The sequence below is a fragment of the Lacerta agilis genome, chromosome 2, assembly GCF_009819535.1.
Source record: "Lacerta agilis isolate rLacAgi1 chromosome 2, rLacAgi1.pri, whole genome shotgun sequence".
In the NCBI taxonomy this organism is placed as follows: domain Eukaryota; kingdom Metazoa; phylum Chordata; class Lepidosauria; order Squamata; family Lacertidae; genus Lacerta; species Lacerta agilis.
Genome location: NC_046313.1, coordinates 59119440 through 59191528, shown reverse-complemented (window position 1 = coordinate 59191528; position 72089 = coordinate 59119440). Strand labels below are relative to the sequence as shown.

The following is a 72089-nucleotide window of genomic DNA, read 5'->3' as shown; positions in this document are numbered from 1 at the left end:
AGGCTATCTGGGCAATTAAACCAGCCTCTCCTTGGGTAAACGGTGTCAAGGTTAGAGCAAGTCATTCATTGTCGTAATAAATCTTTATTGCAACCCCTTCTTCCCATCCCCCATCATAAACTAAACTTTCCATAAACGCTAGGTTTATAGTAGGTCTTCTTCTAATGATTAACTTGACGTTTAGCAGCTTGCAAAGCTCTGCAGAAGGCACTGGTAGTGCAAGAACTCTTAAGGGCATCTGCAGTCTCTTCTTCTTAGCATGAAGTTGACTCTTAAGCTGCAGAAACAATTGCCTGATTCCAGCATTAAGAGTGTTGGAACTAAGTAAGCAAAGAAACGTGCTGAATTCCTTTCTAGTTAAATAAGGTTATAACAATGCAGTTTCCCCACCTGAAGATCTGAAATGGAATGGAAAGTATTGTTATGCAGACGGGTGTGGTCTTATTGTCAGAAGAGGTTTAACCCCATCTTCTGAGTGGATCGACTCCTTTTCCTAAAAAGGCACATCCACTGATAGTCAGCCCAGCAACCTGTTCTCATAGTGGTCAACCAGGTGCCCATGAGAAGTGGTGATCTTTCCACTTGTGCTCCTCAGCAACTGGTATTCAGAGACATACCGCCTCTAATTACATTTATTGAATTTATATACCGCCCTATACCCGGAGGTCTCAGGGTGGTTCACAATAAAATTTACAATATATAACATTAAAAATAAAAATAATCCAATAACCCACCCCCCAAAAAAGAGCCACATTTTAAAGGGTATAGGACAGTGTTTTTCAACCTTTTTTGGGCAAAGGCACACTTGTTTCATGAAAAAAATCATGAGGCACACCACCATTAGAAAATGTTTAAAAATGTTAAAAAAATTAACTCTGTGCCTATATTGACTATATATAAAGTAATTTTTCAATTTTTCCCACGGCACACCAGGCAACATCTCGCGGCACACTAGTGTGCTGCGGAACAGTGCTTGAAAAACACTGGTATAGGAGATATAATTTCAGACGTTTTCTTAAATTAATGCTTGTTGTGTGGTTTAAGAGGCTAGTTTCCTGTGCCAAGATACACTAGAATGAGAACTGATCTGAAAATAAAATGTCATTAAGTCCTGGGAATTCTTACATGGGACTCCCTGCCCCACCCTGGGTTTCTATTTTTAGCCTGCTACACTGTAAATTGATCCAGTCAGTTATGATATGGACTTGAAACCAGTTTTGGATGATACATTGATATATCTCCCATGCCTAGTTAAGAGCAGAGTACAGTAATACGTACTGTGGATGTTGCCTCATCCACTATGGCTTTCACCAAGAGGTAAAATTAGAACTGTCTGGAAACTTCACCTTAGAATAAACAAGCAAGAAGAAGTTCAGTGTCCCACTAGCTGCTTGCTTAGCAAGCGCTGATGTGAAGTGACTAGCATTTGAATTGATAGACAGACCTCGCAGGGCAAACCAAGACTCTGTGAGTTTCATGGGTGAAGGAGGATTTGAACCTGGATCTTCTGCCCAGTTCTACTCCAATCTAGATCTGAAGGGACTTTTTCAATCTGAGGGACCACATTCCCTCATGCAGAACGTTCTTGCCAATGGGGTCAGAATGACCAGGAGCAATGGGTGATGTCCCTGGAGTATTTTTTACGTATATCTCCTTCTGATATGAGCAGCACACCTGAGGAAGAATAGCTACATGGTGCTGCAACAGCTTTTCTCATTTGCAACTGTAAGCTATCTAGATAGAGAACATTGTTATTGGCTGGCATATTGTAAATGAAATAAATAGTACCGTGTGATATGTGCTGAGAAAGCAGGGGCTCCAAAGGAAGTCCCTTTACTTGGCTTTAGTGTTATTTACGTCCAGGATTAGTCTTCATCTGAATCTTCATCTGGTATTTAATGTTTTCCTCTCCCTTTTTTTTTCTTTTGCTGGGAAGCAAGGAAAGCAACAGGGTGTGGGAATCTGCCGACATTATGAACTTGCAGCTGCAGTCCATTATGCACTGCCAGTGTTGCTCTCCTGTAGAGCTGATGACAAATGGAATTGCTGCCCCAGGGGAAGCCTTGACATTTTGAAAAGCATTTGCGTTGTAGAGCTGGAAAGTGTGTGTGTGTGTGTGTGTGTGTGTGTGTGTGTAAAATCTTTTTGTAAACTACTTTGAGGTGTTGTTACAATCAAGTGGAATATAAATGTGAAATAAATAAGAATAGCACACATTCTCTTTTTTTATACACATACACACAGAGAGAGAGAGAGAGAGAGAGAGAGAGAGTCATATTGTTGATGCCAATGTGCCAATGAGAAAACAACATATATATATATGGAAAACTTCCTTTTTTATTGCTATCATTCAAAATGTTTGCACTTTGGCATTAAAAACGTGACCCAGAAATGAACTGTGGTTTGGTGCCGCTGGATATAGAATGTTGCTTATGTACATGTGGCAAAATGGACACTCTCCTGACGTTTGTAAATCAGCACGTAAGTAGATAAATAAAAGGGAAAATCCCTGTCCTTTATTCAGTCTCTCCTTTAAAGAGAGAAGTGCTGGGCTTAACAACTCCCGTCTATTTGCCAAACTCAATCCAGGATCTTAATTTTAACATGCAGCTCCATTTTATTTTATGACACCATACATTGGAGAATCCAACATCGTTTCCACAAAGGAGGTATGTAAACAGGATGTTACTCTTCTGAACTGTCTCCTTACCCTTTATCCCCATCTCTGAAGTCCATTTAAATAATTCACATGACAGGCTGATTCCTTTCCTTAGATTTCGCTGTGGTGACTTGTCTATGATTTCAACTTCATGAGCCAAAGAGAGAATCGAAGGACACATGTTTTGCATCCCTGTGAACAGGGAGGGGGGTGGGAAAGCCATCTGAATGAATTTGGGCTGTGAATCTCCATCCCCAGATAATTTACACATAAATCTCTGGTTACCCCCTCAGAACACTTGCCTCAAGGTGGGAGGAGAACAAAAGAGGGAAGGAATATTCTGCAATGTATGTATGTATGTATGTATAAGGGCCTGGTACCATCAACATTCAAATTGTTGTGCACCTCAAAACTAGCATTTCAAAGCTTCCTAGCCTCTGATGCCTCCCTTTCAGATAAATGAGGAGGAGAGAAATTGGCTACAGTTCAATGACCTGATGAGAAAATATGTGTCAACCCCCCCCCCCTTTTCTAGGTTCTTATTTATTTTTAAGGCACTCTCCAACTTCACTCTGTAGTCACAAATGTTGAGGGATCCTATTTTAAATGCTGAATTCTACATTGTTTGGACTCTAATAATAGAATCTCTCTTTCTCATAAATATCTCAGTGGTTAATTCCTGAATTTGTAACCTATTAGCTCAAGTATCATTGAGAAAAAACTGCAGCTGTGCTTTCAATTTCAGCCATTACTATTCCTGGAATTCTTGGGATAATTGGAAATAATTGATTGCAACCCTGCTATCTGTGTTCAGGTGACTCTAAGGCAGGGAGTGGAGAACCATGTGGCACTTCCAGTTGTTGGGCTATAAATCCCATCCTCAGGGATGATGGGAGTCGTACTTCAACAACACTGGGCATGAGGGGCAGAGGTTGTCCATCACTCTTCTAAGAACTGTTTCACATATGCATCTTCATCATCACCTGATGACTATAATATTCAGAGACAACCCATGAGCCATCACAGAAATATCCATAGATATAGTTTTTATTTCACTTCTTATCACCTCAGGCATCATGATTTCCAAGTGCCATTCATCCAGTCAGCTGATAGTTAGAAATCCTGTAGTATGGGATAGCTCAGTTGGTAGAGCATGAGACTCTTAATCTCAGGGTCATGGGTTCGAGCCCCACATAGGGTGAAAGATTCCTGCATTGCAGGGGTTTGGACTAGATGACCCTCCTGGTCACTTCCAACTCTACCATTCTAAGAGAGCAACCTGTGGGTGAGTGGGAATCAGACCTGAGAACGGGGAGAAAATGACAATGGGTGCAGTACTATGAGCTTGGCTGGACAGTGTGTCCACACTATGAGGTTCTCAAAGAGTGTGTCTAAAACTATGCTTAGAGGGGTGTCTCAGGTTGTTGTTGTTTTTAAAGGCCTACTTAACCCATGCCACTTCCTTCCAATTGTTGACACTGGATAAATATGAGTAGTGGACAGATGCTTTCTCAGTGACTTTAAGTGGTCTGTTTTCATATTAGCTTATGTGTAGACCACAGAGTGGGGCTGCACTTTTAACCCCACTCCCTGATATTGCATCTTCTTCCTTTAAAACACATGTTGTTTGTGGCTATCTGCAAAGAAAGCCCTGTGTGTGAGTGCCTGCTCAAGAGTAAGTGCTTCATGAAACCAGGACATCTGGTTGCACTAGAGTCCTTACACCATCAGGGCTTTCCTTTAACTCATCTATTTCACCAGAGACTGCAAAAGGCAGTGAACAAAATAGTCACGCCACATAGATATTCATGGTCATGGAAAGGGGAACTGGGTAAGGTAGCCTTCCCATGCATGCAGGAAAGGCTAGATAGAATGAGTGGGTGCCTTGTTCACAGGCATGTACACAATCAGTGTAGCAATGCTCTATTGAATTGTCTTTGGCTGCAATTTTTGCATTTCATTTCCACTTGACCCCACTGCTCAGAAACCCCACTCACCCATCTTTATATATACGTGCAACTGAGAATTACACTTGACATGGACTTTATGAAGTAGTCTCTAGTTCATGAGAGCTTATGGCATAAGAAATGTGCTAGCAGCCTTTAAGATACAAGTCTCTTAAGATACAAGTTGTTGTTTTTGCCGCAAATTCTTTGTCAAAGCTGTGATCTGTGATTTTGGTTTTTACATTGTGTGTGTGTGTGTGTGTGTGTGTGTGTGTGTGTGTGTGTTGTACACAGCTTTGATTTTAATGACATTTTAATTTATATGTATTTTTATAAATAAAATAAACGCAGATAAACACAGCTACCTGTCTACAAATTTAAAATAGGACGCACATCTACAGAGGCTTAAAGCTCCTTGAAGGCTGCATACACACTATACGCTTAAAGCATATTCAAAGCATATTCTTCCCCTCAAATAATTCTGGGCACCGTAGTTTACTCCCTACAGAGTTACAATCCCCAGCAACTCTTAACAAGCTAGAGTGCCCAGAATTCTTTGAGGGGAAGAATGTGCTTAGAATGTGCTTTAAAGCTTGCGTGCTTCTCGTAGGTATCTACTTGGCTATTGTGGGAGACAGGATTTTGGGCAAGATAGGCCTTTGGCCTGATCCTTCAGGCCTCTTATGGGGGGGCAGGGTTATTGGGTTGTTGTTTTTATTCTGATTATGTATTTTTTTGGTTTTCTTCTGTGAACTACCCTGAGACCTGCAGGTATAGGGCAGTATATAAATTCAATAAACAAATAAAAACACAGACTTTTAAAAATACATGGCAATAATTCATAAGCATATTGCTATCACTCCTTAAGACTAGTGTTCCACAGACACATGACACTTGAGCAGACTGGTTCTTCCTTATTTTAATGTCAAACAGTACACACCCACGCTCACTCAAGAACACATACCAGTAGCTGGAATACATTGTAAATGCTGGCCACTGTAGCTGAGCATTATAACTGCTCTTTAAAGGGGGAGTGGCCTGTGCTGTCCCTAATTACATAAAAATAACACAGAGATGAGGTCAGGAACCTATTGAATTTTAGAAATGCCTGATCAGAGTTATTTGTCCATTCATCTATTTGCTTTGTAAGGAAACAGGGACTTCTCAACACCCAAAAGAGGCTTTGTAGATTGTATATAAAAGTTTTCTGAAGCCTGGATTCTCCAGGGGTTTTCATTGGGATTTGGAACACCCATACATAGATGCACACATTTGTTGGCCAAACTCAGGAAGAAAAGCCTGTGTGGACAATCAGTCCCTGAAAATCATCTGGAGCCAGACCACAGACAGCACATTTGTATGCCAGGCTAGAGGCGAGAGAGATTTCTTTCCCTCTTTTTCTGCCAATTATTTTTAGCAAAATCTTAAAATATTGCTCACTAATGGCTGCCCCCCCCACTGACCTATAACTACAGAGGCGACCAGAGAAAAGAATGCAGACAGTCACACAGAAGAACAGCGTGTATCTGTGCCAGGAAATGGGAACTGCATTGTGCTTCTACAAATAGCCTGTTTCCCAATGCATATTGGTTTAAGAAGGAACAGAAAAAGGCCAACTGTTAGAAAATCAAGCCATGTAAGGGAAAAACTCAACTTATCTAGGTACCTTTTCCCTCATAATGTATTAGAGGTACTATAGAAAACCCAGTCTATTCACAGGTCCCACACAATACAACAAGCCTCCAGTCTACACTTCACTTTCGCTGATGGCGAGCCAGATAGGTAATGGCCTCACACCAAAGTCCTTTCTTGATCTTCCTTCACTAAAACTCTCCCCAAAGCTGGAGGTAGAAAATGGCTCCTGCCTGCTCTTTCTCTTTAGGGGATGAAAGAATAGATGTTGTGATCTGCATTGTTTCATAAAATAGCAGCATTTCATGCAGTTTTGAAAAATAAGACTTAGAATGTCAGATTTGATCTTTCCTGGTTTTACACTTGAGGAAAGAGGGTGCCTTGAAATGCTGTGGTCCTTTATGAAAAACTGGCAGTGCTAACAGAACCAAGTTTGCCTCTTAGAATAATAGAATCTTAAAAGTTGGAAGGGACCCCAAGGGTCATCTAGTCCGAAACCCTGCAATGCAGGAATCTCAGCTGAAGCTGTCCTGTTGCTTGAGGTGTGGCTAGGTGGGCCTCAAGTTGCTGCACCTTCTCTTGCAGCAAGACAACAAGCTTGCACTTGCTACAAGTGTACTGTTGCTTGTTCTCTGGCAGAATGACAAACATGGCACAGGAGTTACAGGTCACTGCAGCAGCTCCCTCGCCCTCCATGTCTCTGGTCCTGTGCACACCAAGAGACAGAACTCTGGGCCTCCCCTGCTAAATGCCCTCGCAAACACCCCTGTTTGCAAGCTCCCAGGATCTGCACTGAGTTAAGTTTGACTGCTGCTGGTTGCTAACTCCTCCCTCAGCTTGGCTTCCTTCTCAGCTGTAACTTCTCCCCCTCAGATCCTGTGTTTCCTCTCTCTCTTTGGTGGTTGCTATATAGGAAGCTGTTTTCATGCATAGGAGCCGAAATGCACATAAACCCTCCCTCCTGCTATTTATGCAACATTTGAGTGGTGTGAATTCAGAAGCTAAATAGAATGCACATTGTAGTCATTCTTGTAGGGTTTGTTGTTGTTTTTTACATTCCTATTAGACACTGATTCAAGCATAAAACTGCAATTTAAGCCTCACAAGCAAAATTGCCAACCCAATACATTTTGAAAACTGAAAAGCAAACTGCAGTTTGGACCATTTCAGCCACTCACCCATCCATCATGTTTGCATGTGTGCCCCTCCACTACGTACTTCAGGTAGTGTGTGGCATTGGGGCACATATGGCCATACAAAGCTACCAGTAAGTCCAGTGTATGTGATAGCTCCTCCTCAAAAAGAGAGGAGGAGATGTCTGTAACTCAGTGGTAAAGAACATGCTTTATATGCAAAAGGCCCCAGGTGGGCCTGGGAAAATTCCCTCTGAAAAAGCCTGGAGAGCTTCTGCCACACATTGTAGACAACAATGAATGAGATGGACAAACTGTCTGACATAGTAGAAGGTTTGCATGTCTGCCCCTCCACTCTGTACTTCAGGCAGTGGATGGGTTTTATCCAGCTAAGTTTAAATGAACGGATCTAAGCTAGCAATGCCCATTAACTTCAATGGGCTTACTCTGCATTGGATACAACCCTACATTCCAATGATTATACAAATTGTGTTTACATGTAGGCTGATTTCTACACATGCTCGCACATCTCTCCTTGTCCTCTACCCTGGCAAGTGGCAAGCAAGAAGCATTTTCAAAGTGCAAAGCAGGGCTAAAGAGGGGTGTGGCCCATTGAGTGCCTCAGGGGCCAGATAGAGAGGCCTGGAGGGCCACATTTGATCCCCAGGTTTGTTTGACATCAGAATGTAGTGGCAGCTTTGGGAGAACTATACTGAGTGACACAATGTAGGCTAAAAACTGCAAACGAATAGCTAGGTGACCATCAAGGGGGTGGGGAGATTAGATAGGAAGAAGCTAGTTTATGGGATGCTAGGCCCTGACCCTGAGGAATTCATCACTGCTTCAGTGAGGAAGGGAAAACATGAGTGGATCCAAGTTACCTGTCCTAGACATTAGAGCAGCAAGACACAGATTCATTGGCACACCTCTCCACATCGAACAGAAACCTCAACAACACTGGGATTCTCAACAGAGTTGTGCTGAGTTCACTGCTATGAGATGCTAAATGCATCTGGAAGTGCCAAAGTGCAACTTTGTGCAAAAGTTCAGTGGTCTGCTTCCTTGCGTTCTCTCCACCTTCCCCCACATGGGGGGTGAGCTGGGAGGCTGCCACTTCATTCACATCATGGACTCTTCTTCATCCTCTTCAATCTCTTTATCTACCTGAAAGGCTATGTTCTCGTAGCTGGTTATCCCTCCATATTTCCTCATGTGGACCATCAAAGGTTTAGGTGACTGGCTGCCTGCCAGAGTAGCCACATACATGCCAGTTCTGTTCTCCTCCAGGGATGGACCCCAGTCCATGGTTGGCCTGCTAGCTTGCTGGATTCTCTGCAGGTAGAAGGACAAACAATTACAGGAGGTACCATGATGGACATACAAAAGAACGTCCATCTTTGGGAATCCAAAATTGCTTTGATACTGCCCAAAGCATTTCTGTGAAAGAGCATGGCAGAACATCTCCAAAGCTCCCAAGGCATTGCCAGTGCAGTAAACCCAAACAGTGATTAGTGTTTGCACAGCCGGTAAGGTTGATGAACACAGAGCACTGGTCTTTGTTCACTGTTAGTGTCAACTGTTTAACTCCAAAGAAGTTATCAGCGCCTGTGGAGGCAGACAGTTCTGTTCACTTCACAGGGTGTCCTGACTGGGTGCAAATATGCAGTATAGTCTGAGATTAGCAGCAATATCATATGTTCTTTTCTGCAAAGCAGAAGTGCAAAGCTCTGCTATTTTTCTACAGATCTTCATATTGGTTCTCTGTTTGAAAATATTTCAAGTTTATGCAATGCACATAAACACCACTAGATGGCAACCTCTGTCCCAGCAATATAGAAACTTGACATTATTAAAAGCTATTTAAACGAGTGGGGGTGTTGGTATTTAGAGTATCTCTGGAAAGTCAAATTTTTGAAGATTGGGTGGCAAGGAAAGTTTCTTTGCTTTCTCCACACATTCTTTTTTAAATGGCTAGATAAAATGAAACTGACAACCAGTTGTCCTCTAGCAGAGGGGAATGATTGCAGCCTCATTCACTGTACCTAAGGGTATGACCAACTCTGTTTAGACAAAGCATTAAACTGGGGCTAGATAAAACAAGAGAAAGCTTCCAATCTTCTCCTTGTAGCCACAATGGTCATATAAAGTAGACCTAAAGGTGCAAAAACAAAGATCCCATGAGAAAACAGACCCTCCAAGTGTCCCTATTTTCCAGGAACAGTCCTGGATTTACAGAAACTGTCCTGGTTTCTTATTTGATCCCACAATGTCCCGCTTTTCCATGGGACATCCCTGTTTTCATCAGAGAAATGTTGGAGGGTATGAGAAAACAAAGAAAATGACCCTGCAAGCTGCTTACCTGCCAGAGTGTTCCTTCCTCGTGGAGCACAGCAAAAACCATCCCCGTGGGGATCATCAGGCAGGAAAAGATTCCCATCAGGATGCCCAGAATCTCAGCCCAGAATGGAAAACGATAGGATCCATTATACTCTGATGGTTCATACTTGATGATGCTGTACACCAGCAGAGCCTGAAACAAAGAGCATCATCATAGAGTTGCACAAGGCATTTCCCCTTCAATTTTGAGTCAGCTGTAGGGAGTGCTGTCCTACAAATGAACTTTTAATCTCAGGAAGTGTAGGACAAGAACCTGCTAACAGACCAGGGGAGAATGAGATGAGCTGGGGGAAATGATTCAGAACTACCACCTGGCAGAGACTGAAGGTTATCCATACCTCCACCAAAATCTGCAGCGCTAAATCAGAACAAATGGCAACCGGGTTTTCTGCAGATTGCTACCGGTATTTGTTCCACATAGCACTAAATAGAGGATTTTCTGGGGGAGAGCAGTGGGGCAAATACAAAAGTGCTCAGACCCATGCCTAGAGCATGCAGGACAAGCGGAAAACCGTTTGGATGTGTGCTTTCTTGGCACAGGGCAAGCAGAAATGTGGTCAAGCCTTTATTCAGTCTGTTGTTTCCATTTGAGAAGCTTCCCACCCTCTTGTGGCATTTTAGATGGTTTTGATAAAGGTGTTGTCCAGCTGTGGATATTGGATCAGGCATGCAGCTCTTTACCCCATTAATCCAAGCATATTGGAGCATATTTACCATCATTGTCACTGGAGAAAGAAACAACCAGCAGGCTTTGAAGTATATCCCTGGCTTGAAACCCAGCATCATATGAATGTCACGGCAGAATCTCTTCATGCCTGCATAGAACAAAATGATGTGTAAGAAATGGGATATTACATCAGCTGTTTTCCACTAAATCATTAACGGAACAACCCTATGCAAGTTCACTCAGAAGTAAGCCCCACTATGGTTAATGTGGCTTGGCCCCAAGTAATAATGCAAAGGGTGGCAGTCTGAGGCTATCTGGGAGTAAACGCCATCGAACACAGTTCAACTGACTTCCAGAGAAGCAATTTTTAATGGTACATAAAGATGTGTGACTTACCCACAAAACAAACAATAGGACAAATGTATTCTGCAGAATACATTGTTTTTCAAATGTTAAAACTTATTTATATGTACTGTATTTTTTGCATTTATTATATATTAGTGGTTTTGAGACTTTTAGTTGTAGTAACAACCACCACCACCACCACTACCACCACCCTTGGTGCAGTATGAAAGCCAGGGGCAGTACAATTCTAAGTTATCATTTTAACCACTGCCACATGCATCTTGAGATGTTGCAGATCTTATTGGCAGTCTTACTTACCCCACGAAAGCCAGTGTATATCTCTTTGTATTTATCAATGTCACTTTTAAAATCTCAACACATACTCAGCAATTCAGAATTGAATTTCTACTCTATCAGTGTATCTAGTCTTACCATAGACACGTGTCACCACCAGGCAGGTGGTAATAACCACTACCATAAGTCCAAACCCAGCGCTATAGTCGTCCAGCAGCACCAGCCAATACATCCCGCCCTAGGGAGAAGAAGCAGTGAATGGTCAAAGCCACTATCAAGACATGGGATTGTCAACTCAGTGAGTTTACTTATGTCACTACATCCTGTTCTATAGGCCAGCACCATTTTAATAACCTGAATATTTAGGAAGTATGAACAGGGGTGCCATGTACCAAAGAAGTCACTCTGGGAATTTCATGGGCTCATTCTATCAGGGCACAGAAAACACTACAATTTGCTTTCTGAATCACAGCTCAAATTACGGGTAGAATTCTACTGAGTACCATCAGCACAAGGATTTCTGATTGCACAACAGGACATTCCCCTCTTGTTTCCCTGTGTGTCCCTATGCACTCCCCAAATCTGCTCCAGAGGGTTTGGTGAACCCCTAGAACATTTAGGGATGGCACAGAGAGAGGAAAGAGGGAGAACACATCAGCTGCCCCTGTAAATCCTCAACTTAAATGATAAACAGAAAGGTCTGGCTGCTGCAGTCTTTGACTGTCCATTTTGCTTACCTCTGTTGTGAGGATGAGCCCCATCAGGAACATCACAATACAAACGACGGCTGAGAAAAAAGCCTTCTTTGGCCGCAGGTAATATGGGAACTCATCTGTCACCGCAGTAACAATGGTCTCTAGAAAGGCAAACTGCACATAGATAATAACAGATGCTCTCTTGTAAGCCATAAGCACCATTCGCTTGAGGGCAAATAGTTCAAGTCCTTCCTCATAGCAGGATACACTCTTACCTGACTGTCTAGGCCAAGAGTCAACAGCATGAAGAAAAAAAGGAAAGACCAGAAAGGAGCAAGAGGAAGCATTGTCATGGCTTGTGGATACACCACGAATGCCAAGCCTGGACCTAGAAGACAGGCAAAGGAGGAGAAGAATCACAAGTGGGATTATACAGCTACAGGCAAGAAGATATTACTGAGAGAGAGTCGAGTTTCATGGCTGTAGACATAAGGGCAACTTACAGCAAGAGATGTCAGAAAAGGAGAAATGTCACAGAAATAGTCTAGAGTTGGCATAGAGCAGTGTTTCCCAGCTGGAAACAGTTTCCAGTCCCTGAAGTACTACTTGTTTTCTGGACCATATTTTTTGAAAGCCAAGGCTCAGGAAATAAGTCATTGATACCCTAAGTCACAACTTAGGATACTCCAAGACGTGGATGATCTAGCAGAATCCAATTGTTGCTGTTTTGATTTAAGCTGGAAGTGGAACACTAACTCTGCTTCCAGATTTCTAACACCTGCTATCAAAGTGAGCAGCCCCAGATATTGGAGGGTGTGTGTAATTTTACTGAGACCATTGTGTGGAAGGAGTTAAATAGTCCCTTTCTCTCACCGTGATCACAATTGCAGTTACACCCCACCCCACCCTGCGTGCTGTAATTTAGAGTGGGAAGGAAGAAAAAAATGACATAAAAACAATGTTATTTAGAAAGGGAAGGGTTAAAGCAACAGAGCTGATTCCTAGATGAGCAATATAGACCATAGAGGGGAAACTACCGGTACCTAGAGCATAATTAGAAAATGGTCAGAATACTCTAAATTTCCCAAAATAGCTGTATACCCCGAGGAAATTCTGCAGTAATTCCACTCTGTGTGTGTGTGTGTGTGTGTGTGTGTGTGTGTGTGTTTATAAAAAAGAATATTCTTAGCTCCCCTCAAAAGAAGGAAGCCAAAAATTTAAAATGTAAAAGGAGGATGTTCTGTTCACGATGACTTGCAGCCTCAGAAATCATTTGCAAGCCAATTTCACTATGTTGCACGCAGACACATGATGCTTGGAAGACCTGGTGTATAATACACACACTTGCACAGAAGGTGGAGGGAAGGAATGTTCAGGCCTTACCTGCTTTGGCAACTTCCTGAACAGGGACGTCAAGTTCTTGGGACATGTAGCCCAAAACAGAGAAGATGGCAAACCCAGCCAAGATACTGGTGATAGCATTGCCCACAGTAACTATAAACGTATCCCTACAGAATAAAAAATACAGGAACTGGATCAGCAGTCTCTGAACTGTCCATTTAAGACCCCACAGCAGTGGTGGGGAGCCATTTTCAGCTGGCAGTCACATGCTAGCAGTAGGCAGGACTAGAGGCAAAAGTGGGCAGTGTCAATGTCACCTGTGAACAGTAGGCTACTTTCTGCATGCACACGTATACACACACACACACACACACACCACCACCACCACCACCACCACCACCACCACCACCCTGGCAAGCAAGAAGCATGATTAGAGTTCAAGGACACATTCCAGGCAGGCAAAAAGACTTAAGGAGATTGCTGAGCACAGCTGGGAAGGGGTGTGGCTCAGGACAGTGTGTGGTCCCTGGGGCCAGACAGAGAGGGTTGAAGGGCCACATTTGGTCCCTGAGCCAGAGGGTTCCATCCCTGATGCACTGAGATGGAAGGCAAGAGGAAGGAAAGGATGACACCACAACCAAATTAGGCTGCCATACTTGCCATCTATTAGGATCTAAGTTGGGGATTCATACCTTAGAAAATGCTACTCTTCTGTGCTTTGGGTTTACACGGAAATATTGAGAAATATGTCACCTATAGAAATATGAAGAGCATATGTTTTGCTGAGGGTAAAGAGCAGAAACAGAGTTCTCATGGGATCTTTGTGCTGATTTTATTTGAATCCCATGATGAGCTGGAATTCTGTGTGCTTGTACTACAATAAACCTTCATTCTGCACAAGCATTTCAGCAGAGACAGAACAATCCCCTCTCTCCTCCTCTCCCAACATCCCCCAAGCCAATTTTGGGGGGTGTAGGGGAAGGAAAGGGTGTGCAAGCGGAAGTCTTTGCAAAGGGCTTTCTCTGATGGGGCAGGGCTTGTTGGGTGAATCTCATCCTTTGCCTTCATTGTCGCAAAGCATCCATTAGAGGGATGATGGGAAGCCAGAGAAAAGGCTGACTGATTTAGTCTAGATCCAACTCTGTGCTACTTTCCATTGTACATTCTCACTTGTTTTCCGGTAGTTACATTTTGTCTCCTTCCTCTTGCCACATCCACAATGCATCTGCTACTCTATACAACTTCCATTCAGGGAACAGGGAGCTCTCTCTGTTTTCCATCTCCATGCCATGTTACACTGAAAACATGTACCTGTAAATGTTCTGGTGGAAGGTGTTATATGATGCAAAGGTGAGAAGTCCCCCAAATCCTACCCCAAGAGAGTAGAAGATCTGTAAAGCTGCTTCAATCCACACCTGAAACAGTGTTTGAAAACAAGAGGTAAAGGAGAAGTCCACTGAAATCCAGAAGAGTCAAGAAGACTCTGCTTTGAGTGACAAAACAGTCCATTCATCTGCAGTGAAGCTTTTTCTAAGGATGATCTAACCAGTTCAAAAGCATACTAGCTTTGAAAGCATAGGTACTGCTGCAGTGGGAAGGTAAACAGCATTTCTGTGGTCTCTGGCTTCCATCACGGTCTCCCATTGCACCAGAAGTGGTTTAGTCATGCTTGCCACATGACCTGGAAAGCTGTCTGCAGACAAAGGCTGGCTCCCTCAGCCTGAAAGTGGAGATGAGCGCCGCACCCCATAGTTGAATTCAACTGGACTTAACCGTCCAGGAGTCCTTTACCTTTACCTAACCTCTCATGACAACGAAACATCAAGGAAGAACTTTGCCAAAGCACATCTGCCAATGTATACAAATTTGATAAATAATAATAATCTGCCAATGTCTGCACTTATTCCTTAATGAAGTTAAATGATCCTAAAGTGTTTCTATACATCTCCTCATGAAGGATGCATGCTAATTTCTCCTTTGCACGTTACAGCGGAAGTGAAGGCAGTAAGCCCATGTTATACTTTTGCTTTTTCCTCTAACACACAGGAGAACTCTGTGTTTCGATGGACCCACCTAAGTGCATTTCTATAGAGTGTATGCAATACATGTAGTAGATCTCAGACAAATCAGCGCATGGGAAGGGGCCCTGGCTCAGTGGTCCAGCACATGCTGTGTACACAGAAGAGCCTGCGTTCAGTCTTTGGCATCTCCACTTACAGGTTTAGGAGTGGGATCTGGAGAGCAGCTGCTAGTCAAAATAGGGAACAATGGGCTAAAATGAGAAATGAATCTCAGTATAAGGCCACTCTATATTTTCATATAAATATCTCATATGAGGGAAGAGAGTGATGCTGATTGAAATGAGGGGGCTGGAAATGGGTAAGTTGTCTTTGATTTTATAGGGGGAGGTGCTAAAATAAGCAATTGCTGTTTATGGTAGCAGCAACACACTTAATATAGCATGTTGCTCTTGTCTCAGTGATGTATATTTTGCATGAACGGATCTAAAATGCTATTCTTACATAGCATTGGAATGCCACTTGATTTTCAATTTTATTTTGCAAGGGCTGTTCTGCTTACAAGTGGGGTCCAATTAAAACCTGATTGGCCTATCCAGCCCCTAAACATTCTTCTAAAATGAAAGCCTTTTCCTTCCTTGTGCATCCTGCCAAGCTTGAGAAGCCCCTTGCTGCACACATCTGCTCTGAACATGCGAGCACTTGTGTGTTGCAGCTGAAAGGACAAGTCTATGTAATTAAGGTCCACTCTACAGTGAAATCACATGGCATAAACCTCACCTTGGGAGACAGTAGCAGGTCAAACTGTGGCGTGAGATAGAACTTGATTCCTAACCAGGCTCCGTCCAGGGTCACACCTCGAATCAGGAGCATGATCAGGATGAGGTAAGGAAAGGTAGCTGTGAAATATACAACCTGCAAGAGGATAGAGGTATTTGATTGAAGCTGCAATGGTTCATTTCAGTATGCATAAGAAAATGGGGAGATGGTGGCTGTCTACAGGACAGCTCTGTAGAAGTCTTTCAGTGTTCCACAGATTATGCAGAATGGTTGTCATGTACCCATAATGTCCAACCATTGTGGTGTATTGGTTGGAGTGTTGGACTAGGACCCGAGAGACTAGGGTTCATATTGCCACTCAGCCATGGAGCTCACTGGGTGACCTTGGGCCAGTCACCAAATCTTAGCCTAACCTATCTAATAAGAGTTACAGGTAGGTAGCCGTGTTGGTCAGCCATAGTCAAAACAAAATAAAAAAATAAAAAAATCCTTCCAGGAGCACCTTAGAGACCAAACTTAGTTGGTCTCTAAGGTGCTACTGGAAGGAATTTAATTTTTTATTTTGTTTTGACTATCTAATAAGAGTTATGTGGGGATAATATGGAGAAAGAAAAAGTGGTGCATGGCTCCTTGAGTTCCTTGGAGGAATGGAGGAATATAAATGCAATAAATAAATAAATCCTCTGCAAGTTGCAAGAAATTCAGAGTTAGAGCATCCCCAAGAGATGGTTGTCCAGACCTCCAGTGATGGAGAGCCCACCACCCCTCTTGGAAATTGACTTGAGTTTGCTCTTCCCATCAAGACATTCCTCCTAGTGCAGCTGGGTGGGGGTACACATGGTTATTGTCTGACAATGATCCCAATTGTGCGAGGGAGGAGACTGGAGCTGTACTTGCTGGGCCCACCAGCTCTGTTGGGTCCGCTATGGCCTGTCTTGTCACCCTCTATGCATCGGAGGGCTGAGCATCTGCAGCTGGGAGGCTACTTCACTCACAGAGCTCCCCACACAATTTAGAACCTTGGCAGCAAATTCTAAAATGTGTGGGGAGTGTCCACACGTAAAGCCAATCCCCCCCCCCCCACCCATACACATTAAACCCTAATGTATAGAGGGTTACTGGCTGGGCCACTGCAATTGCAATGGAGGGGAAGAGGCCAACCATTGAGTCGAGCTAATAGTTCCAGAACAAGCATAGCTTCAAACACACTAGTGCCTGCTGCCAATTCATACTTTACCTTGCCAGAGGATTTGACTCCCTTTAGGATACATAGGTACACAATGACCCAGGCGAGGAGAAGACACAGGCATAGATTCCAGCGGATCCTCCCAGGATCGCCAATCCCCGAGCTCTCCTGGATGTGCAGGACATAACGACTAGGACAAAAGGGAGGCGGTTAATGGACAGGAGCATCACGTTTCTCTTAGTACAAGGGAGGGCAAATCTGCCATTGAAAACCACCTAATTTAGGAACATAAACTGGATTGGGCCAAGGGCCCCAAAAGGGTTTGGGATCCCTGATTTAGAGTGTGCAGTTGTCAATCAGGTCCAATATGGTCGTCAATGGTCACCTAAACATTGCCTGGCCTATTGTACTTGCCTCCAGTATTCCTCACTTGGGCTGACAGTGTTAGAGATGTTGAAGGGAACAACGCCATTCCCCGTGCGCATGATGTGGTGGTCCAGGCACAGGTCTGTGTTCCACCAGTTGCCGCAGTACTGCCAGGGCAAGTTTTTTGTCAGTGAGGCAAAGAGGTAGAAGAGAACGTAGGCAATGATCATGTTATAGTAAATGGCCACCAAGCAGACAATCAGGATTGTGGCCATGCCAACACCTGAAAGGGGAACAAAAATGGAAGACGGATTTACATAACGGCAACAAAACTCAGACAGCTCCTTGGGTGCTACTTATATGCTGCACTGTTCATGGTGAACATTTCCATGCCAGAAAATCTGAGTCAGCCATAACACATAGGCTGGCACTTGACCACTGGAGAAGAAAGCTTCATTTGCTTTGGTTACATGATATGTACAGAGGATGGAAGGACCAGCCTTTTCCTGGTCTGTGTCAGTTTTGCATGTCTACATTCATAAATCCATTTTGTCCTATTTCTGAATTAACCTACATTTAAAAAAGAAATCCAAACTAAAATTTACATTTAGACACATATTTTCTCACCGATTACATAAGTACATGAAAATAGCTCTGCTGGATCAGGCCACTAGCCTATCTAGTCCAGCATCCTATTTTCACAGTGACCAACCAGATGCCTTTGAGAATCTTGCAAGCAAGAGTGGAACACAACAGAGCTCTCCCTTTCTGCAGTTTCCAGCAATTAGTATTCAGAGGCATACTGCCTCCTACAGAAGAGGCAGTACATAGCCACTGTGGCTAATAGCAATGTCCTTGAATTTGTCTAATCCTCTTTTGAAGCCATCAAGTTGGTGCCTATCACTATGCATTGCTAAGGTTGCTTCCAGATTTTGAGGAGGGGAGTTAATATGCAAGCAGGTTATTGAGATATTACAAACAGGTGTTTGTTTTACCTCTTCTTCCTGGAAAGGGTAAATCTGGATTAAATGCCATGCCATGGAAGGGGGGGAGGAATACAGGCTGGATACTGCAAAAAATGTGTATACGCGACACACACCAACACCACAGTTAGCACCAGTCTGGAAGCACCCTAAATATATTTTGTCTCAAACTACACATTGTACAGTGGTACCTCTGGGAGTGCCTGATCGCCTCATCTGTCTCCTGAGAAATCTCTATGTTGGACAAGAAGCTACAATTAAAACTGGATATGGAACAACTGATTGGTTCAAAATTGGGAAAGGAGTACGACAAGGCTGTATATTGTCTCCCCGCTTATTTAACTTATATGCAGAATTCATCATGCGAAAGGCTGGACTGGATGAATTCCAAGCCAGAATTAAGATTGCCGGAAGAAATATCAACAACCTCAGATATGCTGATGACACAACCTTGATGGCAGAAAGTGAGGAGGAATTAAAGAACCTTTTAACAAGGGTGAAGGAGGAGAGCGCAAAATATGGTCTGAAGCTCAACATCAAAAAAACTAAGATCATGGCCACTGGTCCCATCACCTCCTGGCAAATAGAAGGGGAAGAAATGGAGGCAGTGAGAGATTTTACTTTCTTAGGCTCCATGATCACTGCAGATGGTGACAGCAGTCACGAAATTAAAAGATGCCTGCTTCTTGGGAGGAAAGCAATGACAAACCTAGACAGCATCTTAAAAAGCAGAGATATCACCTTGCCGACAAAGGTCCGTATAGTTAAAGCTATGGTTTTCCCAGTAGTAATGTATGGAAGTGAGAGCTGGACCATAAAGAAGACTGATCACCGAAGAATTGATGCTTTTGAATTATGGTGCTAGAGGAGACTCTTGAGAGTCCCATGGACTGCAAAAAGATCAAACTTATCCATGCTTAAAGAAATCAGTCCTGAGTGCTCACTGGAAGGACAGATCCTGAAGTTGAGGCTCCAGTACTTTGGCCACCACATGAGAAGAGAAGACTCCCTAGAAAAGACCCTGATGTTGGGAAAGATGGAGGGCACAAGGAGAAGGGGACGACAGAGGATGAGATGGTTGGACAGTGTTCTCGAAGTGACTAGCATCAGTTTGGCCAAACTGCGGGAGGCAGTGAAAGATAGGCGTGCCTGGCGTGCTCTGGTCCATGGGGTCACAAAGAGTCGGAAACGACTGAACAACAACAACACCTCTGGTTATGTACTTAATTCATTCTGGAGGTCCGTTCTTAACCTGAAACTGTTCTTTACCTGAAGCACCACTTTAGCTAATGGGGCCTCCCGTTGCCACTGCGCTGCCAGAGCACAATCTCTGTTCTTATCCTGAAGCAAAGTTCTTAACCTGAAGCGTTATTTCTGGGTTAGCGAAGTATGTAACCTGAAGCGTATGTAACCCGAGGAACCACTGTATCTTTTTTGCAGAATTTGAAAAACTGTGAAATCCCAAGGGATTATTGCATTCCAATCTGCACATTCATCTGGGAGGTGTGGATTGTGTCTGCCTGTACTGGAATTTGCAAGGGACTGATTCCTCAAGCATCCCTATCCATTCATAACTATCCACACCAGTAATTTTCATCCTGGCTGTCACATTTCTCACCATCTCTAGTGTACCCTGTTGCATTTAAAAGCACACAAGCCATGTGAAAACATTGGCCTCATTGGGGTTGTTTCTTATGCAACTCGGAGCTTGAGACTGGACCATTAAAACTCTGAAACAATGAGAGAGAGAGAGGCTGCCTTCTCTGTGCCTCTCACCATGCAGCTTCACTGATCCCTTTGTGTACCATCCATTTGCACCCATAGGAGTAAGTGGGCTTCTAAGTTTGCTCCATGATGAGCGGAGACAGTGGCAACAGCTGCTGCTATGCCTTTTTGCTACTGACACAACGGACCCTGGTTTTATAATTCTCAGCAGAAGAGAGGGAGACAGAAACGTCAAGGAAGCTGAGAACTGCCTTGCATGCACACACACCTTTAAACAGAGGGCTTATCTTCCAAACAGCAAGAGGCCCCAAGCTGGAGAACTGGCCCAGCGACAGCTCCATGAAGAAGATGGGAATCCCACAGATCGCCAGCATGATGAAATAAGGAACAAGGAATGCCCCTGTAGGATAGAAAATCGTGACATAAGGCACAGGGGGCATGGCTGGATGTTGGGCAAGCAGCACAGTTAAATGTGAGCACCTTGTTATATAACTTCGCAATATAGCATAGATTCATTGTGCTAGGAGGGACCTTGGAGGTCATCTAATGCAACACAAGCTCAATGTAGGATCTACAGTACAGGTTGCAACTTTAATCTAGATTGAACTTTTCTATGGAAAACCCAGTAGGTTAAAACAAAAACAAAAACTGGAAACAGTAAATGTTGATTAAGTGAGAATGGGAGTGGGGAGAACGGGACGGCATTTTGATGTCATTGTGTGGATACTGCAAAAAATCTTGCATGCCTGAGCAACGCCAAGTCCACAGTAGCTCCCTTGATTTCCAGTTACCATATTTTTCCGTCTATAAGACACCCCCATGTATAAGACGCCCCCTGTTTTGGGGGACTCCAAATCAAGAAAACACCCCTCAGCACCACCCGTGTATAAGATGAGCCCCAATTTTAAACCGTTTTTTTTTTGTTAAAAACAAACAGACCCTAGTCTTATACATGGAAAAATACGATACTTTCAATGTATGTGCAAATGTCCAGGTTGCCACCTGAGAACTCTATGACTCTAGCATTGGAGATACCCCCTATCATAGTAACTTGCTTGTGATGGGACCATAGTTTAGTGGTAGAGCACATGCTTTGCTTGCAGAAGGTCGAGAATCATTCCTTAGCATCTCTGGTTACAAAGATCAGGAAATAGGTAATAGGAAACTGAGATGATCTGGGGGACTTATAGCAAGGACTTTAAGGTGAAAGCTGAATCTAAATGACTTGACAAGATCACTGGAGTGACTGTGGTTCAGCCAAGAACCCAATTAAATCCCCATAGTATCCTAATCAGTGGATTAAAACCGGGGGGGGGGGGAACCTAAAATGTCAAAGACTATCTACATGGCACATATTTTCAAATTTGCATTTTTGGCAGCTGTCTAAGATTCACAAGATTTTCTGTCAATTCAAAGGGTTCAGTTTCTACTCTACTGAAAGCCAGCCAATTTTGTCAAAGAAAAACAATTCTACCCACCATTCTTAGAAAAGCAATCTGAAGACACTATTCATCAAACACTAACCAGAAGATTCAGCTAAGCAAAATCAAATTATTTCTCTGAATTCTGTCAGCTTTCTGGGACCGACACCCCTATGGCATAAGCAAAACACTGATAAAGACTTACAGTGAATGGTTAGAATCTTCTTGTTGTTGTTACTTTTCTCCCCAGTGGAGAAGATGGTATCTCCAGGAGTGTGCTGCCCTTTTACATCCTGAATTCATGCAAGCTGCGCTATACACTGACTCAGAAGGATGTATGCCTCCTACTGGTTCATCAGCGTTGCTTTCGGAAACACACAGGACATTTGACAGAGGTGCCTGGCATCATGCTGAAGCCTGCTTAAGAGTAAACTGTTCATATGTAATGGCAGCCAGCCCCTTGATAACTGTGTCCTTAGTTGTATATCCCAGGACACCATAGGGGTATAGGAAATGGGTCACAGAGGACTAGCACCCATGAATAGGATACACAATTTAGGGACCAGCATTGGGGAGTCTGGGACGTGCCTGCGTTGCAGCTGCTGCTGTGGGAGTTGCGCACAAACACACCTCCTACCTGACTCTGGTTTTCTATTGTCAGTTTTCAATATAGAGTTGCAGCCCTCCAGCACAGGATGTGGCAGGAGCCCACAAAAGCCCTAGTAAGAAAAGCCCAGGGCTTACCTCCTCCATTTGTGTAAGCGCGGTATGGAAACCTCCAGACGTTCCCCAGTCCAACACAGTAGCCAATACAGGACAAAAGGAAATCCAGCTTGCCTGTCCAATTCCCTCTGTCTTCAGGGTACTCAATCTCCAGGTCACCATCTCCTTGATCGCTTGGAGTCATTAGCAAGTCTGGAATCACTGGCTGACAAGGGGCAGAAGTGAGGAATTAAAGACAAGGTTGTTGGAAGAAGACAGAAAGAAATGCAAGGGAAACGTCAGAGAGCAAGGGGAAATGATTATTTTTTTAAAAAAGAAAAGGGTTGATAGAAGCTAGATGATGGTATATGTCTGTAATATACACAAACACGGGTGGGCAACCTGTGGCCCTCCATGTTATTGGACTACAGCCAACTTAGGGGAGCACAACTGGTTCGGTTGCACTGGGCATGGTGCCTCAGGGGTGCCTTCTGGGGAGCCCAAGAGGTGGAGGGGCTCTGAATTTTGGCATCACACAGGGCACCACTGAAATTTGAAACACCAAGAGATCTGCCATGGAGTGACCGTAGCTTGCATCATCGCTTCCCCATACTGCTTGGGGCTAATGGGAGCTGCAAGGAAAGACTTGCCTCTGTCATGAGCTGAGTGAAGTCCATCTTCTCAGTCTCAGAGGTCTACAGCAGGAGCTGTTGCCTGTCTGCTTTATACAGAGCCAGCCCATTTGTGACCCTCTTTGGTTTGCCAAGTTAAAAAACAGCAACCCATCGTCTCTCTGGCTTCCTTTGCCTCATTTAAGAACTGCCTGCCTAGCTAAGACACTGGCTGAACTAGTCTGACTTAAAAATGATCCTCCCTTGACATGGCTTCCAAATATATTTTCCCAACACAAGAAGCTGCCTGCATCTGGTTCTTAATTTCATAAAAAGAAAAAGCGGCGGAGCTCAACCCTATATGGAAACCACACACTCTGACTTGAAAGCTCTCCCTTAAAATCATTGACATGAGGGGACAGGCTCTGGCTACTCAGCAGCGATGGAAAGGTTCACTTGCCGAAACTCAGGAGAACTATTTGATCTTTATTATTAATTCATATGTTCCTTGAAAACAGCCAGAGCACTGGTGAGCACTGGCCCAAATTAAACGTTGGTTCTCCTTTTTTCCTCCTCCAATAGCTGCCCTTTCCTCTCCCACAATAGGCTACAGTTGTAGCAATGCTCCTCTTGTTCAGTTTCCATGGAGACAAGTGAAGAAAGTGTTAGTTGGTGAGGAAACTGGCCTAATAATGAAGCACAGATTTACCTGCCATATGTTTACATGCTCTTGCACTTACATACGCACATATCTCTGCTCAGACCCAGCCATACAAACATTTCTGTACGTGGGCAAGCTAATATCACACACATGTTAATAACATGTGCATCCATATGCAGACATCATAGATGCAATTGTATATTTTTATTTATTTATTACAGTTATATGCCACCTCTATCTTCCAAGGCAGTGTACATGGTTCTGCTTGACTAAGAGATGGTGACTGGCCCAAGGCTTCATGGCACATATATGAACATGATACCAAGAGAAACTTCTATATATCTTAGTGCAAAAGATGCCATGTACTGTATGTACATGACATATCTATAACTCATGTGGACAGGTACATTATCATGTACATTTGCTTGCTTTCTCTCTCTCTCACATACACACTTACATTTATAATAACCTATACCTAACACATCAAAGCAGGAAGTAACTACAGTATATGGACAGGACAGTGCCAACATTTTTAGAAATGACTATAACCAGGGGAAATCTACTAAAAAAAGCCCTTCATGGTGCTGTATATTTTTCCAGGCACCATAATAGCCATTCATATGTTCACTGAACACATTTATATGCCATTAATCCTCCAAAAGGCTGTCAAAGTGATTTACAATACAGCACTTTATTTTTTTAAAATATTTTATTAAGGATTTTCTTGTTTTACAAAGGTATATGCAATGTCTCTCTCGTATTTTTCCATCTCGTTTTTCCATCTCTCGTTTTTACACATCAGTTTCGTTTGTTGAAACATTAGGAAGAGAAAGGGGGAGAAAGGTGGGCGGAATGGACTTTAAAATCTAAAATATATTAGCAACGTTAAGCAGCTACAAGATAAAATTAATACAGAACGAAAGCTTCCTTTAAAAAGCCACGTTTTAGCTTCTCACTGAAAAGTGAGCAAGTGAGGTAGCCACATGGCTCTTTCTGGGGAGGTCATTCCACAGTCTAGGCACCACCGTTAGAAAAGCCATCTTGTGCCACCACCTGCCAAATTTCAGGAAGCAGGAGGACTACCAACAGAGTGGCAGTTGAACAGAGTCCTTGAGCATGAGCAAAAGGAAGAAGGCAGTCCTTAAATCAAGCTGGCCCCAGATCATTTAAGGCTTTAAGGTTAAGACTTCAAATTAAGCCTGGATCCAAAATTCATGTTTGTACAACTGGAGCATCACTGGGATGACAAGATCAGAAAGCGTCATACCAAGGCAGCTACATTTTGAAGCAACTGAAGCTTTCAAGTGCTTTGGAAAGGCAGCCAGCCATGTATGGAACATGTTACAATGATCTAAACTGGGCATAACAGGGGCATGAAGAACTGGCCAGGTCTTCTCCAGCTAGGAACACAACTGGTGCATCAGCCAATTATGCTGAAAAGTGCTTATGGTCACTGAGGGCACCCAGGAGCCGTGCAGGATCCAGGAAACTTCCAAAGGTGTCTACGCAATCATTCAGGAGATTGCGGCCCCAACCAGATCAGAATGATCACCTAATTCGGGTTCAGTGGAGCTTCAAACCATGTCTTTACCCCCATGCCCATTACCTGATTTAGTTTCCCTGCACCAAACTCCTATTTCAGGCATAGGCAAACTTGACCCTCCAAATGTTTTGGGACTACAACTCCCATCATCCCTGACCACTGGTCCTGTTAGCTAGGGATGATGGAAGTTGTAGTCCCAAAACATCTGGAGGGCCAAGTTTGCCTATGCCTGTCCTATTTGATGAAGAGGTCATCTGCACATGTGCTACCATCAGTGCATGTGCAATGGCTGTCTCAGATGTACACAACACAGTTTAACTACAGTTTATGTTTTCAAATCAGGTGGAAGATGGTTTAAGGGGAAATGCATTGAACAAGAGAATTTCTCAAGAAACTGCAGGATACAGATGGGTTTTAGCCAATATCATGTGTACTCAGTTTCACTGTTCCAGTAGTGGGAGTGCACTGAAGCTGGAGTAAATGGTATCCATGTGTACACAGCCTAAGCCTCACCTACATATGCAATGTAAACCTCCAGTTTCTAAACCTCTAGCAGTAACGGCTTATATTTTTCCAGGGTTTTTGCTGAAGCAATGAGATCTTGCAATCATTCCCTTGTGAGAAAAAGGAGTGTGACAGCACACAGAGAAAGTAGGACAAACTAGCTGGGTGCAAGGGAGTCTGTGTTCTAAAGCAAGTTGGGAGTGGGAAAATGTCTTTAAAATAAGCGGCAAATGTACAGTATTAAAAAAAAATGCTTAGCTGAGTAAGGTGTACAAGGAAACTATGGTGACTTTTTTCCTATTGATATACCTTGCAATCAGTCCCTTGCAAATTCCAGTACAGGCAGGTAATAATAATGTCTGTGTGTGTATGCACTTAAGAAAGCAGTAAATTTTAAGGTAGTTTTCTTCTTTTACGAACAATTTTAACTGATTTTATCAATGGTATTACTTTTGTAATCTTTATGTAAATCACTTATACACTTCAGTGATTAAGCAGTATATAAATAGCTGAAATAAAAATAATAATTTCAGCAGGCATTGTAATGCTTTTCTAATTTACACACACACACACACACACACACACACACACACACACACATTCTGTGCTGTCTAAATAAAAGAAAACCTTGCACTTTCCAGAACACTTCTTTTTTGGAGGGTTTTTTGAAAATAAAAATAAAAATAAATGCCTTTGTTTTAGGAAACATGTTCACTAAATAAGTCAAAATCCTTTAGGGTTTTTTTCTAGCACCTGCTTGGCATGAAATCAATGTTAACTAGTAATCTTTAGAATGGTAGTTCTAATAGATTCTCTTGAACCCCATTTTCAGGCCACATTATGGTCCAAACCTTTGATTGCTTAATCTCTCCCTTCTACCCCTACCTATCCTGCTATACTCTCTTTTGTTTAAATGTCCTTCATCATCTATGAGACCACTATGAGTAAGAAGACTCCTTGGTTATTGTTTTCTTATCAGTGTCAGTATCTCAGGTGCAATGAATCAACCCACACAATAATTGGCTCTCTTTCTTTTTTTTTAACTGCCCCAAAGCAAAGCAGAGGCATAGTATGAGGAAGGCAGTTGACCAACTAGTGTTTATTGTGATATCCAGTCACATACATAAATTACTGTGTGAAAATGTCCACATCACAGCTTATAGTCACTTGCACACACTTTTGGACTCAAGGGAACTTGCTTGCCAAATACGTACTTAATTAAGACGGAATAGGGGAAGGGTGCCTGCAGAGCTTGAATTTTAGCCAGGGCTCCCTCTATTTGTTTATCTATATGCAGCTATTTTGTTATATATATCAAGGCAGCTTACAACAAAAATACGCAAAACAATACAGTAAAAAGCATATTAAAAAGTTAAAAACAGACATCAATTAACCATTGTGGAAAGATGTATTCTTAATTGACTGCATAATCCTAGTGAAATAGAAACGTTTTCAGCAGGTGTTGAAAAATTGGAACAAAAGGCACCTTCCACAGGACTGAGCCAATGACATGAAAGGCTCTATTTCTTGTTGTTATCAAGAAGGCCTCATAAATTTGAGGAATGACCAACAATGCCCCTGCAATGAGCCCGGTGATTGAGCTGGGGTATAACAGTTCAGGTGATTCCTGAGGTACCCTGGACCTAAGTGGTTCAGGCTGGCTTTGTTAATTAATACAAGGATCTTGACCCTGGCTCCGTAGCAGATGGGCATCCAGTACAGCTGTTTTAACTATGGTGTCACAGGTTCTCGGCCAGATGCCCCCATCAACAATACAGCTGTCGTGTTCTACACTAGCTGGAGCTTCTGAACCAGACCCAAGGGCAGCCCCACATGGAGCGCATTACAGTAATCCAGCCTGGAAGTTACCAATGGCCAGGCTGTCTCTGTCCAGGAAAGACATAGCTCTATGGCTCATTCCTGGAACCCATATACTGTGCCATGGGATGTCTGAAAAAAGAGTATGCCTCTGAGCATATGTAGAGTGCATATGTCTAATACAGTGGTACCTCGGGTTAAGAACTTAATTCATTCTGGAGGTCTGTTTTTAACCTGAAACTGTTCTTAACCTGAGATACCACTTTAGCTAATGGGGCCTCCTGCTGCCGCCGCGCCACAATTTCTGTTCTCATCCTGAAGCAAAGTTCTTACTATTTCTGGGTTAGCATAGTCTGTAACCCGAAGCACCTGGCTTTCTACAAATTGAGCACCGGGAAAGGTTAATGAAATTATCCCACAACAGAAGTTATATGAATCAGCCTAAAGTTCATTCTGACAAAGGCCCTACCCCTGTTTTCTGGCCAAGGCTAGTTTCCTCTGAGTGCGATCACTGTTATACTTTGGAGTGACATGTTTGTCTCTCCGTGCTACAATCTGGTGCTTTCTTTAGAATCCTGGTGGCATTCTGAGCATCTTTGCTTTTAATTTTTCTTAGGCAGCCTTCTGTTCCTGAAGGGAAAAAAAATCAATCACACACACCATCGCTTGGAACAACAAATTGAGGCGAGAAGCTTTTCTTCCCAGGCTGCAAAGTTTAAGCACTGTGGTTATTCTATAATGCCAAACTCTGCTGGGAGACTGAGAGACTCCAGCACAGGTTCCTCGGCAGGGAATTTTTAACAGCTTGCTGCCATTCCCTTCTCCTGTCCTTTGGACAGCTAGGTATTCTATGAAGGCATCCTCAAACAGAAATAATTCAGAGTAGAAAAAACAAGGGCAGAATCAGAGCGGGAGGGTGGGGAATAGTTCAGATAAATGAAGGAACAATGGATAAGCTAGCTTTGCATATATAAAAAAAGAAAGTATATGGTGACTATTGTGGTAAAAAGGCAAAAAGGACAAATAGTATTATTCCAATACACACCAGATAAATGTGATAGACCGCCTTTTGGAATATGAAAAACATTTATTAGAGTGTTGTAAGCCCCGCAAAAGCCTTTATTTTACTGATTAAGATCAAGAACACTGAGTTACAGGAGAGAGAGAAAATGCCTCACTTTAAGAAATGCATCTGTGCCACTTCTGAGTCACAAGCTGGCAGCTGGAGGAATCAACAGACACCCCCCCCCCAAACACTTCAAAATGAACATTTTTTCTCCACAGTTTTTGGCAAAACTTGTCAAGGGAGTGTCCCATTTTGTAGACCTTGACTTCAGATCTGGTTGGAACCAGATGTGGTACTCTGCATTAGCACGGTGTAATGATGCCATATCTTTCATTTCCACAGCTACACATTACAGGGAGAGAGAAGGGGGACCTTAGCATTAAGTTACATTTATGTGAGGTGTGTGTGTGTGCGCACACACGTGTGTAAAAAAAGAGGGCGTAGCTCTGTTGTAGAACAGCTGCTTATGATATTAAACTTCAGTTTGAAGCTGGTTGCCTTGTTCTGAAGCTGCTGAGATATTATTGTCTGAACCCAGTCAGTGTGCATGACACACACAAAAGTTGGGGGGAAAGCAGACACGAGTAAGTGTCCTGCGGATTAGATAAATTCATGCCTCTCAGAGGTGTTCAGATCAATTGGCTGAGGCTGCATGGCATCTCCACCACTCTGTGCTGGTGAAGGCTCATTATTTGGTGAAATGGTGGTACTTTCACTTACTTATCCAGCACCACTAGCCTAGAAACAAATTGTTTTCCATTTCTCTCAAAATTTGGGATGGGAGGTGGAGACCTGGACTAGAGACGGCAGGAAGCCACCTTGAAAGTCACTAGAGCAAAACAAGGCTCACTGCTTCATCAAAATCATAGCAAATCCCCATTTAGACAAGTATTCCCCATAGCTCCTGACTTGAATCTCCTGCTGCTGTCTTAATGGGATTGCTTTATAGTGCATTTTGACTGTGGATTTTTATTCTAACATTTTTATTAAATTGTTTCATTGCGCATTTTAATTATGGGGTTTTCTTGGGGTTGTAACTTGTTTTTTTTTTTACTTGTTTATGCAACTACCGGGAAGTGGTACATAAATTACTAATAGATAAAAAATTTGCTTTGCCTGCTACCTGCCGCGATGAGAGAGCCTTTTGGTCCAAAGACTAGCACTAGCACCAGATTTAGGGTGGTGCCGAGCCAAGGGGGCTCAAAATTGAGAAAATCCATTTTGGGGCGCCAAATGTTGGCCTCGCACAGGACGTCATATTACAAAATATTACCAAAGTCCACCCCTGCTAGCACCAGTCAGAAACAGGATGGATGGCTATGCTTATAGACTACCTATCCCTGCAAATCTTGTGAACTTTCTCAGACAGTGCACTCTGAATGGTGGTTGAAGTCTTGTGGGATTTTCTGCCTCAAGAGCCAAAATAACTTGGCTGGCCTTGAACCGGGGGTGGGGTGGGGGGCACTGGGTGTTATTTGCTGCTCCACCTTCATTTGCTGCAAAATGTCTTGGAACAGCCAACAGTGGAGTCAGAAGTGGGAGATGTGGGGAAGGATAATAAATGAATGAATAAACATTATTACATTCATATCCCAATTTCCTTCAAGGAGCTCAGGGTGGCATACAGCACATGGTCCTCCACCCCCATTCCATTTTATTCTCACAGCAACCCTATGAGGTAAGGTTAGGCTGTAACTGGCCCCAAGGGACCTTCGTGGCTGAGTGAGGATTTGAACCCTGCTCTTTCAGGTCCTACCTGGCACTCTAACCACTATGCCACACCAACATGCTTATGTAAGAGATTCTGCCTGGGTGATGTAAAAGTGGGGAGGAGAAAGGGGAAAAAGAATCACTGCCAGAAGAAGGCTTCCCAGGGAGAAAGAGGGAGGAGCCAGCCAGGTGATGCAAGCCTAGAGGGAGCGGATATGGAAAGAAGCAAAGAGGGACTCAATAGACCTGACCCGGTTTCCTGCTCCAGCCATGTCCGATGTGAACATCTCTAGCCTGTCTTCCTGGGCACTCTTTCCCTTTTAGCACCTGTTGCACATAGGATGCAGTGAGAGGAGAAGCACTGGTGCAAAGACTACAGGGGACAGAGACTTGCACCTGAATATCCTCTCTCTCCCCACCCAATTCTTCCTTACCTAAATCCCACCCCCAGCCATATTATAGCATGCATCATCCCCTGATGGAAACACCTGCCTTCTAGAGGAAAAAGAAACACCTGCGTGGTGAGGCTGGCTGGTGAAAAGGGTGTACTCAAGTATAGCCACAACCCCCCCCCCAACTTGCTAATTATAGAGAGTGAGAAGAGCTGGCTGTGCAATGACAGCCAGCCAGCCACCCCTGGCCTCCCAGCTGCCCCACCTGCTCTCCACCTTTACCAGCAGACAACCTGCTACTCTGAAGGGTCTGGGTCCCAGAGGAAGCATCTCCTGCCAACCTTACCTGGGGGAAAGGATAAAGGGACTGTCGGATGAGCAATCCTGAGCCTGGATTGTTTTGCCATTCAGAAAAAGGCACCTGCTGACAGCTCTCTTCCCCTGATACACACACACACTTTCTCCTTTTGTGGCATCTCATTATGTGCCTCCAGTACAAGCTGCTCTCTGCCTCCTCGTCTTACCTTCTGAGCATGGTGCTCCTGGTTCTTCATCGTGGAGTCGCGTTGCTATGCACTCCTTCTCCCTCCCTGCAGTTCGCTTGTTCGCACTCTGGCTCTTCCACTTGTTCCAGAGATGCGCGCTCTCCTCTCTCTCTCTCTCTCTCTCTCTCTCTCTCGCTCTCTCCCTCTCTCTCTCTCTCTCTCTCTCTCTCTCTCTCGCTCCCTCCCTCCCTCCCTCCCTCCCTCCCTCCCTCAGTCCCTCCCTCCCCTGCAACAATAGGGAAGACAGAAGGACCATCCAGATAAATAGATCAGCAAGTGAGCAGGAGAAACCTTCCCTTTCTCTTTATGTTTCTGTCCCTCTCTGGACCAGCACAGAGTATGTTGTTAACATTAGCTAGCTAGAGAATGAGGCGGAATGAGAGCGATCAGCCAGGGAGGGCTAGCAGCAGCAGGTTGGCTGTTTGGCACACAGCTCTGCTTCGGAGTCAGATGGAGACTGCAGGCTGTGTCAAGCAGCAAGTGAAGAGGGGACAAATGCCTGGAGCAGGGGGTCTGCCAGTCGCTAACAGGACTTTTTGTCTTTTTGTATACAGAAGCAAGTGATTATGCCTCTGAATACCTGTTTCTGGGGGATCAAGCAAGATGCTGGGACTGTTGCCTCCATGTCTGACTTTGACGACTTCCTAGAGTCATCTTGGTTTATTTGGGGAACATGACACTGGACCATAGCTCAGTGGTAGAGCTCAATCCTTGGCATCTCCTGGGAAAGGCTGGGAGGGAACGATTTCTGGAACCCTAACCAGTGTAGGAAACACTGAACCTGATAGACCAATGGTCTCATTCAGTACAAGGCAGATCCCCATGTCCTATGTCTGTGTTGTTACTTCATCATCAGTGGAGTGGCATTCAAGAGATCTGTTGCTTTTCAATGAGCTGTGGTTTGAACATGTTTAGGAGGCATTATCAGAAAGAAGAGAATGGAGTAAACACTTATCAGCAGTAGTGTTAAAAGACACCTACACTAAAGCTGTACTTAACACACTTCCATTTCTCATGCTATGTTTGACCCTGGTAATCTACTCGGGGGGGGGGGAGTAGATTTCTGGTATGTAGGATTTACTTTGATTTTAACAAAAACCTAAAGTGCTACCAACCTTTTCTATGTGGCCTGAGACAGAATGGAATGCCTGTCTAGTATTCACCTAGATTCACAGCAACTGCCCGGTTTGATAACTGAATTTCTGCCAAGCCAGATAAAGCACCTATGATTCTATTACTGGTTCTAGCAGTGGAATGTATCATTTCTGAGCTCTAAGAAATACTTTCTTTTTAGCAAGTAGAATGGTTGTTGCACCCTATCAGCCCCACAACTTGGCACACAACTTCTGTGACCTGCCCCATAGCAGTTCTTTGCCCTGTTTCTCTATTTTCAATTGCCTGTCTCCCTGTCAATAAGGAACCAGACCTCACGCTCTGTTGCAAGCACTACTGTCCCTAACACTGACTCTCACAAATCCTCAATGCCATCCCACCTTCTGCTTGCCTTACTTTGTGCCAGATCTGGGGAACTCTTGCCCCTCCAGAGGTTGGTGAACTACAACTCCCATCAGCCCCAGCAAACATGGCCAACAGCCAAGGATAATGGGCATTGTTCACCAACCTCCAGAGGGTCAAAGATTTCCCATACCTGCTTTATCCAATGGCAAGTAATCAGCTCTGATTTGCCAACTTCATAACAAAGGTAGCAGATCTGGTCTAGGTCTGTGTTGTGCCATCTGGGGAAAAAAACAAAACCCCACACTCAGGCAGCAGAACAGAAACACAGTGTGACTGCTAGATTGGGCAGCTGCTGCGTGCTTCTCGTATACAAATGCTTTCAGTCAAGATAAGACAGGTCCTTATTTTGTTCCAAATTCATCACAGCGAGAGCTGAATTCATGTTTTACTTTCATCTTCCCTGCCTGCCCGTTTCTAACCTGTCTGACCCTCCTTTGACTAGCTACCTCCTCAGTACTTTTCCACTTCTAAATGGATTTGCACAGAACTGTGACCCAGGGATTTAGGGATTGAACCCTAGCAGCTCAGGGATCAGGAGCATTTGTGACATCTTCCTGTTTTGAGCCAGTCCCCCCTCCCCTCACCTGATATCCTTTCTCCCCCTACTGGCAAATGCATGAAGGGAGCCTGCACTGGTGCACAAATGTTGATTCCTTTTCTTGCAGCTCCTGCTGAAATTCCTCCTTCTCTATAGGAAAGAGCAGCTCTCCCTAGAGGAGTCTCTTCACCCATACACACGGTTCAAAAGGCACAAAATGCATTATACAAACAAAGACAAACGTGCCACTTTATTGGGTTATTCTGCATAGAATGGCTCCACCTGAAAATGCTTTATTCCAAATTTTGACAGACTCCAGAACGTTTAGGGAAAAATACAGCAAGAGGATTTAGATTTGGTGGATAGAGTACCTGAAGAACTGTGGATGGAGGCTCGTAACATTATACAGGAGACAGCAACGAAAACCATCCCAATGAAAAAGAAATGCAAGAAAGCAAAGTGGCTGACCAATGAGGCCTTACAAATAGCGGGGGAGAGAAGACAAGCAAAATGCGAAGGAGATCGTGAAAGATACAGGAAATTGAATGCAGATTTCCAAAGAATAGCAAGGAGAGACAAGAGGGCCTTTCTAAACGAGCAATGCAAAGAAATAGAGGAAAATAACAGAATGGGAAAAACCAGAGATTTATTCAAGAAAATTGGAGATATGAAAGGAACATTTCGTACAAAGATTACCACAATTAAGGACAAAAGTGGAAAGGACCTAACAGAAGCAGAAGACATCAAGAAGAGGTGGCAAGAATACACAGAGGAATTATACCAGAAAGATATGGAGGTCTCATACACCCCAGGAAATGTGGTTGCTGACCTTGAGCCAGACATCCTGGAGAGTGAAGTCAAATGGGCCTTAGAAAGCCTTGCTAACAACAAGGCCAGTGGAAGTGATGATATTCCAGCTGAACTATTTAAAATTTTAAAAGAGGATGCTGTTAAGGTGCTGCACTCAATATGCCAGCAAGTTTGGAAAACTCAGCAGTGGCCAGAGGATTGGAGAAGATCAGTCTACATCCCAATCCCAAAGAAGGGCAGTGCCAAAGAATGCTCCAACTACCGCACAATTGCACTCATTTCACACGCTAGCAAGGTTATGCTTAAAATTCTACAAGGCAGGCTTAAGCAGTATGTGGACCGAGAACTCCCAGAAGTGCAAGCTGGATTTCGAAGGGGCAGAGGAACCAGAGACCAAATTGCAAACATGCGCTGGATTATGGAGAAAGCCAGAGAGTTCCAGAAAAACATCTACTTCTGCTTCATTGATTATGCAAAAGCATTTGACTGTGTCGACCACAGCAAACTATGGCAAGTTCTTAAAGAAATGGGAGTGCCGGATCACCTCATTTGCCTCCTGAGAAATCTCTATGTGGGACAAGAAGCTACAGTTAGAACTGGATATGGAACAACTGATTGGTTCAAAATTGGGAAAGGAGTACGACAAGGCTGTATATTGTCTCCCTGCTTATTTAACTTATATGCAGAATTCATCATGCGAAAGGCTGGACTGGATGAATCCCCAACCGGAATTAAGATTGCCGGAAAAAATATCAACAACCTCAGATATGCTGATGATACTACCTTGATGGCAGAAAGTGAGGAAGAATTGAAGAACCTTTTAATGAGGGTGAAAGAAGAGAGCGCAAAATATGGTCTGAAGCTCAACATCAAAAAAACTAAGATCATGGCCACTGGTCCCATCACCTCCTGGCAAATAGAAGGGGAAGAAATGGAGGCAGTGAGAGATTTCACTTTCTTGGGTTCCATGATCACTGCAGATGGTGACAGCAGTCACGAAATCAGAAGACGCCTGCTTCTTGGGAGAAAAGCAATGACAAACCTAGACAGCATCTTAAAAAGCAAAGACATCACCTTGCCGACAAAAGTCCGTATAGTTAAAGCTATGGTGTTCCCAGTAGTAATGTACGGAAGTGAGAGCTGGACCATAAAGAAGGCTGATCGCCGTAGAATTGATGCTTTTGAATTATGGTGCTGGAGGAGACTCTTGAGAGTCCCGTGGACTGCAAGAAGATCAAACCTATCCATTCTCAAAGAAATCAGCCCTGAGTACTCACTAGAAGGACAGATCCTGAAGTTGAGGCTCCAGTACTTTGGCCACCTCATGAGAAGAGAAGAATCCCTAGAAAAGACCCTGATGTTGGGAAAGATGGAGGGCACAAGGAGAAGGGGACGACAGAGGATGAGATGGTTGGACAGTGTTCTTGAAGCTACTAACATGAGTTTGGCCAAACTGCGAGAGGCAGTGAAGGATAGGCGTGCCTGGCGTACTCTGGTCCATGGGGTCACGAAGAGTCGGACACGACTGAACGACTGAACAACAACAACAACACAGCAAGAGAGACACAGAAACGGGTTAATGAGGCAGCAGTATATAAGTATTCCAAATTAATTAAGGGAAAGGGTGGTAACTGGATAGCAGGAATTATCACAGTACTTAGATCCCCCCCCCCACACACACACTTTACGCACTCTTTAGTCTCCTCAGTCTTCCAAACCAAGGGAGTCTTTTCCAGAAAAGCCATAGCTCATTTGTAGAGCACATGTTTTATGTGCTAGATGAAATCCCTGGCATTGATATCTTCTTCCTTAAAAAAAAAAAAAAAAGATGTCCGAGCAACATTGGGGAAATCATCTTCCCTAAGATCTAAGACAACCACATAGACCATTAATCTGCCATCTATTACTACAACCTTGAGGACTAAAAAGCAGAAATCAAAATTATGCCACAGAGCCACAAAGGTATGTAGACAGCAGTGACTTAAATCATTCTTCTTGCTTTTTGGGTTTGGTGCAGAACCACTGAAGACCTTCTGGTGTGACCTTCTGGGGGTGCCTTGATATCCCCCCCCCTTTAAGTGGAAGCATGAAAAACCAGGAAACAAGCAGCAGTAGATAGCTGATGATGCCAAATTGCACATTTGCACTCACTTCTGGTTCAAGGCAAACAGGACTCTCTCAGCTAAGCTCCTGAAAGTGCACACAGGTGGGGAGATGACTTTGGGCAAATGCACCTGAGCCCATTTCATAACCTGGGCCAAGCTGTTTGAGCGGGGGTGGGGACAGAGGGCACTTTTATGACTGCTTCTCATCATCACCTGCTCCCTGTGCACACATGCCTGGCGGGAACCACAGGGACCAGCCTGTCGTTCTGTGGACTTTTACCCTGCTGTGCAAACAGGCAGAAGCCTGATAGAGTTTCGGTTGGAAGTTCATCATCTCAATACATGGCCGGAACTGCTGTTGAGTCAGTGAATCCCCAGTGTGTGCTCTCTTCCCCTCTCCCTCTCTCCTCATAGAATCATAGAATAGAGGGTCATTTAGTCCAGTGTTTTTCAACCACTGTTCCGCGGCACACTAGTGTGCCGCGAGATGTTGCCTGGTGTGCCGTGGGAAAAATTGAAAAATTACTTTATATATAGTCAATATAGGCACAGAGTTAATTTTTTTAACATTTTCTAATGGTGGTGTGCCTCGTGATTTTTTTCATGAAACAAGTGTGCCTTTGCCCAAAAAAGGTTGAAAAACACTGATTTAGTCCAACCCCCTGCAATGCAGGAATCTTTTGCCCAACATGGGGCTTGAACCCACAAGCCTGAGGTTAAGAGTCTCACGCTCTACCAACTGAGCTATCCTGTGTATACAGCTTTTACCCTTTTATACAGCTGTATACAGCTGTGTACCCTTTTATGCCTCTTCAACGTTATTAGCTCTGTCCCATTCTAGATTACACTGCCTGCCTTTACTTCTTTCTCCTAAGTAGGGCATGTGCATTCCTCATCCTCATTGACACTTGCATATGCAATGATAAGCTGTGAATCCTGGCATGCTGCAATAAACTACTAATTTATCTAGCTTGCTGGAATAAAGATTCAGAAATACAGTGAAATAATAAAGGAGCAGCAGGTATCTGGAGCTCTAGGGCCAAATTCAACCACCAGCATACATGGAGACTTCACACATACGAAGATGCAGGCAAAGATTCTTTCACCCTTTCATTTGCAGCAGGAACAACAAAGCTCTGTGAGCATGCTCCACATATGCAGAATGATGGCGAGCAGCTGTACAGTCATACCTCAGGTTGCGAACGCGGTGGGTTGCGCATTTTCGGTTTGCGCTCCACACCGAACACAGAAGTACCGGAATGGGTTACTTCCGGGTTTTGTCGCTCGCACATGCGCAGAAGCGCAAACTGACGTCACGCGCATGCGCAGAAGACCAAATTGCGTCACACCCGTGTGCAGATGCGGCGCTGCGGGTTGCGAATGCTGTGGGTTGCGAACGTGCCTCCCGCACGGATCACATTCGCAACCTGAGAGATATGACTGTAATGCTAAAAGGAAGTGCTGTTGGTATTTCCATTGAGATGGAATTTGGGAGAGGTAATTCCTTGGGGTTCAGCTTATGTGGGTTACTGGAGGCAGGGAGCCAATGCGGCTGAGTCTCTAAATGTTTGTTCGGTTCAAAATATTACTTCTGCTGTTAAAAATTAGTTGCTGACCAGGGTCATACAGCCTTTGAAGACATTGTTTCTTAGAGATATCCCTCACCTGTAGAGCTTGCTGATATGCTGGTCACCTAGACCAGTGTTTCCCAAACTTTTTCCTACCATGGCCCCCTCCCGACCTTGTTTCCTTCCTGTGACTCCCCCATGGATGTGGCCAGGGGGGCAGATGCCCCCCAAATAAGTAAAAATCAATACAAATCTGAGGTTCTGCCCCCCCCACAAAAGCCTCCCCCCCAACAAAAATCCTGGCTATGCCCATGGCCCCCCCATCATACCAGTAGAAAGGTAGCTATTTAAATGTTTTGTTTGTAAATAGAACATGTTTTTTAAAAACAATTTATACAAACATAATTACATAAAACGACAGGAACATAATGAAATATTGTTGAAGTAGAAAAACAGAATCATAGAGCTGGGTCATCTTTCTAGTTCAACCCCCTGCAATGTAAGAAACTTAGCTAAAGCATCCATGACAGATGGCCATCCAACTTCTGCTTAGAAACCTCCAAGGAAGGAGAGTCCAGAACCTTCCAAGGGAGATCCATCTTCCATGTACTATAAAAAATTAAAAAAACACTTATTTGACCCCAGTTATTTGACACAGAGGGGGAAACCTACAAATGCAGTCCAAAAGGCACAAAGGGAATTCTTTATATATATGGGTGATTTATTTTATTTTTAAAAAAGTGGTCCTCACTTACCTGGTGCCTTCTACACAACTCATAAATGTACTTTATCCCTTTCATCTTTTGAAATGTGTTGTCTGATCTCCATCACAAGGGCCTGAAAAATGCTGCAGGTGCTTGCTAAATCTAATCCCACCCAGGTTATGGAATAGTTCCCAGACACTTGGATCCAATATCAGTTGCCTATATGCTACCAATTTGCTACCTATATCAGCCTTTCTCAACCTTGGGTCCCCAGATGTTGTTGGACTACAACTCCCATCATCCCTGACCACTAGTCTTGCTAGCTAGGGTTGATGGGAGTTGTAAACCAAAAACACCTGGGGACCCAAGGTTGAGAACCACTGCCCTATATCAACCTGCCTGCGCATTAAGATCAGCTGGATGGGCATTTATCATAGCCTCATCACTGGATGAAGTTAATGGTGTGGTGACATGACAGAGACTTTTCTGTGGTGGCACCTCAATTGTAGAATACCCTCCCCCTCAAAGTACGGATAGTACCCTAATTGCTTACCTTTCAGTGATGGGTAAAAGCACACATATTTGACCAGGTTTCTGTGACGAGAGTACCTGATGCGCCAGATGTAAACCAGTGATTTGTCTGCTGTTGCATTGCGTATTGTTATTTTATATACTGTATGTATCTGAATTGTTAATTGCTTTCACTGATTTTCCTGGTTGCTTAATCATGACTTGAGGGGCTCATGAGCTGGTGAAGGGTGGGATATAATAAATTGAATTAATAAATAAAACTGAAAATAAGAGGCGCACAGGGCCATCTTGCTGTCATGTGATTGACTAGCAAGACATTGAATTTGACAGAAACTAGGATGACTCACCACCATTTCTCCTTGTCTGCCCTCAAGTGACACTATGACTCCACATACCATCTGAGACAAGTACCACCTGCAAAATTGGTCCTGATGCTCTGCAAGTAGAAGGAATGTGTGTAACAGGACAACTAAACTTGAGAGAGGCCAAGATGTACCATTCATGTTTTCAAAGCAATTTCCTTGGGTTCCGAAGGTACCCTTGCCAGCTGCCCCTTGTACTACCCCGATGCGATAGTATCGCATGCCTTCCTTCTGTGTTTGTTGTTCTTGGATGGGAGGCTCGTCAGCCTGTGGACAGCCATAAACCGAGATTAGAAGCCCAGCGCAACTGATTGTTTATGGTTTTCTGGCCTTGGTCTTTAACCCTAGGAAGAAGCAAGCCCTTCCCTTCTCTTGCTTTCCTCAGCTGCCCCCAGTGTCAAGATTGCAACAGTCCTAAAGAACTCCCTTTACCAGACTTCTATGCAAAGTAAACTAGCCTCTGGAAAACACACACACACACACACACACACACACTCACACACCCTGCTGCTGGGTGCAAGTGAGAAGGAAGAGAGCTTTCTTCGTGGAAAAACGAGTATGGTTCAGGGAATTGCGACCCCCAAATTTAGCATAGGAAGCAGGCTTAAAACAAGCACAGCAGGATCCTTCCCCCACAATGCAAGTGTGTTCATTCTCAAAGGAGAATTTAATAAAATCATGGATGGATAAAATTATCAGTGTGAACAAGGAGCTAATTCTTAAGATATTCCTGAACCTCGTTGCTGGAAGGTGGAAATGAGTAACGATCACTTTATAATAGCCCTGTTTCCTCTCTTACATTATTTCTGTAGCTGGATCTTAGCTACTTACCAGAGATAGGACTCCATGATCCACTTTCCTAAGCCAGCAGGACTCTTTTACGTTCTCATAGAATCATACAGCTAAAAAAAAAGGACCTGAAGAGGATGCAGTCTCTATTCATCAATCCCAAGGATATTTTGTGTCCCTCAGATTATACAAAATGTACTACAGTCCAAGGACAGGAGAAACAAAGATGCTGAAAACCAAAAGTGCCAGCACAGCTCTGATTAATAGTTTAGTAAAAGAATCCAAACAGCACATAATGGAATAGGTATCCTGTTAAACGTTGAACACGAAGCAAAAAAACATCCACCATTGCACCCCATGAGGGGAAAATATTATCTAGAGATACATAATGGCTTCTGGTACAAGTCGTACCTACTTCTGGAATGGGAAAGGAAATCCCAGACCTGAAAGGGTTGTGTGAGTTCTATCTTATAGTATGAGGCACCAGATTAAAAACCATACTACCAACAGCAAGAAGACACGCCAAATTCCTGAACAGTGTTAATCACAATGCACCTCAGTGAACTAAGGCTGCAAAGGGATAAGAAATGGTTTGCACTGAATTGCCGCCTTTTAACACAGGGAAGGTTAGGTTACCAATAACCTTAAAACTCAACGAGTCAGGTTATTATTAAGAAGCATACATTTTAAAACAGAACCATTGCACGAAGGAACATCAGATTGTAGTAGTGGTAGTAATAATAAGAAAAATAATAACAATAACAGTAATTTTATTATTTATACCCCACCCATCTGGCTGGGTTTCCCCAGCCACTCTGGGCAGCTTATAGCATATATAAAAACATAGTAAAACATAAAGCATTAAAAACTTCCAGATACAGGGCTGCCTTCAGATGTCTTCTAAAATTTGTGTAGTTCTTTATCTCCTTGACGTCTGAAAGGAGGATGTTCCACAGGGCGGGCACCACTACCAAGAAGGCCCTCTGCCTGGCTCCCTGTAACTTTGCTCCTCACAGTGAGGGAACCAGCAGAAGACCCTTGGAGGAGGACCTCATGTCCAGGCTGAGCAATAGGGGTGGAGGTGCTCCTTCAGGTATACTGGGCCAAGGCCATTTAGGGTTTTAAAGGTCAGTACCAACACTTTGAATTTTGATTGGAAATGTACTGGGAGCCACTGAAGATCCTTTAGGACCAGAGTTATATGGTCCCAGTAGCCACTCCCAGTCACCAGTCTAGCTGCTGCCTTCTGGATTAGTTGTAGTTTCCAAGTCACCTTCAAATGTAGCCCCATGTAGAGCCCAATGCAGTAGTTCCCTCACAGAGGGAATCATTCACCACCCCACAGAGCCCATCACCCAGCCCTTCCTGGCTCGCTTTTATGAGCCAGGATGGGCAAAGATCAAGGAGACAGGTGGTCAGTTTCACTTGTCCAAGCAGCCAGTCCACAACCCTGAAGGTAACAGATTGGAATTGATCCCATGCTACCATGGTGGAGTCTACCTCTTTCCAAATCTGAGCGACTTTATCTGCAAGAATGTTAGCGGTAAGACTGTGAGGGAGATAAACCTGGACAAGAATGGCCTTTTCAAGCCTGATGCAGTCTAATAGTAGTCAGGGAGCAATAAGATGAGGACTGGAAGCAGCTAATAAGAGATTTTTTGTTCTATATAAAAAACCCAGACTGTCCTGAAACTTGCTCCATTAGGAAATAATGGCTCAGAATGTTAGCACAATGGGAGTTCCATCAGCATGACTATCTGGAGGAAAGGTGCAACTTCAGCAAGGAAGACTACTACAAGAGCATCACAAAATTCCTTATCCACAACGTCACTGATCACTTTGACTAAGACCACCCATCACAATTAACCAAAGTGCAATGGCCAAAAAAGTAGAATGGAGGAGTCATGTTGTTGGGAGAAAAAGAAGAGGTGGTGTTTGGTGATATCCCGCTATATCACTACCCGAAGGAGTCTCAAAGCGTCTAACATTCTCCTTTCCCTTCCTCCCCCACAACAAACACTCTGTGAGGTGAGTGGGGCTGAGAGACTTCAGAGAAGTGTGACTAGCCCAAGGTCACCCACCAGCTGCATGTGGAGGAGCGGAGACGCGAACCTGGTTCACCAGATTACGAGTCTACCGCTCTTAACCACTACACCACACAGGGAGATATTTGGATTCCCAATTCACATGGCAACCTATAAGCTCATAGCACACATTCAGTGCTGTGTGTGCAATGTAATTGTCGCCTTTTAAAAATGTATGTTTGAACAATGAAAGCTGGTTCTGACCCATGTTTGCTACTGTACAACAACTTGTCCTAACCCCCACTTCTCAACACCAATAGATAACACATGTTATTTTCAATGCCAAACTTTTTTATAGACCATTTGCTGCCCCAATTTCAAACTGAGGAATTCACAAATCTCACCACAGTGTACAAAGGATAGAATAACAAAGGATAGAATAACAAATACATAAAATGTATTTTTTATTTTTAAAGAGGCTTTAAAAAATGTACCTTAAATACAAAAAATATCACCAGCCTGAGTAGTCATAATGAAGAAATATAAACATCAGTGGTTTTGACACTAAGTCCAGAAGGCACTGGTGTCAAGAGGGAATACTCAGGAGGAGAGAACTAAGAGTTCAAAGCCTAATATACATCAAAGGTGGAGAAAAAATGAATGAAAGTAGGTCTGATTCAGCCAACTGTTAACCTTCATCGGGGAGACATCAGCTTTATCGCCACTTCTCCAAACTTCCATTGGTCTTCCAGGATTAGAAGATTCATTTTACTTCCAAGTAATACAATTTGAATGAAGATCAGGAATAAGCTCATGAAGCTTTGCAGCAAGTTCACCAAATCAACAAGTTTTGCATGCTCCAAAGTCTGGTTACAAGTGAGTCCATTTTTCACTGATTAATCATTTTACTCTCTATTTCTGCCTCAGTGCTTTATATGTGGAAACAAGGAACTGGTACATTAAGTGAAAGTAATTGCGGTCTGTGCAATTCCATCTCCCCAGGGCAGGGGTGGAAGGAAACCTCAGGCACAAAATTCCACCCTCCAAGTCTCTCATATCTGCCCCATGAGACTTCCCCACCACCACACCCTCTCCCCTGCTTCACACCCTCCTTGAGTGCTTTTGACTGACTGAAATCTGTCCTTGAACTCTGATAATGTCTTTTGCTTGCCTGGATGGAGGCTAGAGCGGTATGTGTGTATAAGTGTAGAAACTAGCTTACTGTATAAAGGTAAAATTTGCATGTGTTGTTCCACCTACGTTTGCCTCTGTAACCACCAACTACAGCCATGTGGCCCCTGGAAGGTTGTCCAGAAAGTAATGCAGCCCTCAGGCTGATAATTAAAGGTTCCCGTTCCCTGTCTTCAGGGGGAAGTGTAATGGCCATTACTCATCTCAATGTGCAAATCATTCAAATATTGGCATAAAGAAGAAGAAGAGGAGGAGGAGGAGGAGGAGGAGGAGTTTGGATTTGATATCCCGCTTTATCACTCCCCGAAGGAGTCTTAAAGCATGTGGAGGAGCAGAGACGTGAACCCAGTTCACCAGATTACGAGTCTACCGCTCTTAACCACTACACCACACTTGCTCAGTTGTACCTTGGAAGTCGAACGGAATCCATTCTGGAAGTCCGTTTGACTTCCAAAATGTTCGGAAACCAAAGTGTGGCTATTGATTGGCTGCAGGAAGCTTCTGCAGCCAAGCAGAAGCCACGGAAGCCGCACCAAATGTTCGGCTTCTGAAAATCATTTAAAAACAGGAACACTCACTTCCGGGCTTCAGTCGTTCGGGAGCCAAGGCGTTTGAGATCCAAGGTATGACTGTATAGCCAAATCAGCAGGCAACAACAAATACAAAGCCCTGGCAATCCATTCAAAGACATGCTCCTCAACATCCCAAACATCATGTAAGGTAGGAGGAAACTGGACAAACCTGAGTCGGAAAGCTGCTAGGCTGTTGACTTGAATTCTGCCAGTCCATCTACCAGAAACTGAACCGGGGCCCAGCAATGGACAAAATATACAACTCTGTGCAGGCACATAAAACTATTAAAAAAACGTAACCAAAGGACATTCTTAGCATTCAATCTTTGATGTAGTAAGAGACAGTGCTGTGCAGAAGCCAACCTTCGCTTCCTTTCCCTTATACCTTATTGCCTCATTTAAGGTTCTTTCATTGTTTTGTACGTGTCAGCATTTAATCTTAATTTTGTCTTGCTCTTGCATACTTGGCCCCTATTTCTTTGCTTTTAAAATGACTTTTGCTCCTAGTGCTACAAATATTAACTGTAACTCAGGTGTGTGGCACTGGCCTCCTGACCTCCATTGCCTAGCGTGGATGGGCTTCTGTGATGGCTTGGAGTTGGCTTTGGATAGTTGACCTGACAAGCGCAGTCCTTCTGGCCAAGATATCAAGGCCTGGTTGTGGTCAGATGCCAGATACTGGCCGATGCTCCTGAAACACTTCCTAAGTACCCTGGTTCTCCGTTTCTTCCCCCCAACCCCAAAGCATCCATGCTTTTCTTTTCTCTTTAAATATTTTGCAGCAGGAGCAAGTCCTTCCCAAAGAAAAGCACAGAAAAGATAATGACCCTATTGCTTCCATTCCTAGGAATAAGTCCATGATTCTCCCCTGCAGTGGTATCATAGAAAATAACCCAGTGGGTCTAAGAGGAAATGGCTTCATTGGTTCAGCAGTGGTAGCATTGCCTCTGCGTAAGTTTCTAGAGTATGCCAGCTTGTGCCGATTCTCGTGGTTAATCCGTATATTGCTGCTTTGCTTTATATGCAGTTCAACTGGAAGGGCTGGGTTTAAGGCATAAATTCTTCCTTGATAGTCATTGGTGACGAGGAAACCAGGTTGGTAGTGCTGCTGCAGATGCCTCCAATGGGAGCAGGGGTGCCAACTGCTGGAGGAGTGGGTGTGGTTGTGCTGGCAGGCTGGGTCTGCTGCTGCATCTTCTTCTTGTTCACCTTCCTCTCCTTTGCTCTGCGGTTCTGGAACCAGATTTTCACCTGCAGAGACAAACGCAGAAGGTGGTAAAGGCCATACAGAATATAAAGGAGGAAGATGGGAGAGAAAGAGGGTTGAGATGGATGCATAGGACAAGACCACCTTGGCTGTGAGTCCAGGAAGACCTGCTCCCTGTTTTGTCAGCCTTTTTCCACCTGGCCTGGGACAGCGGAGCCCTGACTGACTCCATCTACAAAAGTTGAGGCTGCTGAAAAGACTCTTGGGCTGTGCATAGGGGGCTTTGTTCAGGTGTGTGTGTGTGCTGTTATTGATACTAATCTTTATTAGTATTAGTGTTATCGGTATTAGTGTTATTGATACTACATTTTTAAATGCATTATGACTTATGTTGAAATTGTTCAATTTGGTTGCATCCTTTTTGATGTTTTATTTATCACTTATGACTACTTTTGTTATGTTTGTAATTACGTGGTTTTTTTCGTGGTGTAAGCTGCCTTGAGCATGGTTTGAACTATGGAAAGTGGCATACAAATAAAAAGATGTGTGTATGTACTGTAGGTATGAGATGGTTAAAGTTACAGAAAGAAGACGAATGAGGGGACAGGCAAAGTAAAAGAATATATAGTGGCCAAGGAAAGGCAGAGATGAAAATGAATTGGGAGGAGGAAGAGCATGGCATGATTCAGAGCAGAGGCAAAATGGATACATAACTGTAAGAATTCATTTAGGATGTTGCTGTTTTCTAATGCCCCTAATAGTCTGCAATCAGATACCTTTCTAGGGACTTCCAATCTTCCATGTCATTTTTCTGTTCCACATAGTAACAGCTGAGCATTAAGATTTCTTGCTGAGAACTATTCAATCATAGTCAAACAGTGAGGAGGAAAGTGGGAACTACACTGAGGCAGGTGAATGATGCCAATGCTATAAAGGGTTCATCATCTGACCACTTTTTCCTTGGACCATCTAACTAAAGAACAGTTATGTAGGTATCTAGCCTACATTAGATATATGCCAAGCAAGACAGAAGATAACCAACCATGAAGCACATTCACAGCCTGATCCTATACATATTTACACAAATGTAAGCCACTGTATTCAGTGGGGTCAATTTCCGAGGTAAGTGTGCATAAGATTGCAGCCTTTATCCTCAACATTTGCACTGGCATCTGTGCCTGAGATGCTCATTGTAATACTTTACATTTTGCGATGGTTTGTGATCCTGCTACATCAGGGCGAGGAACTTGTGGCCCTCCAGTTGTTGCTGGATTCCCAAATCCCGCCACTGCTGAACACTGGCTATGCTAGCTGGGGCTGATTGGAGTTGGGAGTCCAACAGGACCCCCCACTCCTGTGCAAGACCCTTTTGTACCAACCTGCCGCTCGGTGAGTCCCAGTGTTGCTGCCAGTTCTGCTTTCCGTCGGATGGTGATGTAGTGGCTGTAGTGGAATTCCTTCTCTAGTTCCAAGCGCTGGTGGTCTGTGTACACAACACGATACTTGTCTTTCGTTCTGGTCTTCCCTAATAAACAGCAAACAGTAAGACACAATTAGCAGAAGGGATGTGGAAAATTGCCATAACCGCCTTGTGATCGTCTGATGAAGGGAAGTACATCAATTTAATTTAAACAACAACATTGAAGAAAGTAGCAATGGGAAAAGGAGAAAGAGGACAGGAGAAGCGGGGAATGGCAAAGTGGTAATCTGGTGGAGGATGGCAGGAGGTGGAATGATGTTTCTCTGAGTTAAAATTCGTATTTCATGTTGTGCCTTGTATAGATGTTTCTTAAAGTTACAGGAAGTGCATTCTCAAATGTATGCTTTTGTGTACTTTGGCCAAGTGTTAAGATAAATATCAGTTCCAGTTCTTCAGTGGTACACCACACAGCTTTCTCTGATTGCCAGTGTTGACATTTCTTCATCCTAGTGTTCCATTCTTCAGAGGTATTCAGGCCTCCCATTTAACAGCAGCACGTTCTTAGCAGCTGAAGTCGCTCCCTTGATGTGCCCTATTTTGCTCTTACTTGATGTTCAAGTAGTTGAGGTGTGACCTAGCAATTGCCACTGGCATCGGAGGTAGTGTTGTTTCTGTGCCCCAATTCACTTTTACAAAGAAACCTCTGTCTATAAGGAGTGCGCTAAGAGACATCTCCACATTGTAAGCTCCCTTTTCTTCCCCATAATGGCAGCAAGTGTCCATTTCCCAAGAGGCAAGTGCGAACAGAGGGCAAACCACTGAGAGGGGATTACATATTGTGGAATTTGCACTAAATCAGGCTAGCTTTGTACATTATTTAAAACAACACAATAGGTGTGTGCCACCCTGTGTGTGTTTTGTGTTGTTGCCATCTAGAAACCCTTGTGAGTAAGAAAACAGCTGTAGAAGTGCAACTGGTAACAAAACTTAGCCATGTGCATTGCTCCTGTTTAGGGTTCCAGTCCAGCCATTGTTCTCACCCACGATATTCCATCCACGATATTCTCCCTCTCACTCAGTTTTCTGTTTTCCTCCATCTCTCTCCTGCAGCTATCAGTCAGCAATTTTTTTGGCCACTGTGCATATTTTGCTCTCACTGGGCGGCTTTAAGGTTCCCACCCTCTTAGGGTCCCCCCTTGTTATTTATTTCTGTAGATCTGCTGGTACTTCCCCTTTTGTGCATGGATGGTGCCAGGTAGGTTGCATAAGGATCCACTTTCACCCCTGAAAGAAGTGGCAGTAATATCAAGAATAGAAAAAAAATCATATATTTACTTAACCATTGCAGAGTCTCTCAAGCACCCTGTTCAGTTTGTTAGCATTCAAGACGAATTTAATTTAAATCCACCAGAAATGAACTGAGCAGAGTTCTCTGTGGGCAGCCTGACATTCACATCAGTTATCCAGCTTGGACCCCTGCAGACTAATCATGAGTCATGTACGATGGAGCTCTTGTGCATCACAGAGTAGGGAACAAAAATGTAAATGTGGCTGTATAATCTTGCAACAGTCCTCACAATTAACTTTCTACACCTCTGCATTATTCCAGAGGCTTGGAAGCCCCATGAGGGAACTATGGGGTTTGTGGGCTCTATGGTGACATAGTGCATGAGTACCGTATGACCATTTGATTCTCAACAGCAGGACAATTTAAGATATCAACATCCTTTTGAATAGCAATCTCAGTCCACTGAACAGGAACTAGTCCAGAGAAGAGCAGATCCCTGTTAGCTGTCTTTTCCTTAACTTTTGCCAATAAGATTGGCATTGAAACAAGCACCCAGCGGGTGAGAAATCCAGAGCATTTGCTCATTAATTTTAATGCCTGGGATCAACATGATTTGTCAGTGAGAATTCTGCCTGGCAATCACAATTGCTTATCTCCAACTGCTCACCAGATGTAGAGCACCAGATTTTTGGCCCTGGTGCTGCTCAAGTACATTAGCAAAAGTAGGCCAAATTATGTTCTGAGTATAAACAGGAAGCATTGACTTCAGTTCAAAAGACAATAGCTATTACAGCATTTTATTTACATACTAATCCAGACAGTCAAGTGAGCAGGATGGGAGGTACAATGCACTGTCCGAAAACTACTGCACCACATTGGCTCTCTGAAATGTGCCTCTCCACACAAGTACTTCTTGTGATGCCTGCATAAATGCCATTTCGCTGTGTGCCCACTGCTGAAACAAGTACTGATTACGCTGGCCTCCATGATTCACAACAGGCCCCAGGGGATTCACCAGAGGTGTAACTAAGGTGGGTGCACTGGTTGCCACTCACCCAGGGGGTGGGACTTACCACGGGGCCTGCAGCATGTCCTAGCCATGCCTCTCTCCTGGAAGAGATGCCGCGTGATGCCTGCATGTTGCACGCAACAGCGCCCATCCAGTCATTGCAAACAACATTGTGACGTCATGCATGACACCGCCGTCATGACATTGTGCACATGTGACCAGCCCTCCATCTTATTCCCGAGTCAGTGCTTCTGTATTAGAGAGTGCAAGCACCTTCACATTCCCTCCCAGTGAAGCTGTTCTTGCAAGGGAATCGTATGCTCCCTCTTGCTGCAGCTTTTTGAAGTGGTAGAAGTTTCTGATCACTTTTCAAAGGCAGCCCCCCAGCCCCACGTAGAGCACAGTGCAGTAATCCAAATGGGATGCAACTTAAACAGTCAAGCAACCTGATTGATATTTGGGACCCACAATTGTATGTTCCTGCTAGAAGCTCACCGTCTGCTCTTTTCCTACAACACCAGCTTTTCATAGAAGAAAAAAGAGTGCATAGATGAGGGTAGCAGCAGCAACTGTTAAATTTGTGCTGTACATGCAGCATTTTAAAGGCACAGGAGCCCTGCTACAATAAAGGAGGGCAAGCCTGGTGGAAAAAGATGCAGATGAAAAGAAAGGTCTCCAAAACCCACCTAAGAATGGAAAAACTTAGTGGAGGTGGACTCACAACCCGCCTACACACTCAGCTACAGTCCATCTATATCACCACTTTCTGAAATATGTTCCCTCCTCTAGCCCATTTGATGGGCATCTCACTAGGAACATTTACAACGCTCTTCATGACTTTGTCTTTCAATTTCAAACATTTCATGAATTTAAATAGGATTTTTACCTCCCCATCCCCACCCTCAATTAACTGGAGATACACAAGGTCTGTGTGCTTGTTTTGTTGTTGATTACTCATGCTTGATAACTAATTTTTTTCTAATCTATTTTATCAGCCAGCCAAATAGGATTAACAGTCCATCTCATGCATATAAAAAAAATCAGTGGGTTTAGGCATGTTTAACTTTGCATAGGATCAGTCTGTTAAGTAGTGTCAAATCATCTGAATATTCTGTCATGCAAAGGAACTAGAAGGAAGCAGGGGAGTATTAAAGAGGAATCCACAAACAATACAGCCTATATATTATTTCATTCTGGGTTGCCAACATGGTGCCCATGGGCACAACACCCTAGAGGACTTCCCCTGATGCCTGTGAAAGCTCTTAATCCCCCACTTAATTGGGTGGGGGAGAAATAAACAACCAGAGGGGGTGGTGCCCATGGCACTTTCAACATTCACAGTGTGCCTGTGGCCCCTACAAGGTTGGCAACCCCTGGCTTAGCTGCATTACTCATCCATATCAATAATTAACAAATATGTGTAGAGCACATAAATGCAGATGATTCATAAACAGAAGAAAAAAACTAATGACTGAGTGGAGAGTGAACACAGTTACTTTATCAGTTCCAAGTTATCTTGTTATATATTTCACAGATGGGTTTGTGTGGAGAGGGCTATTAGGAAAAAAGGGAAAATGTAAAATGTATCAGCTACAATTTTCGTATTCTGACATACAGGCATTTCCCACTCGTGCACAATCAGCACATGCACAACTGCTGACACACACACCATTATCAGTGCTGAAAGGGGGCGGGGTGGAAGGGACTTAAGAACATCCCGCTGATGTGCACGGTGGCCGGGAACAGAACCCCCCACGTAAGTGGGAATTCCCCTGTATTAGTGAAATATGTGTTGGCCAGAAAGCATGGAAGATTGGTAGTTTGGATACAAAAGACCTAAATCATTCCATGTGACAGGTTTCTGTGTACTTGCTTCATCAGGCAACTCCCCATTTACGCACAATCGAGTCGTGTGACTGCCCACATTGCCGCAAACCCAGAAATGGCACCTAAAGAGGCAAAAACAGTTCCCAAAAGACTGCGAAAATGGCAAAAATGACGTAACCCCTGCATAAATAGGGAGTTGCCTGTGTCATATGAAAAGATTATCAAAGTGAAGGATAGAAATGATGGGCTTTTCAACACCTGTTATTTATTATTATTAGTAGTAGTAGCAGTAGTAGTAGTAATAGTATACCGCCCTTCGTTCAAAGATCACAGGGCAGTTCACAACATAAAAATACAAAATGACAACACAAAATGCATAATGAAAAAAACCACAAACCAATAACCCCCCCCCCCGACAAACTCATTTAAAGGCCATAGAATGTTAATCAGCCAAAGGCCTGATTATAGAGTAATAGATATGCAATAAAGGTACCAGGCAAGCCACCATTCTGCAAATGGGGAGCTACTGCAAATGGGGATGCCTGTTCTTGTGTTGCCACCCTCTGGACCTCTCATGCAGGAGACACACGAAGAAGGGCTTCAGAGGATGATCTCCGGGTCCAGGTAGGCTCATACGGAGAGAGGAAGTCCTGAGCCTTTTAAGGCTTTATAGCACTTGGAAATGGGCCTAGAAACTAAGTGTTAGCCAATGCAGTCTGGCCAGGATCAGTGAAATTTGAAACCATCTTGCCCTAGTGAGCAGCCATAAGCATAATGTCTGTCAGTAGAGGTTACCAGAGCATAGATGACAAAAATTAGGTTATCCCTTTCCATATAGGGGTGCAGCTGGGCCATCAGTTGAAGCTGATGGAAGGGACTCTACGCCACTTAGGCCACCTGAGCCTCAAGCAAAGGATTCAGAAGGAACCCCAAGCTATGTACCTGCTCCTTCAGAGGGAGTGTAACCCCATCAAGTGGTTTCATGTACATGTTAAACAGCATGACTTACAATTTTATTAAATGTCAATCCAACATCCCACTGCATGGTAATACTGCATTTCATGACAGATTTTATGTACTGTATTTTTACGTGTGTAACACGCCCCCATGTATAAGACAACCCCTATTTTTTGGGACCCCTTATTAAGGAAATGAGGAGAGATTGCCCGGAGTTGTTGAGCTTCTTTGGGGGGGGGGGTTGCTGACAATCACACACCCGCCTGACCACCAATTGTACAAAACACCATCTTATACACGGAAAAATATGGTATGTATCATCCATACATCAATTGATCATTTTTTTGTTTGGTCTCCACCATGCTCAATTGTCCATTAAGAGGATGTTCTGCTGGTAATATGGACAGTAAATATAGACGTTACCAGTACAGTCTGCCAGCCTCAGCAAAGCTATGCCCCATTATACATAGGCATTCACATCCCTTCTAAGGTTCTAAGGTTGACTGAAGAGTGTGAGCCTAGAATACTCCCTCCCCCCTGCACACACACACCTCTTTTTAAACAAAATATAATCAGCGATGGTAAAAAATTATTAACATTTTTACAAGTAGCTGTCGCAAATATATTGTTTATCTGAATGCAGACCCTCCCCATTTGGGCACTTCCTTCTTCTTCTGCTGAGAAAGTGGTAAGACCCACTCCTAAAATCTACCTGGAGACAATTTTGTCAGAAAATTAATATTTGAATAGGGTTTAAGTTTTACTGATTTGAGCAGAACGTCAAACTTTGGGTGTTTAAAAACTATTTTGTTTGTTGTTTTTAAGAACCTGTTTTTAACCAGTAGTTGCTATAGTTTGGTATTTCTCTTTCATATATTTGTAAATATTTTTAAAGCACTGTGCAAAAATATTTTTCCTTGCGAAAATATGTTTGTTTAATCATTTTTTATTCTGTAAAATTTTATCCATTCTTTCTGGTTTGGCCTGGTTTATAAAATAAATGCACATTCCTCTGGCACTAAAAATATAAATTTTGTTTAGCCATTTTTTGTTCTATTAAAATGTATTCATTCCTTTCTTTCTATTTTGACCTGATTTAGAAAAGAAATTAACAATCTAATAACTGATGTTGTGGGATGCACACGTTCAACTAAGACTCAATAGTGAAATATATTGGAATGTCTTAAAAGTGTGACAGTGATTGTGAATTGGCTTTTTTCTTATTTAGTAATGTAATTAATTTTTTAGGAAACATTTTCTCACCTTATCTTTGATATCTATGCTACTGAATTACTCCTACAACTTTAATTTTAGAGATAATGTGCTAATTTAAACATTATCAGCACAGTAGTACTATAACATAACAGTTTTAACAATATGTTAAAGGTTAGTAAAAAATTATCAGTTTTAGAGTTAGACCTGTAAGTAGTAGCAGTTGCCAGGGCATTACCACATTCACCTCTACATAGTTTCAGCCTTATTTCAAACATTGTGATATATTGAAATATCGCGATGTTTAGATGGTGATATATTGTGATGTTGAAAACCAGACATCGCCCAGCCCTAATCCCTAACTTCAAAGGCAGCTCTCCTGCTATCTTTGCTTTCCAATTAACTCCCATTCTTTATTCATTAAACCACTTTTCCTGATAGTAGGCATTGAGCCCAACTGTCCAATTTTTAATATTTGAAAACTTTATTGCCACCACCTGACTATCTTCTGATAAGAAGGGCTAACTTATTTTGAATTCCCGCCCCCATCCACAATCTTGTCACAATTATGGGAGGTAAATGACCTCCTTGATCAGCCCAAATAAACCTGTTAATGAGGCCAGAGGCAAGAAGTTCAAAATGGGGATCAAGGGGAGGCTAATGTCCGTATGGAGGGAAGGTATCGTTACTATTGTTAATGTGTAACCCTAATAGTGCTCAACTTAGCTATCATTAGATAAGGGAACTGCTTTATATGCTACATGAACCATAAAAGGAATCACCTTTGAGTGTAGGCTATGCACATGCATAGATGCACTGATACACATTCAGGTTTTTTACCTACAACAATCAACACCTAAGTACTAATTTAGTCGTGATCCAAGGATTTGTTCTGTATCGTTTGCTATTCTGGGGCCAGTATTTATCCCAATTAAACTGCATAACATAATCTACTCTCTGCTGGCAAGCTGTCCCCAAAGAAAACAAAAGGATTGCATTAATGGCTGGAGAGGCACATCAGAATGTAAACCAATTATATCAATATCTGAATAGATCATGGACGTAAAAAAGAAATGTATCAGCCAAACCTGTGTTCAGCCAAACATTAGGGTCTTTTTTCACTCTGGTTAAATGCACCCTCTTGTTAATTGTTTGCACACATTTTCAACAGAATGCAAAACTGCTGGCAAGGTTGCAGATGTCAGGGAGGAAATATGGAACACATCTCATTGCTCCCTTACTCCAGTCTAGTCGTACTTATTGATTTGCAATATTTATGCACTCCCAAATAACAAAAGAGTATCATTAAACCATAAATGAAACGGATCAGTTGGCGCAGAATGTGGATGGAGATTCACATCCTAGCTTACATACAAATGATGCACATTCCACTGAAACGTACTGACATCCACTTTCAGATAAATATTCTGCATAGTGTTTAATGGTATGTCCATTTGGATTACCATCCAGGTATGCATGCCCATCCACATCTACACTCTGTACCTACCTAGTCATTCATGATGCATCACCAGAACTGCTAGACTGGGGCAAAAGTCATGCCACTCAATTAAGCTTCCAGCAAATCATGGCAAGACAAGGGAGGGCAAGACAGACATCTTCTCTCCCTGTCACTCTAAGCAGAAGTAGATGTGCATGCACACGAAAGCTCATACCAAGAACAAACTTGGTCTCTAAGGTGCTACTGGAAGGATTTTTTTATTTTTTATTTTGTTTTGACTATGGCAGACCAACACGGCTACCTACCTGTAATCAGACGTAGATGAGCTATCAATGGCTGGGAACAGACATGGAAAGGGGCACAAAGGAGCTGGAGAGTAAAGATTTTCCATGAACCAGTTTTGTGCTTTCTGAAATAGCAGTTTTCACACAGAAAACCAATGTGAAATTTTGCCCAAAGTGGCAAGATTAATGCGATTTGTTGAAGTATTTCAGGAATCTGTGATTTTGAGTAAATAGCAACTCTTGGCAAAAAAAAGACCACAAAAGGAATGCACATCTAGGACCAATGGCACCTCTTCCCAATATGGCAGTAGCACACAACCAACATGAAATAAATACACGTGGTAGGATTCCAAGAATTGCTTTAGGCATTATCAAAGGGTTGCATAAGGCCCCGTGACATTGTTCTCTTGGAACAGCACGCGCTCACCATACCCAAGAACTATTTTGGAATTCCCCTCAGTTTCAAGAATCATTATACATACCGCATGGGGATGAGTCAGGCTGATAAGGAATCATTTTACTTCTAAATCTTAGTCAGTTCTGGGTAACTGGAGAAGCAACTACCTGGTTCACACAACATGCAAAACAACTTTAGCTTAATGAAATCGAGTGAGTGTACAAGCTTCCCAAGAGGAGATCACAACCACTTTACTCCTCCCTGGTCCATTTTGCTGCCGGGCTGCTCTAGGCCAAGCTAAGGTCTGGCTTAGCCTACACTTGGCTTAGTGTGTCATCCAAAGCAGGCCAATGTCATGTGCATGCAAGCTCACAATCTCTGACAATAAAAAACTGCATTTTCTTAAAGACACAAGCTAAAATGTACTTACCAAAAACATCTCCAAACTAATGCATCAGATTGTGTGGCTTACAGTTTGTTTCAGACAGATTTTCTCATCAAGTGAGAAAGTTCCTTTCCAAGCTGAGGGTGGTATTCAACTAAGTTTTACTCAAAACAGACACACTGAAATTAACTTAGACTTGCTCATTAAATCCAACAGGTCTATTCTGAGTAAAACCTACCTGACTACCACCCTACGTGTGTCAGAAACAAGAAATGAAATTTATAGGGACCACTATTCTTTTAGTCAAGTCATGATGGGAAAGGAAATACCAGGGGTTTATCTAACCTCAATAACTCAAATGCTAAATAACTGTAAAGAGCAGACTCCAAACAAATACAGTGATTCCCATTATATTATTGCAATCCTATACACAGTTACCTGGGAATAAGTCGCCTCAAATAAGCAGGCACAGATTCTCACTGTGGATAATAAACTTTTCTTGTTAAACTGTGCTCTGAGGTGAGTGTTAGGTTATATAGCAACAAAAAGGGAGGGGTGTGTGGAAAAAGTAATAAATAGATTTCATTTGGAGTTGAGAGAATATTCTTAGCCATTCAGCAGAATATTCAACAGTGGGGCCCTAAAACAAGTGGATTGTGGCTTTGCAGTATAATTAGTAATTACCTGAGCACCTTTGTGTGAAAAGCCTGCCAGATCTGCTCCCTGTGCTAGTACCTTTGAAACACAACGCCTCTCCAACCAGGACAAATGCTGCCTTATTTCGTAACCCACAGGAACAGCCATCTTCTCAGCTGTGAAACCTAAAATAGCACTGAAGCTGCCTGGCATAATGAGCAAGGTTGGCATACTTTCTAAACTGTGCCACAACAGGAACTAAAACTCTTGCTTCTGTGTGCCTGGTTACCTAGAAGAAGACGACAGGAGATTATTCACCATAGAGGCGGAAAGATGCAGAATGTGTCTGAGTACAGAACACCATTTAATCCAGCAAGTAGTGTATGGGGGGAAAGTGCTATAATTTATGAAATGGTTGTTGTGGAGTACATAAAGAGATTCTTTAAAAAAAAACAAGATTAGGCATCACAGCATTCTATAATAGGACCAAACTAGGCATAAAGTAGCAAATACTCTCAGCAAGCTTCAATTTTATTTAATGCTGTCTCAGGGGCTCTGAATTTCGATTGCAGCAGTGGCTGTGGTGGAATGGGGATGGCGGCTTAATCTTCTCTCAGTAGGACATTTTCCCGATCAAAATGTTGCTCTCCCAAGCTGCCTTTCACCACACCACAGAGTTCTTGTTTTCCTTGATTCTACCCGTCTTGGAGTGGAATTGGTTATATCTCAGTTCAGGCTTGTGGATGCTGACTCACCAGGTGACTATCTAGATGTCCAGCATCTAGATTAGGCTGGATTGTTTTAGGAGCCAGAGCTAATTTAGACAACAGCTTTCCCTTGCATAGCTACAGAAACACCTTAGGGACCAGATAATCTCCAAAACTGCCCACTCCCTTGTGGACCTACAGCTTTTAAGATCAGTCTCATAGGTCCTGTTCTCATGGCCATCTATACATCAGCTCAGGTGGGTGTATATAAGAGACTGGTTTTCTTGGAGGTGACATCAAAATTGTGGAGTGACTTGACAGTGAAGATCCACCAGGTTGCTTCTCTACCATTCATTAGACTAGTCTTCTCCAATGTGGTACCATTCAGATGTTTTGAGCTACAGCTCCCATCAGCCCAAGCTGCCACAGTGCAGCTGGTGTTGCAGTCCAAAACATCTGAATGGCACCAGGTTGATGAAAGCTGCTTTAAATGATCCACTATTTTTTAAGTTTTGTACTGCTGCCTTTTAAGCTGTTTTAACCTTTGTCATTTTCACTCTGTGTAATAGATTTAGGCTGCAATCATAAGTCTCCGAAGTCTCTCCCCCCCCCCATCTCTGCCACGCAAGGCCAGGGCAGAATCATAGAATCACAGGATTGTGGAGTTTGAAGGGACCCCAGAGGGTCATTTAGCCCAACCCCCTGCAATGCAGGAATCTCAACTAGATAATACATGCCATCCAACATCTGCTTTAAAACCTCCAAGGAAGGAGAAATCACAACCTCCACTGTCAAATCGCTCTTACTGTCAAAAAGTTCTTCCTGGTGGTGGCAGGGGGCAGGTAGATTGCTGTGCCAGTGTGGAATGAAAACAGCAATCCTTTGCACACCTACTTGAAAGTAAGCCTTATTGTTTCCAAGCAAATATGCATCAAGCAATGCTATAGAACAGAGCTGTTCTTGTTAATAAAATGATGCAAGTCTATGTAAAAAGAGGATTAGATCTGCTTGCCTACAATTTAAAAGTTGGTATTATTCCAATGTAAATCCTTTTAGAGATTTCAGTGGAGGCAGATGTATCTTCCACCACTGAAGTCCCTTAATGTCCATTCAGATTTCTAATTTTAGTGCATTCAATGTACAATGCACATTAGAAATATCGGTTAAATATACAGGCATATTTAAAGGGAGGCTGCTATTCTCTGGATCTTGAAAGAAACCATACCCTAAGGACTGTATGTACCTTGGACAAAGGACTGGCTGCTCAACAAATCTCATATGAGGTCAGCAGCATGCTGTGGTTAATAATTTAAGAAAGACTTGTGTGTGTACGTGCATGGTTGTGTGTACATATAGCATGCCTCTATATGTATCTCTGCATGGAGAAGAGAAGCTATCAGTTTCAGGTATTTGACAGTGATGTGTTCCATATTGAAAACAAACCCCAAAAGTTTTATCATGCTGAAAAATCCACAATGAACTCACACATAGGAATTACCCACAGAGATTAAAAGTCTTTCTGTTAAAGACTCCATAAAGGCTCTAATGTGAACTCTGCAGCAGTATTTTCAGACTGAAACACACTCATCTCCTAGGATTTGAGTGAATTTTAATCTCCTTCCCATAACAGAAACAGAAGTATTTCTGAGAATATTTATTTAGATTCTAATCAACTGATTTTCTGCAACTTGGGAACATTGGCTTGTCACAGCATTCAAATCCTCGTTTCACCATCCATTGTAACCACTGTGACAAAATGACAATAGTTAAGCTTGAATATCTAGCAACAAAACATTGGGACTCATTGTTTTGAAAAAGGTATTGAATGAGAGGGTGGAAATTATGCCACATTACTACTTATATAACTACCCAATGAAGGGCGAGTGTCAAAGCTCACATATAAAACATGTGCAATTTACTATTCATAGACTATTTATTTACAAAGGTTGGTTGAAAATAAAATCACAAGGAAATCTGTGAAAAATTGCAAAGAAGTGCAAGACTTTCACACATAGTTTGTGAACATCTTCTGCAGAGGAAAAAAGCAACATTTAACAATGAGTGTAGCGAAGAAGAAGAAGAAGAAGAAGAAGAAGAAGAAGAAGAAGAAGAAGAAGAATTTGTTGTCCAAATAAAACAATATTCCAGACAACATTATAGGCACAAACCAGAAAGTTAGTTGCAATGGCAAGTCCAGTTAAATTCAGTAAAATGTTACTGAATACTGTTTTGCTGGAATGACCCTCTGGAGTACCTCCCTTCTCTAGCCCCACAATCTCAATATGAATCACCAGCAGCGTAGATCAGTTGTCACTGCCCAGGGCATGTGGGCATGCACCAGGGTGGGAGGCACCCGCCCAGCCCTCAACACCAATGCTGCCAGAGCGACCCCAGCCCCACCAGGGCAAAGCAGGGCTGCTCTGAGCCACCTGCCTGCCTGGGCAGGGGGGAGCCCAGTCTGTGGGTGGAGAGGAGCACTGGGCTGGGCTGCACTGGTACCCCCCACACTTTGTTGTTTTTCAGTCGTTCAGTCGTGTCCGACTCTTCGTGACCCCATGGACCAGAGCACGCCAGGCACGCCTTTCCTTCACTGCCTCTCGCAGTTTGGCCAAACTCATGTTAGTAGCTTCGAGAACACTGTCCAACCATCTCATCCTCTGTCGTCCCCTTCTCCTTGTGCCCTCCATCTTTCCCAACATCAGGGTCTTTTCTAGGGAGTCTTCTCTTCTCATGAGGTGGCCAAAGTACTGGAGCCTCAACTTCAGGATCTGTCCTTCTAGTGAGCACTCAGGGCAGATTTCTTTAAGAATGGATAGGTTTGATCTTCTTGCAGTCCATGAGACTCTCAAGAGTTCCATGGACTCCCCCACACTACACCCCTGTAAATCACTATTAGTGGTTTGTTTAAAAGCTAATGATCTTCGTCATTACATGTGTAAAAAAGAAAAGAAAAAAAGGAGCGGGTGCAGTTTCAAAATGTTTATGGATCCAATGTTACTCTTGAAGTCTCATGTGATGTTTATACCATTTGTGCTAAAGTTTGCTGCTATTCCAATTTTTGGCCAGTCACCTACACCTTGGCAAACTATTGTAACCCACTCTACATATGCTTCCTTTAAAGGATGTTCAGAAGCTGTAGCTTCTTAAAAATTGTAGCTTGCTTAAAAATGAGATCACATACTGCCATTGTCCCATTGCTTTTTGGCATCAAGTGAGGAATAAATAAAAAGAAAGAAAGAAAGGCATCTCCTGGCCGCTGAGTCTTTTTAGAATTATTGCTACTGAGCAGATAGTACAAAAATATGCTGACATTCAGCATCAACTGTTTTTATACTTATTTCATTAATCGTTCTCATAATTTGATAAAGTTGCAGTTATGTTTGATGCTCTTAGATTGTTGTTAATCGTGAAAGGTGCTGTTCCTCTTAGCGGTAGGCTATGTGGCCTTAAAACGCCACAAAGAAGCAAATTAAAGCTGGCCCAATTCCTAACGCTGCTAATGATGCATAAACTACGTGTGCCAATATATCTGTTTAGTTTCAAGCACAAGGTGTTTGAGCTGGCTTAGATGAAATTGCTCCTGCTTAAATAATTGGTAGGCTCAATATCACAAGCTGGAAATGTGTGCTTGGTTATAAGCAAACAAAATGACCTAAATCCCTATCCTACTAAACACTAAACAAGTAGATATAAATTCCACTAAAATCAATAGATCTAAATCCTATTGATCAGGGTGTTAGAAGCTTTTAATAATTTCATTCATGATATCTTGAACACTAAATCATATCATCTAAAGGTCCCTTTTTCTCCCAGGTTCTCCAAGATTTAATAACACCACTATGTTATTTTCCAGCAGCTCTCAGGATACATCCTAGTAGCGATTTATTCAATAAGGAGCTGAGAAGGAGCCTTTAATATAGCCATGTAGTATTATGATTTATAACATGCATAATTAAACTGTTGATATTTTTTAGGCAAATGCATACTCCAGTTGCAGCATGATGCCAACCATTAATCAATTCAAACTGATTGTTTTATTGTATCATTTCATTTAAGAGTTTTATTTGCTATCTATGTTAATCGTATTCCTAAGCGGGTTACTCTTTTGTTTATTAAAAATGCTTTAAAATGAATACAGATTTTAAATAATATAATATACCTAATGCAATGTACACAGGAAAGCACCTGTATACGAAGTGCCTTACTCGCACTGGCCAAAATGAAATGAAAGGGTTTGCACTGGCAGAAGAATTAGATTATTCCAAACTATGTGTGTTAACAGTTTTTCTATATGCGTACAAGTATTTTCTCATTATGATTCAACTATATCATTTCCACATCCAATGCTTTTAATAGTTAAGAGATCCTCAGGCTGTTTTACTATAATTGCCTCACAAGCAGGGCTTTTTTTCAATCGGAGCTCACCCGAGTGAGCACTCAGTTCTGGCACCTCTCATTACCATTCTAAGAGAATGAGGAAGAAGTTCATGGTGAGCTCTGGCACCTCTTTTTCTAGAAACATAGCACGGCTCACAACCTCATCAATGATATACCAAGAATATAACCAGTTAAGCTTCACTTTTTATTATTTTCCCCCCTTTTCTCTTAATTAGTGATCTTGTATTTTTATGTGTTCTTCCCTTTCGTTGCTCCTATTTTCAGTTTCTATTTCGAAATGAAATTTCATGGTGTGATACCTAACTAAGCCCCACGGTAGACCCACTGAAATCAATTCTTACTTAAACCCAATGAGCTTACTTTGAGTAGCGTTGGATTCCAGTAGGTGCTACTGGAAGGATTTTTTAAATTTTGTTTTGACTACGGCAGATCAACACAGCTACCTGCCTGTAACTATGAAATTATTGTGAGGTTTAATAAGTTAACTGTTTATATTTGGACAACTTTATCATTTCCCTAATAACAATTTAAACAATTTATTTAAGTAAAACAATAACGTTATAGCATATGTATCCATGTTTGTTAACTGATGTGGTTAAACGATTAAAAAAAACACCTTAAGACTGAGTTTTAGCACACATGAAAAACTTAAAATAAATCCCTGTTTCCTGACGAATAGCCTTTGGACTATAATGTAACTTAAATAGAAAACTATCTTTAGAAAGATTTTTCCTCCAAAAGCTTTTATTTTAAAAATCTGATTTAAATAAAAAAAATCGATTTAAATAAAAAAAAATCTGATTAATTATTTTGTTCATTTCTATTTAAGGAGAGAATAAGTTTCTCATAATCCAATCCAACCAAATCATTTAACTTATTTAGAAATGTTTTTCAGATTTTATTTTATCTTAATGCAACTCTGTTGTGTAACATTTTTAAGTAAAATCTAGTGACAATGTTTTTGTTTCCCACCATCACAAAATAAAACACCTTCTTTGCTGCCCCAGGACCTCAAAATACCAACTGGCTCCAGTTTTGATAAACTGAAGGTGATACCAAGCCTTTGATGAGTTCTAAACAGATCTAGATTGTAATCCTTTCCTGGTTAAAAAAGGCTCTTAAGTTAACCACACAGATAACAAATGTGTGATTCTTTCAGTACCTGTTCTCTTATGTTTTCTATTCTACAGACCCTTTGGGAAGTAAACAAATCAAAAAGATGAAAGTTTGAGGCCCTGAAAGTGTTACAGTGAAACAACATAACCAATCAGAAAACTAGCAAAAAGACCTATTAAACTACCATTCTCCAAATTGTTTATTAAAATCTAAGGCATTATAAAAACATTAAACATGTCATCTAATGGCCGTATTTTATTCCTATATACTGTAATGCTGTGGCTGTTATAAGCATATATAAAAAGCCCATTAGATGATGCATAGAACAAAAATAGCAGAAACCTATTGTCATTCTGGGTCTACCAACTATCAAAACACAGACAAATCAAAACTCTACCTCGTGAAACTTAAGCCTCTATAGTAAATGCAGCCCAACCACCGGGAAAATAATTCTGGAAAAGTATCAGGTGTTTCTGGGCATTATGGTCCCACAAAACGGGGTCATCCTGCTCCTTTTAAAGAAGGTGTATCATTCACCTGTACCTTATTATGAAAAAGGTCACACAAATATTTCATTTCTCAGTCATGCACCTACATTACTTTCCCATTGGTTGCAATTAATTCTGTGCAAACTAGTCATATGTTACAGTTGCCTAAAGTCACCACTAATACATGAAAAGGTATTTGTGCAAACAAGCCATGAAAGTCAATGGTTGTGTTTGGTTATCACGATAAACACAGAACATTGGTTATTAACCTGGCTTGTTTTAACAGCCATGGGTTCAAATCCATGTCTTAAACCTGGTTAGTCTAAAACAGAAGTTTCTGATCTCCTAGTGGAGTGGGGAAGCTTGTGTGTGTGTAGGTTTTTCTCATAACTCTAAACCTTGAATTAACACTATGTCAGAATGCAAATAATATCCAGCAGAAATGAAGCTCAACAACCCAGTGCAGATAGTATGTGGGAAAGGAATACCTCATATAATGCAATGCATTTCTGACTCTTTATTCATCATACAATTTACGTGCATTAGCATTTCCATAATTTGTCCACACTTTTCATAAAGCTGGCTGCTACGGTAGGACATTCACATTATTGTGAGGCAGAGAGAAAATAGGCAAATAAATCAACTGCAAGGACTATGGTAGGGAACACGGGTTTCAGCTCAATTCAGAAGCCTGATAATATACATGTTTATTGTTTTTAAAATATTCTATATCCTTCCTCCCTAAGAGCAGTGTACTTTAAAATCAATATGAAATAAAGACAAGTTATGGAAAACAGTAAAACTCACAGCAGCCCCCCAAAATTAAGAGGTCTCAAAACCTTTATTAAAAAGAAATGTTTTAACTGTCCTATTGAACACAAGCAGTGAAAGGAACAATAGAGAGGAATGGATCAGTGCCTTTGGCTGTTAACCAGAAGGTTGGTGGTTTGTGCCCACCAAGAGATGGCTGTGGGAGGAATTTCTGCATTGCAGGGGGTTGGAGTAGATGATCCTACAATTCTAGGATGACTCTACAATTCTAGGATTCTATCTCATGAAGAAGAGTGTTTCAGAGGGCAGGAACCACCACAGAAAATGCCCTTTTGTGGGATGGAGGAAAAAATATTTTTGAATGGATTTAGACACAGAATCTGGCTTTTCTGACCCAATCAAGTAATGGATCACCTCTTGAATACAACAGTTTATGTCAGAACCTCTCGTGCATTTTCATGTTTTTTTTAAAAAAAACCTGGATAATTATATGCAAAATTATGCATCTATTATACGTATATGTATATCTAGTATATAAAAGCACAATTTTGTCCTGTATAAATACAGTATTAAAACACAAGTATTATTCCATTATATGCATTGCTGCATGTATCTCTTTTATGTGAGCACTATCATAAAAAACCTGGAATGTATGTGCATATAATATGCATATACGTAGTATTATACATATAAAATGCTAGAATGTTTCTATTTTTAGCAGAGCTGGTTTAAAAAAAAACTTGCTTGTCACTGAGATCAAGGAGCACGGCAGGAATTGCGTGGGGGGATAATATCTCTGGATAAGGTCGGCAAAAACATTTTCAGAAAATTCCATCCCTAATTGTTGTCTTAGGAATAGCTGAAGGGACAGTGAGAAAGGCATATGTGGAAGGTCTCGATTCTCAGACAGGACTGTATGGAGGAAGATGGTCTTTCAGATAGCCTTGTCCCTAGGGCTTTATAGGTCAACCAGAACTCTGACTTGTGCTGGGAGACAAATGGTCAGCCAATGCAGAATGCAGTTGGGTAACATGAGCACTATAACTCACCTGCATAAGAAACCTGGTGGCAGCATTCTGATCCATTCTGAATGGTCTGAATGGTCTTCAAAGGTAGCCCTATATTCAACATGTTAAAATAATCAAGACAAGATGGCATGGATCATCACAGCCAAATTGTAAGTTTTCAAAAAAGTATGTGGATGGTGCAGAAATCTAATTCATGCAAAGATGGTTCTAGCCATGTCCAAGATTTGAAAATCCAGGTCTAAGACTCAGTCCAAAATTACCTCAAATAGCGTGCCCCTTCAATGCCAGTGAACCTCCAAACCGAAATCCTGCCCACTGGTCAGAAGAACTAGCTTTGGTTTCTGTTTGTTATCCCTTATCCAGCCCATCACGGACATCAAACACTTAGATTTCATATTATTCATTGTTGTTGTTTGGGAAGATTGGCTTGAGAATGTGTAGATAACTAAATCCCAGAGCAGGAAAGGCCTTGGCAGAATTAACTCCTTGCCCCTCACTGCCACTCAGAAAAGCAGAATAAGCAGAGATCAATTATTATAGTTAATGCAGGCTGCATAAACTGGTTTTTTCTTCTTCTTGGTGCACCAAGATTTGGCTCTATTTTAAGTACAGTCTGCCAGGGCAGCCAGACAGTAAGTTTATAATATGACAAAATTTCAGTCTTCTCTTACAGATCCCCATTTCAGCAATGACTCATGCAGTGGTGGCCTTTCGTATTGTAGTACTCTCCAGAGGTACTTCCAATGTACATGTTCTAAAAATACTGCTAGAAAATGATCAAATATTTGATATTCCCCCCCCCTTTTTTTACATTTGGGTCTGTGATGCATGAATGACAGATTCCTGAACCTGTGTGTCTGACCACCCACTCACACAAATGGCAGCTGCTGTGATTTTCTTGTAGTTTCCCCATCCTTGCTAAAGAAAAAAAAATGAAGTTCCTATAGGATCTAGGTCTAAAGGTGTACATTATCAGAGTTGAGTCTAATTGACTGTATACTCAGTTAGAAATGTTACTAATCTAATTCACTGCAAGCAACACCTTCACATATCTTCAAGACTTAACTCAATTCAAAAATGTATTTTTGAAGGCAATGGGTCCCTCACCCCTGCTTAGGCCTGTCTAGAAAAGCATGCAAGTTGTAAACTGTGTGTATGGTTCCAGTCTCAAGAGAAAACACCAACTGAAATACAACCCCTAATTCTGTGCTTCAGTTCAACTCTCATATGCAAATATTAAATCAGCACTGGTTCAGTCCAAGGTGAGATGTCTTCCAAAATTTTGTGATGCATGAATTCACTGAACAAAACCAAAATAGACATCTGGAGATGAACAGATTTCCTAGAATCTATAAAGTAAAGGAGAATTGACACATTGTTAAGATTTCTTGCAGGCAAATAAGCCCAGGATCTACCTTCCAGAAAGGGGGGGGGGGGCATCTCCTAAGGGGAATATTGACAGTTCCGAGACCTTCCCAGCCAGCCCACTTTATTGTACTTTTCTTTAGCAACCTATTTAAGGAAACAAGGAGTTTCTGAATATCATTGTTATTATAACATCCTGCTCAACTCCTAAATGATTCAACATCTACTTTGGTGCAGACATGCTTGCAATTGCCATCACAATACCACAAAATAGTATGTACATATTATCCCTCACTAAAAAAAGCTGTAGAGGGGTGCAGTAAGTAAAACAGTATGGGGACATACTATTACACCATTCCTGGAAAGTATAGCCTTTTCAGAGGGCAGAAAAGAAGTCACTATTGTTGTGGAGGAATCCACGAATCATGGTGCAAGGTGGTGATGGTGCTAAAGTCATTGATTGTGCTTGCTTCAGATGTTGATGAGGAGGTGCATTTTCATATGACCAGACCAGGTTTTCATTTCCCACCCACCCATTCATTCCTTCCATTCATAAATCATGAAGTTTGATGGCATGATTGTGGCATGATTATGACTTGGCCACTTTATGCCCAAGTGAAGGCAATTTTGTGATCGGCAAAATCATTCTTTATGAGGAATAAAGGTGGTGAACTAAAAACAAAACAAAACCCACTGCTTTGTTTTACTTTTAAATAACAGGTTTGGTATTTAAAAGTCTTGCTGATTTCAAGGAAACGTGAAACTCCTGCTTAAATCTCTCTAGAGTAGCTGAAAATGCTCGCCTCTGGCAAGGTTGGGCCTATGGTATATAAAACCTGGTTCAAAACCGAATTGAGCGACACATTTCCAAACCTGAAGGATTTTCAATTCCAAATTTCCAGCTGAAGCAGAGATTCTGAAAAACAAGTTTCACCTATTATGCCAGCGCCTATTTGTGAGATAGATGTTGAAGTATTGCATCACACCGCTTGGCTTAAATGAAGAGACACCACTAGTACAACTCGCCGCTCTGAAGAAGTGTGCATGCACACGAAAGCTCATACCAGGAACAAACTCAGTTGGTCTCTAAGGTGCTACTAGAAAGAATTTTCGATTTTGTTTTGACATTCAGCCGAGTAAAGGAAAGCGGCGCGGGCGAAGGAAGGCCTCTTCTCGGTGCGAGTCTGGCACTTCTGCGCGGGAGCGAGCGGAGGCCTGTTGCACGCCAGCGGCGGGGTTTTTTGCCCGGCCCGAAGTGGAGCCGGGCAGGAAGCAGAAAGTGCCTGCAGATGCTGCCCCCACTTCAAAGGGCGCCAGGAGCCCCCGCTTCCCAGCCCCCGAAGCTGAGGACAATGGAAGCCGCTGGGCTCCCCGCTGCACGCAGGGCCGCTGCCTATCTGCATGACAAAGGGGGCACGCTTGTAAATTTGCCCTGGGCTTGAGGGAGGCGCTCGCAGGCCCTTTCATGAACCAGCTCCTCGTCCCTGCCGCCTTTGAACTGGGCAGCGCCGCGGGGTCTTTCCCCGGCATGTTCATTTGCGTTTCCCTGGGGAGAGACTTCCACTTTCCCACCCGGCAGCAAGCCCAGCCCTTTAAAATCCCGACCCCGCGCAGAGTTCAAGAGTTCAGCGCCACCACGAAGCCGGCTGCTGGAGAGCTCCCGGGTGTGCGCGAACACGCGAGGGGGACGAAAAGCTCCCGTCGAGGGGAGGCCCGGCTTCCCGGCAAGGCAATATAGGCAACGAGGAGAAATTATGGACTTGGCGGGAAAGTTCGCTCGCGCCCTTTCCCCTCATAGAAACGCTGGGAAGAGATCTCCAGACGCGGAAGAGATTTAAAAGTCCATTCATTTCAGCGGCTCTACTCGGAGTATGGCTAACGCTGGATGAGAACCACAGTTGGGTTAGCACTTGGACGGCCAGGGTCCAGATCCTTGCTCAGCCGTGAAATTTACTGGGTGGCTCTCAGCCTAACTTGCCTCGCAGGGTTGTAGCGAGGATGAAACTGGATGGAAGAGAACCAACCAAGTATGTCACCTTGAGCTTCTTGGAGAAAGGTGGCATATATAAATGCCATACATAAATACATGTGGTGCGTTGCTTGACCACACCACATACATAATTCCCACCTGTAAAAAAAAAAAGTACCCTAGAATTTATAATTTACATCCCATTTTTTTCGCTGCGAGTCAAGGTGGATTTGTGACATTTTGAAACACCAAATCACATTTTAAAAGGAAACAGACACAAGCATGCAGTGAGCAGAACGTCAGATTTGGACAGCGGATATTGAATGCCTAGCCATGAGGTTCGCTGTGGGACCTACCACACATAGCTGTTGGTGAGGATAGTTAAAATATTATGTAATCTATTGTCAACAGGTATCTATATTCTTGTCCGTTTCCCACCTTTTTTCACTTTTAATTCCTTTTGACACTAAATGCAAGTTTGCATTTAATTGTACATTTTGTAATTCTGCAGAAGTTCTATTTATTTTGATAAATTACACAATTACAAATCTTGGTTTGCCCAATCATCAGCAGAAAGGTTAAAACGATAGGCTACTCCTATTATAGCTCTCATGTGGACATAAACACTATAAAGAGATGACCTGTCCCCCACCCCACCCACGCAAGTATGTATGCATTCACCACACACACATACGTACAGAATCTCCACAAAAACAAAGCATATCTCAGATCCAGTGGAACTCTCCTTTCATACATAGGTGTAACCTATCCTTGCAAAACATGGAATTCTTCCATACAATCATACAAAAATGTCTTTTCATTCTTCTTTGCATACTAAACCATCACATAAAGCAAATCCATCACCCAGTTTAGTAGTTCCACATTATTTGTCAACAGATTAGTCCAGACCCAAATGAGTGATCCAACAGTTTCTCATTTAAAGAAGAGATGGTGGTCATCAAGACTGTGGCTGATGTAATTTAAGATTTTTCGCATACTACCAGGGCTATGGTCCATGTAGCAGTGCCAGAGTGCTAAAGCTAAACAGCTTTGGGGCTGGTGGGTATCTGGACTAGAGGCTGCCTAGAAGTTATGGTTTTAGTTCTATTGAAGAAATGTTTAAGAAAAGTAGAATTTAATCCATCCATCCCTATTAAATCCACCCTTAAATCACATCTCGCCCCCAGTCACTTGCTAATACGTCAGATCCAGTAAAGACAGATTTCTGCTTGCTTAACTAGGTTCTAAGTTTTTCTTGGCATTTGCTCACACAAATTAGATAATGTCAGCCGATTCTACTCATCTGTCTCAGGACACCCAAAAGAGCTGGTTTGCCATTCCCAATAACCACCTCCAGCAAGGATCTGAAAAGGACTTGCAAACATTCAGGATCAGAACTGAAACAGTGAAACCTTATTGCATACAAAGTGCAGTAGCTTCATGGTAACAGCTTCCAAAATTATAGATCTATAAAATAAATAACTGTACTCAAAGGAGCATCTCAGTTTAAAGTATCGTAAGCCTGGCTGAGTCCCAGTAATAGAGCAAGAAGAAGGGGACTAGAATTATTAAAACTAAGTCCATGCCCATGTCCTATAATGATCCAAAATTTGATTAGACACCATGTGGAATACTGATTTTTCCAGACAAATACATGAGTGCATCTTTGAGGCTGTGCTTAAGCAGAGCCACTTCACATCTTATGTGAAACAATTGTTTATATTTTAAAAGGTATATGTAGCAGAAAATTGGAACATGGACACTTTTCTGTCAATATACACAGACTGCAATTCAAGATAAAACTTACTAGAAGTGAGTCTTACTGAACATAGTGGAGCAGTCTTATAATAACTGCATTGCTAGCAAGTATATACTAAAAACAAAGTGTGACGTGCCCCACAAACAAGAGAGCTCGTAAACACGGCATCTCCTTGATTAATGAACACAAGCCCCTGCAAATGGGGCATACTTTCCCTAAGATGCCTTATTTTCTTATTTTAAAACAGAAACACATAAGATGACCCTTGAAATGTAAAATAATGTTGACAAAGCAAGAAGATTGCCCACCCCCTTGCTAGTTTAATAATAAATGGGTAACTAACACATCCAAATACGTATATTAACCCCTTCCCCACAATTGGTCCTTTTTCAAAGGGTCTACCAAAATAAAACAAAAAATTATTTCCAGGTTACCAAAATATTTGCAAACAAAATATTTGCAATCAACATATTGCATTTTCCAGGTTACCAAACTATTTGCAATCAACATAGATTGCTTTATCCATCAGAGTTGTCTCTCAACATAATATTTACCTGCAGAGGCTGTCAGTAATCTAGACTGAGAAAAAGTCAGTTTACTACAGGCTTACTAGATGAGAGAAAAATTAACTTGTGACTCAGTGCTAGAATCTGAGTGAAGTGTTTGACAATGATACTGAAAAAGTTGACAAAGGCAACTATTTGAAAGTTCTAGCCATCCATTTTATAGCAAAAACATACATACAGTACACAGCCGCCAGCCCAAACCATAAACTACATGTTATTAATGTTACATATTATCTTCACCCCATCTTATTTTCTTAGAAATCCTCCATTGCACCCACTCCTCGGACCTATAACCCTTATAATTTTGGCTATAACTTTTACAGAAAAAGAAGTCATACTTCCAGGTAAATCTCTTTAGTCATAGTCAATGTGATTAACATATAGTATGGATCATACACTCACACACTAGCTAAGATCCACATTTAAGCGCCCTTAACTCTGTGCTGAGTTGTGACCATTGTCTTGGATATATGAAGCAAACTCGTACTGAGGCCATTTGTCCATCTACCCCAGCATTGCCTACTCTGACCGGCAGAGGCTCCCACTACCTGCCACTTCTTTTGGCAGAGATGCTAGGGATTGAACCTGGCACCTTTTGCAAGCAAAGCACAAAGTTATAGACTCTCCCCAGTCACACCTCACTGACGGACAAATCTACATGTATGAAGGTTACGCATGACAACCGCATATATTCTGCAGATTTAACTGCTAAGTGTAGAGTCTGAAATGGCCCTGGGTTTGCAGCCAACCTCTCAAGCACCCTTTCAAGTTAAAATGCCGTTTGACCACAAACTCTTGTGTCTACAAGTTGATGGGCGAAAGATAATGAAGAGTAAACCTTATAAAGTTGACAGCTCAGTCCTACCGGTACTAACAAGCAACGGAAACTAGTGTGGGACTTGCTGAGCGAAAAAAGGAAAGGCAGAGAAACAGCAGAAGTTGGTCTCCCCGCGTGACCTAAGCGAGCCCTCTCCCCAAGAGCAAGAAGTAGGAAAGAAACGGAGACGGTTCCTTACCATTGCCGCTGTTGGTGGGGACGGGGCGCCTCATCCACTCATAAGGCGTGCGCCTTTGCGCATTTGGCGAGAGCTGGGGCAGAGAGCTGCTCATAGGCGGAGGCAGCAGTCCAGAGCCCGGTGGCTGAATTGGATTGAAATCAGGGGGGCTGTATCCGAGCTGCCCCGGGTTGGCGACAGAAGAAGGGGCTCCTGCGCCATAGGAGTGCCAATCCTCTTTGGTGGGGGTGTAGGGAGAGCCCCAGGCGCCCGCGGGTTGCCCATGGTGAGGATCGCTGTTAATCCCTGGCACGTGGTGGTAGCTGGCAAACTCCGAGTACTGAGGGGGCACCGGCACGTAATTCTGAGGGCTGAGGTTCAGGCTGGGGTGCCTGACCGGGTTGGGGTACATGTTGGTGGCGTCCTTATCCAACAGGTATCCCACATACATCATCCCCAAGTGGCCCTGCGCGCATAATGTGTGCGCCCTGTGCCACAACCGCGTCTTCCCAGGCCTGCCCTTGCCGATCACTCGCAGCTTCTTCCTGATTAGCTGTTCACCTGAACTTCTTGGTCAGTGGTGTGGTTTGTTTTTTTTTCTTCCTCCCTTCACTTCCCCACTTTGCAAAGGCACCTCCCTGAGGAAAGGCTTTTTATTGGGCCAAGCTCCCGGAGCATTTGCATTGAAAGGCAGGTTTGCATTTCAAAGTGCAGGAATCAAAGGGAAGCCACTGGGTACAAATTACTCAGCAGATAGAAATGACGGGGTGGGGGAGAGGAAAGGCCCTGACAGAGGAGGTTATGCTTAGATGGTAAGGAAGGCCTGAGAAGTTCCCAGAGAATACAAAGAAATCCAGGCACAAAAGGGGTCATCAGGTAAAGGGCCCAGGAAGAAAACGGAGATGGGGGGGGTAGGGAGAGGTGGTATTTCCATGGGTTTTCCCAGGCCGTGGGCAGGTAGTCGGTGTCATTTAGTTACAAGACCGGCAACCTG

The 72089-nt window shown here is 42.8% G+C and overlaps 2 protein-coding genes across 2 annotated transcripts; both read right to left on the bottom strand.

The window, feature by feature from the left end:
- Positions 1–7797: 7797 nt before the first annotated feature.
- On the bottom strand, positions 7798–31266 carry SLC6A7 (solute carrier family 6 member 7). Its single transcript, XM_033140291.1, has 14 exons — positions 31120–31266; positions 22333–22516; positions 20436–20567; positions 17508–17742; positions 17145–17283; positions 15908–16042; positions 14421–14524; positions 13152–13276; positions 12044–12156; positions 11811–11942; positions 11212–11311; positions 10482–10582; positions 9730–9900; positions 7798–8702 (listed from the first exon to the last, which is right to left on the bottom strand). Exons 1-14 carry the CDS (start codon positions 31147–31149, stop codon positions 8490–8492), a joined length of 1914 nt encoding a protein of 637 aa, XP_032996182.1. The 5' UTR covers positions 31150–31266; the 3' UTR covers positions 7798–8489.
- A 12811-nt stretch (positions 31267–44077) lies between these two features.
- Positions 44078–71810, bottom strand: CDX1 (caudal type homeobox 1). The gene is made up of 3 exons (XM_033140290.1): positions 71117–71810; positions 46439–46584; positions 44078–45103 (listed from the first exon to the last, which is right to left on the bottom strand). Exons 1-3 carry the CDS (start codon positions 71547–71549, stop codon positions 44900–44902), a joined length of 783 nt encoding a protein of 260 aa, XP_032996181.1. The 5' UTR covers positions 71550–71810; the 3' UTR covers positions 44078–44899.
- Between the last annotated feature and the right edge of the window lie 279 nt (positions 71811–72089).

Bases quoted from the DNA above. Each gene is read 5' to 3' on its own strand.
- SLC6A7 (XM_033140291.1), bottom strand. From the start codon at position 31,149: ATGAAGAACCAGGAGCACCATGCTCAGAAG. The intron at 17,743-20,435 runs GTGTGTGTGCAT...TTCCCCTTTCAG, and splicing joins GATAAGCCCTCTGTTTAAAG to GTGTTGGCATGGCCACAATC. The intron at 17,284-17,507 runs GCAAGTACAATA...CTTTTGTCCTAG, and splicing joins CCAAGTGAGGAATACTGGAG to TCGTTATGTCCTGCACATCC.
- CDX1 (XM_033140290.1), bottom strand. From the start codon at position 71,549: ATGATGTATGTGGGATACCTGTTGGATAAGGACGCCACCAACATGTAC. The intron at 46,585-71,116 runs GTAAGGAACCGT...GCTGTTTATTAG, and splicing joins CCCCACCAACAGCGGCAATG to GGAAGACCAGAACGAAAGAC. The intron at 45,104-46,438 runs GTTGGTACAAAA...TTGTCTCTGCAG, and splicing joins TGGGACTCACCGAGCGGCAG to GTGAAAATCTGGTTCCAGAA.